The sequence below is a fragment of the Carex rostrata genome, chromosome 1, assembly GCF_964058835.1.
Source record: "Carex rostrata chromosome 1, lpCarRost1.2, whole genome shotgun sequence".
In the NCBI taxonomy this organism is placed as follows: Eukaryota; Viridiplantae; Streptophyta; class Magnoliopsida; order Poales; family Cyperaceae; genus Carex; species Carex rostrata.
Window position 1 is genome coordinate 11,442,187 of NC_135918.1, and position 72,089 is coordinate 11,514,275.

The window sequence follows — 72,089 nt, forward strand, 5'->3', positions numbered from 1 at the left end:
TAATAAAACTGCTATGAAATGAAAGATTTTTTTTAATCTTCCTTTGTCAGAAATCATATTACTCAATTCATCCATTAAAACTTTTTTTTTTTTTAATTTTTCCTCCATTACAAATTTTTCTTATTATATCCTTTCCGAAAAAATGCTTGGTATTAAACAGAAAAAGAACACAAGTACATGTACTTTTTCCTGTTCTCCAATTGTTCAATATATGGCTTATAAATATTTACAAAGGGTAATTGCAAACATAAAAAATTTAGTTCATTTTTAATGAGGATCAGAATTAAAACTTTATAATACGAGAACCTGAGAAAGTATTGATTGAAGCCATAATTCACATATATAACTCACATTGATTGAAGCCATAATTCACAATACGAGAACCTGAGAAAGTATTGGAGAGCTTTGCAACGTGAAACAGATAGAGGTTCCCCCGTGCTACCGTTAAGAAATAATCTAGTTTCAGTCTATGACAATAATGATATATTATTTTTCAGAGGAGATAACGTAACGTTTTGGAATTAAGAGTGGATTATGAAGTTGTTGTGTATATCTGAACGTTCTGGGGCCAATTTATAGTATGTTTGAATGTTATGAAAAATTACAGACAGAGCACTGGCTGGGGCGTTCTGGGGTCTGCCCTTCACAAAGCATCACGTCTAGAATCTTAACTATTTTGCCGACAGGCTGTTACTATCTATCACGGCCAGTTTTTTATTTTGCGCACCCCTGTCCGTAAAGGCCCATCACGGCCCGCTTTTTTTTTTTTTCCTCTGGCCGGTACTAGGCATCACGGGCAGATTTTGTTTTTTTTTCCGCTGTTTTTATTTTTATGCTCCTGGTCGTAGCTTGCTATCACGGACAGCTCTAGCCGTTTCAACCTATAATGGACGTGGTTTTTTTCGATTTTTTCCCCGGTTCAGTTAGAAGCTCAAACTCAGTTGAAAAGGGTTAATTAAGGGCTAATTAATACTGGCCGTGATAAACCATAACGGCCAGTGACCGTGATTTCCCATCACGTTTTCTCTATTTCTGAATAAAATCCGAAAGCTTTCTCTAATCTCGATATTTAATTATTATATTTCCTATTAATAAAAATTTCGGCACGTATCGTACTAATTGTAGCAACTCAGGGTCGTCCCATGGTAACCTGGTACCAAAGAGAATGAATGAGACAGGTTTTGGGCAATGTTTCTTTTTCTTTTTGTTTATTTCAGAATGAGTGGTACACAACATGTTTCATTGAACAAAATACCCAGTTTTTACAATCAACCACTGATCGTATTTCTGTTATACACTTTTATCCTCTACTCGTTACAATACAGGTGTTGCATGAATGTTCTAATACATGCATTCCTTTTTGCTTCCCAAAATTATATGTATGATTAATCAGACATTCCACAAATTCCAACTAGAGGCACTTATGCATTAAATTGTAAAAGAACACAACAAGTAGAAAAAAGTAGGTTTCACTCATTATTTATAGTAAGACTAAGGTCTACCACATTTAGTAAAGGAGCAACAACAAACATCTCATCACATGGAATCTTTTCTTCATTTATCAATTTATATATGAGGCTTCAAATGCCTTCATTTTTTGTGTCTCTATCCTGCCTTCATTTCTAAAAAACTTTAATAATTCAAAATTTAAATCTTAAAATTCAAAATAAAACCGTTGGATATGAACTCCATCATTTTACCTATATATGTGTAAAAAATTATGACATTTCAACTTTATTTTGGTTGTCATATTGAGCTTGTAAAAATGTATACTAATGTGAATAATTTCTAGACGTTAATTTTTTAACTTATTGATTCACATAAAAGCAAAATCAAAATATGATAATTTTTTATGGACACAGAGAGAAAATAACATAGATCACATCTAATGGTATAATTTTGATGTTTAAATTTTAAATTTTGAGTTATTTAAGTTTTTAAAAATGGAGGCATGATGGGACACAAAAAATGGAGGCATTTGAACCCTCCTCTTTATATATAGTCCTCATTTTAATTTAATAATTCCTACTTTTGGCTGTATTAAATAAACAGTGCCCAGGAACAATTTTCCAAAATTAAATTTGGAACTACATCTACTATCCAGAGCATGATGTTACATAAGTGAACAATTAAAAAGGGAAACATTAAGGGCCTGTTCGGCAGTAACGCAGGAATGGGAATGGGTATGAATTGGGCTGAATTTTGCACTGTTCGTTACTGTTCATGTGGGAAAAAAAATTCAGTAATTTTTTTTTCCCACGTAAACAGTAACTCTCAGAGTTACTGCCGAACAGGCCCTAAGTTTCGAAAAACAGCTACTATTCAGAGCGAAATGTTACATAGGTAACAGTTGAAACAGGACCCAACTGTCATGCTTGTTGTCACTAAACTAACTACTCTTTTTTATTAAATTCTCCACGGAAACAGTTTATATCCTTATAAAATAATTTACAAAAGAGGAAAGGTAAGATTGTTCAACACTTTGTATGTACTCTAATAAATGCTTAACATATGTAGATCGACCATCTCAAAAGTATGTAATGAAAGATAGGAACCAATATCTCATGTGATTATGTCAGCATACCTTTCTACAATTAGTTCCAACATACTAATCTCTCTCTATGGGAACCAAAAACAGAGGAGAGTGAAAGTTGACACCAAGCCTACTGTATGTAAATACTTTTAATAAACTAAAATAGACTAGAAATCAGTTATTCCCTTCTTCCCTCCTGCACAATGTTCCATTTCAAAGTTCTCAAAAAACCCGTCAACATGAGAAACACGCCATGTTCATATCATCCATTTTCATATTTATCTTGAGTGAGGCTATGGTACCAATGCATGGCGTAGATTGGTCTGTACTATGGATAAACATCTTCTTTTCAGAGATCAAACAGTCAATATATCAAAACCGTTCAACATGATATCCATATGAAAACGTACTTATAGATCAAATTTTACATTTTTTTTAGATAGGTAGAAGATTTATAGTACGGACCAATATGCACTATGCATAGTACCATAGCCTCATTCCAAGTTTTTTCTTATTTTACATAGTGGGAAACTCGCGGAAATTTTCATGGTGGCATCATAATTAAAAAATCTGCAAGCACTCTACTATGGAAGAAACATTGTCCCAATCTTTGTCTGATGGAGAGCATGCAGGGTGAGGTTATGCAGGGTGAGTCTGAGCGGAGGCGTGACCGAAATCGTCTGAGGCAGATGGTCTGACAGGAGATTTGACAGAGGCGGGAGGGCTGAGAAGGAAGAGCGTGCAGGGAGAGGCCGCTAAGGAGACGGTTCGAGCCGACCAATTGCCAGATCTATCTTCTGGATCAAGTTCGCCGGTGCTGTTGCAAGGTCCAAGTGGCCGAACTGGAGACGGTGAGCAAGGAGAAAGGAAAGAGAGAGAGAGGGAGAGAGAGGAGAAAATTGTCAGTAGCGCGAGTCTGATGGAAGTGTTGTTGGCACGAGTCTGATGGGAGAGCGAAAGACAGGCGAAGGAAGGGGAAGCTAAATTTGGGGGAATACATTTCACTACAACAAATCCCACTTTCTGCGACCGGTTTTTCGGTCGCAGAAAGTATAGGCGCCGGTCGCAGAAAATCAAACCGGTCGCAGAAAGTGAAAAACGGTCGCTAATACCCCGGTCGCTGAATGCATTGTCGCAGATACCCTCCTGATGACGTCACCGGTCGCTGAATGACGTCATCCGGTCGCTGATAATTTTTTCTGCGACCAAATTTTTTGGTCGCAGTTGTTTTTTACTAACGTCATGAAAAGGTATCTGAGACCGATGAAACCGGTCTCTGATACCTAAATACCAGTCGCTGATACTTATATCAACATTTTTTTTTATATTTTGTTATTTACATTTCTCCATGACATTTCAACATACAACATTACATCAAATAACATAAATAAGACAACAAATGACATATAATTCCACATTCACATCGATCAAACAATAATATCAAATAATAGCTCAATTCGAATATAATATCAAATAATTATAACATACATAATAGCTTGATTTGAATTTAATATCAAATATCGTACAACAATTCAATATTGACATACAACATGATATCATATAACATAAATAAAAAATCATGACATACATATACACACATTGAGTCCTGCGCATGCTTCACGAAAAAAGGGCGTAACTTTTGATCCGTCCGTCGGATCGGGCTGAAATTTTGACAGGAACTCCACAGCCCAAAACCGGATGCAAAACAAATCATTTCGCCATTTGCGGGCTCAGATTCGCGATCCGAGTCTTCCTTCATGGACTTTTGGACCTTTCTTTATAATTTGTGAGTTTTTAGGGTCTTTTATGTTTTTTTTTATGTATTTTCTGATTTTAGGGTTTGTATTTAAACATACGTCATGTCTTTTGGCATGTTGTTCTATGTGCTGGTAAAGTTTCATAAATTTTAGGGCTTCCTAGCTATACCAAACAGTAGCCTAACTGGGAACAGTGCTGTCATTTTTGCTGTTTTTTCTCATTTCAAAGACTGAACTTCAAAAATTCATTAAAAATAGCAAAAAAATCCAAATTGATATATTTGAGCATATACAAATATTTTATATTTGAGCATATACAAATATTTTGAACATATATGAACACAATCGATAAATACATGCAGACTAACCTCATCGATAAAAATGACACTAGGCGAAATCTTGCTAGCTAGAGAAAAGAGGGCTTTTACATACTTCTCTCCTTCGCCAAACCACTGTACCAATCAGCATTTTTCAAATCAGCAAAACGTAGGAATGGAGAACAATTATTATGATAAATAATAATTTAAAGAAATATTACCTTAGAGGTGATGCTAGACATGGATATGTTGATAAAACAATTATTACCAAATCAAATCAGGGTTTTCCCTTTGCTCCACTGAAATTAAAGAAACCCAAATCAAACTAAAATTAGTCCCAAAATTGAGAAATTTGAGAAGAATAACCTTGCACATAGAAGCAATCCATGTCGACATAAGCAATTACACGAGGCTCTTGATCGGGCAAAATTAAAGTACTGGTATGCAGTACTAGTATACTGTACCACTACAAAATTAGAGGGTACGTACCGAACTGGTGCAGTAACAGACCACCAACAACCTCATAATCAACATCAGGTAAAAGTAGACCCCTTGTGTTATGAGTTTCAACTATCAAATGCTACTGGTCAATTCGTTCCACATTTGATTTTATTATTTTGCTTAATAAAATAGAACCAAAATTCACAATTTCATATACAAGCCAAATTTGATGATTTTGAAACATCGTCAGATCGAACTAGCATACATCAGAACTGGATTGATTCAAATCAGAAAATCAGAAATTACTCAAATCAGAAAATCTGTACTTAAAGAAATTCGGTACTAAAATTAGGTTTAAGAATTACATGTAGGCGCTGGGAGGAGAGAGACGACGGCAGACAGTGGAGAGGATCCGCTTGAGAGGCACCGGAGGAGGGAGAGGCGCCGGAGGAGACAGAGGCATTCGGATTAGGGTTTTGGGCTTTTGGCGGAGAAGAAGGGTTTTGGCGGAGAGACGACGCGTTGGCGCCTTTTCTTCTCAGCGAAAATTTCAGCGATTTCAAAAAAAAAAAAAAATGACTATCAGCGACCGGCGATGACGCCGGTCGCTGATACGGTCGCTGAAAGTGCTGGTCGCCATAGATTTTTCTTTTTTCTATTTTTTGAGAAAAAATTGAGCATCAGCGACCGGCGTCATCCCCGGTCGCTGATAAACCATTCTGCTGTAGTGTTTCTGTCGTGATTTTATATTTTGTCAAATTGAATAACAGAAATGGATTTCCGTTAAAAACAGTTAGATGGAATTGGATAAAATTATGTGGACAAAATGTGAACAGAACGCTGTGGATCAGAACCTTTTCTCTAAATTATTAGCTTTTGGTTTCTAGTTTAAGATTATAATAGATTGCATTTTATGAGAACCGTATATATGGATATTAAATGTCCGTTAGGAAAATTACGTACTCACGAAATAAAATTTTATTGTGTAAAGTATTCTACAAGATTGTTTTGTCATAATATTCTTATCTTAATTAATAAGCCGAAATCATTATAAAGCAACACGTTACACGCAAACATGATTTACGAAGAGCTTGTTTTATTGCATGGGTAAAAGAGTTTAACAGCGCCAGAACTCTCATGGATAATTTGGTCGGTATAATAGCAATTTCTTCACAAATAATCATTTTTGTTGGCTTATCCTCAACAATAGTTATTTTCATCCACGAGAATAAAACAAATTTTTATAGTATATGACAAACAATACAAAGAACTTTTAAAATTGACAGTACCCTCTAAAAATAGAGCCTTTCAATTAAATTGCCTTAAGATAGTTTTTTTTTTATTATTATTGTACATAATTACATGTCATCTTGTTTTTTTTAAAAACTAGTCTATAAATATCTTTGTTTATCTTGATACCTAAATCTTTGTCCTTCCTGTATTAATTATCAAAGCCTAACAAATTTTCAGCACCAGCAAATCATGTTAAAACTAATGCTCAAACAAATACAATTCAAGCTTAAATTGTGGAAAGAGGGAATCCAATGCCCCAAGTATCTGGCCACCACAGGTCGTCGTCTAGGCCAAGTGAGTTCTTTTTTCATATTTTCTTTTATATCTTTTTGAGAAAATTTGGTGGTCAAGTCATTCAATTTTGTGAATAACCACCATATAACATTGTTTTTAGTTACTAGGCCAGAAAATGTCATTTTTTTTTTTAAAAATTGTTTCTATTATGTTCATTTCTCATCGTAATCATTTAGTTAATTTTCTTAATTTTTTTTTTTTGGCTTATGTTTAAATTAATTCAAAGAGTAAAAAATAAAACAATAACTGAAACTTAAATTTGGTGCTTAGCATTGTCCACGAGCAATTGGGCTTATCTTCCCGAAGACATTTTAGATGAGATTATGAAGAAGATGTGCTATGCTGATTTCTCAACATTAGGTGCAGTTTGCAAATCGTGGCGGTTGATGTGTATGAATCGTTTCTGTTGTTTTTCTAGAAGTATACCAATCGGAGCTCCAATATTATTGCTCAATGATTGCTACCAATATTCAAATTCGCGCAAGTTTGTTAAAATGAATGGAGAACTAGCAAGACACAAAATATTTATGCCAGAGGCAGCTAACAAGTGGGTATGTGGATCTTCATGGGGATGGCTTGTTCTAGGAGGTATTGATAGTATGGAAGTAAGTCTTTTGAATCCATTGACGAGGCGTGTAATACGACTTCCCCCAGTTGGCATGTTCACCAAACGATTAACTTATGATGGTGAACCAAATATTCCCCTTAAAGGCTCTAGTTATATACACAAAGCAATCTTATCCACGAACCCGACAATATCAGAACAAGATTGTATCATAATGGCAATAGTTGAGAAAAATCGGAGGCTCTCCTATTGTAGGATAGGAGATAAAAAATGGACGAATGTCGAAGGTTACATACATTCACTTTCTGATATAATTTATTATGAAGGAAAATTTTATTGCACTACTAGTGTGGGTATTTTAATGTCTTTCAACATCATAGATCCAAATTCCACCGAAATGGTTACTTTGGGACTTTCTATTGATCGCCATGACTTTAGCCGGAAGTACTTGGTCATGGCATCGGGAAGTCTATTACTAGTCTATAGAACACAAAATTATAAATTTAGAGTTCATTCACTGAATAAATGTAGTCAACGCGTTCCGCCTGCTCTTTGTCACCATTTGCAATATGAATGGACTGAGATAGACTCCATAGGTGATCAATTATTGTTCATTGGAAATAATGACTCGTTCTCTCTACCAACAAGAAGGCAAAGTGGCAAAGCAAACTGCATCTACTTCACGGAACATGCCTTTGGTATGGTGCAAAGTGACTTTCATAATAATTTTTTTGGTATGTATGATATTGCAAAAAAATCTACTTGGCTTTTCAACGGAAACGCTGAGAATGAACCCTTTCCATCATTTTGGATAACCCCAACTCCGTGGTAACAACTAGTTATAATGTTTTGAGAGACTATTTAAAATATAGCACGCGTAACTTCTTTATTTTTTATTTGTTTACTTTTTTTTTTAATTAAAATTCAATCATCTATATGATTTCGTATTGTAAGTTATCTAACTAATTCTTCTTGTTGCGAAATTTCTATTAGAAGTTATCAGTTTTGTTTTGTTTTATTTTGTGTGCTAGTAACAAACATGTCATCGCAAGTTCATAACGCCTTCCTCCAACCCTCTCTACTTTTAAAGGTTACGGCAGCTAAATATATTTCCAAGCACTGTTTATCTCATAAAACATCTCTATTAAGCGATGATAATAACTAAATACAATTTTTTAACCTAAAATAAAAACAAATTAACAACTCATCACAAGGTGAAACAATTATTAATTTATTTAAGGATGGATGAATTTCATTGAGAATACTATATCTCGAATCTTATATGGGCAGATTGGGCATCATACGGGTAAGCATATTAATTAATTAACCAGTGGTTGCAATGTGGTGATAAGAACACACGTTTCTTTCACCAATATGCATCGGCACGGTGGAGGCGTAACACGGTGGCTGTGCTTGAAAGAGAGGGGCAAAGGACGGTAAATGAGGAGGAAATAAAGCATGAGTTCTTTATACACATGCAGAATATACTCGGCCAAGATGGCCGGGCAATAAATTTTAACCCGGCAGCCTTGTATGGGGAAACAGAGGGCCTCCAAATATTGCAAGAGCCATTCAGCCATGATGAAGTACATGCAGCAGTCAAACAATTGGCAAGGAATAAAGCTTCTGGCCCGGACGGCCTGACCAACGAATTCCTGGGTACATATTGGGAGATATTAAAGGTACAAGTAATGCAATTGTTTCATGAATTTTATGAGCAGAGGCTAGATTTGACAAATCTAAACAAAGCTAATATAGTCATGGTGCCTAAAAAAGAGGTCTCGACAAGGGTCGAAGACTATAGGCCGATTAGTATAATCAATGTCTTTCCCAAATTGATCTCCAAGGTGCTAGCAAACCGGTTAAGGGAGTGGCTGCCGGTTTTGATATCTGCCAACCAGACGGCATTTGTGCGTGATAGGCATATAGCGGAAACATTCATCTCAACAAGAGAAATGCTGCAATTTATTGCAAGGAAGGGCAGCCCGGCTATATTTGCAAAAATAGATTTTTCGAAAGCATTCGACTCTATCAATTGGTCCTTCTTGTTAGAGGTGATGCGAGTTAGAGGGTTCCCAGAACAGTGGGTAAATTGGATTGAGCACTTGTTGAAATCCTCTTCTTCAAGAATTATAATAAATGGGGAGCAAACAGCCTACTTCCCCCACAAAAGGGGTCTCCGTCAGGGAGACCCCCTATCGCCCATGTTATTTTTGATTGCTGTTGATGTCTTGCAAAAAATGATACATGCGGCAAATGCGACACTAGACTTGCCGATCAACACAAGGATGATCCAACCGATTACGGTGCTCCAATATGCCGATGACACGGCAATAATAGCAAGTGGCCAAGTGGAAGTGGTGGTCACTTTAAAGGTGATATTAAGGATCTTTGCAAAGGTTTCCGGCCTAGACATAAATCATGGCAAGAGCTGCTTTGTGCCGTTTAACTTAGGCGCAGATCAAACGGAAGATGTGGCTGCAGTTATGGGTTGCCTACAAACAGAATTACCCGTGATGTACCTGGGAATGCCGCTTACGGTGACAAAACCAGGTAGACTACTCTTCACACCTTTGATAGAAAAGATAGACCGAAGGCTGCAAGGGTGGAAGCAAAAATTAATCTCCCGTGGAGGAAGATTGCAACTAGTTAAATCGGTATTGTCTTCCATACCGATATACTACATAACGTGTTTTTTGCTTCCAAATTGGGTAATTGAAAAAATCGATAGAATCCGCCGAAGTTTCTTGTGGGGCAAGAGCAATTCGGACAGAAACGGGATTTCGTTAATAAATTGGAAAACGGTATGTACACCGATTGAATGGGGAGGTATGGGAGTGACGGATTTGAAAGTCCAAAACAGGGCGTTACTGTTAAGGTGGTGGTGGCGGTTATATCACAATCCGGAATCACTGTGGACCATAACGGTTAATACATTAAGGCAAATGGTCATCAGGATAGGGGGGCCGCTCTATTGGACAATTGGAGGATCCTTTTTTTGGAAGCAGATAGGCAAATTGAGGGGGATTTTTGTCTGGTGCACGACTTGGCAAATAGGAAATGGGAGAGGCATCTCATTCTGGTTCGACTCTTGGGGAGAAGAGCCAATCCAGATAAGGAACACACCAAGGCAATTGAGGCCGCACGTCTCACTAAGAGATGCTAAATATGCTCCACAAACCCTCCACTTAACAACACGGCAGCAACAACAAATCCAATCGGTAATTCTGACTGACGGCCAAGATAGAATTCGATGGAAATGGACATCACACGGAGTGTACACAGCAAAGTCTGTGTATCGGACAATCATGAGTGAAGGAAGGCCGATAGATGGGTTTAAATCTGTCTGGAAGTATAAGACACCTGCAACGGTCAAAATATTCGCTTACCTGCTACTCAAAGGTAAGATACTAACCAGAGACGTTTTGCAACGAAGGAACATAGGAGGGAGAACAGAGTGTGCTATGTGTCAGAATTGCAATCTTGAGACAGCTCTCCACTTGCTTATTTTATGCCCTTTTGCAAAACAAGTGTGGAGTCAGGTGAGCATGAAACTAGGCTACAAGCTGATAGAGGAAGGTCGGTCACTGGAAGAAACATGGAGCAAATCAATTCTTCAGACAATAGCCAAGCCTACGGACTGGAGGATTACTGGGCCGGTAAGAATAATATGTGTATGCTGGTGGATCTGGCGACAAAGAAATGCGGTAGTTTTTGCAGGCAAAGAAATGAGACCTCAACAATTGGCAGATTTAATCTGCATGGAGATGATGCTGTGGATGCGCTACTGTTAAAAAAAATGGGGGACGTGCATGAGAAGTGGAATACCCATGCAAAAATCTGGGGAATTTTGTAGTGGCATAATAAATTCTAATAATTTTGTAATGTTCTGAATTGGAATAAGGGAGACAGGTAATTAATGGGTAGTTGCCTTGAGTTAGGAAGTGGGGTGCAGGATTGGTTGTACCTAAAAAAAAAAAAAGATGGCCTAAAATGAGGCGATGTATCTATCATTTTTCCTTTTCAATGCATTCTTAGCAGCAACTGCTAAGCTTTCAAAAAAAAAAATAATAAAAAAAAAAGTTAAAAGAATTATTCAAATTATGTTGACACAAAATATTTTATCATATCAGATGCATGTCAAACTGTAATAATTATTCAAATTATTAGTTCAAGGAATAATTATGTACTTTTATTTAGGACATAAGTGTAGTAGTATGAAAACCATCATTGGGACTTCATGTTTATCCCTCTTTGTTTTGAAATTACTTCTCAAACAGTTAACTGGAGTGCCATAATTAGGTGTCTTTTCCATTTGATGACTTATTTGAAACATTTTTTAATGTCCTTTGGTTAATTATTAGTTTACAGGTAGGTATACCTCAAAACTAGTATGTAGAACTCTTGTAGCATTAATTATATATATATATATATGAGTTAGGCTGGGGTGCTATGGATAGCATAGTGGCCTCTCGTGCTACGGCTCAATATTCGAGTTTTCAAAATCCAAACGGTCAATCCGAACCGTTCATCTTATTCTCCATATTAATATCTGCTTGGAAACCAAATTTTACATTTTTCTGAATTTTTTTACTATTTATTAAGTATTTTACAAAATTGTTGATCCAACGGTGGCTGCACAAAACAGTAAAACCGTTGGATTAGCGATTTTCAAAGTGGCTTAATAAATAGTAAAAAAATTCAGAAAATTATAAAATTTGGTCTCCAAGCAGATATTAATATGGGGAATAAGATGAACGGTTCGGATCGACCGTTTGGATTTTGAAAACTCGAATATTGAGCCGTAGCACGGGAGGCCACTATACTATCCATAGCACCCCAGCCTAACTCTATATATATATATATATATATATATATATATGAGTACGGCTAACGCGCTTCCTCTAGCATATGGGCCGAAATGCTTCCGGTGGAAATTTGAAATTTCAAAATCCAAAAAGTCGATCTGAACCGTTCATCTTCTTCTCCATATTAATATCTGCTTGGAGACAAAATTTTACATTTTTCTGAAATTTTTTACTATTTATTAAGCCACTTTGAAAATTGCTGATCCAACGGTGGCTTACCAAACAGTAAAAATCAGAAGCTACCGTTGGATCAGCGATTTTCAAAATGGCTTAATAAATAGTAAAAAATTTCAGAAAAATGTAAAATTTGGTCTCCAAGCAGATATTAATATGGAGAAGAAGATGAACGGTTCAGATCGACTTTTTGGATTTTGAAATTTCAACTTTCCACCGGAAGCATTTCGGCCCATATGCTAGAGGAAGCGCGTTAGCCGTACTCTATATATATATATATATAGGTAGGCTAATATACAATCGATTGTTCCTAGCCTCCCGTGCAACCAAGTCGTTTTCTGATTTTTAAAGCCCAAATGATCAATCCAAACCGTTAGATGTGATCTTCATATTAAAATGTGCTAGGAGACCAAATTTTATATTTTTTGGAATTTTTTTACTATTTATTAAGCTACTTTGAAAATCGCTGATCCAACGGTGGCTTAACCAAACAGTAAAATCAGAAGTTACCGTTGGATCAGCGATTTTCAAAGTGGCTTAATAAATAGTAAAAAAATTCCAAAAAATGTAAAATTTGGTCTCCTGGCACATTTTAATATGGAGATCACATCTAACGGTTTGGATCGATCATTTGGACTTTAAAAATTGAAAAACGACTTGATTGCACGGGAGGCTAGGAACAATCGATTGTATATTAGCCTACCTCTATATATATATATATATATATATATATATATATATATATATTTTTTTTTTTCAGTAATTAAAATGTGAATCCAAAATCAGGTGGTACAAAGAAACACCAGGTTACAATTTACGATGGAAGTGCTAATATCAGTTTAGACTTGTATTACTGTATTTCAGGATAGTAATGCGCATGGAAGCAATTGTAGAACTTAAAATCGGGTTAGACTTGAATGATTTTGACTTTTTGAGTATACTCATGTATATTTTTCTTGCTTGTCAGATGAAGGAAATTTGTCTAATGTTATTGGTTTCAGTTACTCCTTGCTGTGTTGACAGTTCACTTTTATGTGTTCTAGCAACTCTTTTTTATGTTTCAGATGGTACAGGATGGTAACTTTTATTCATTCCACCCACTTTTCACTATACTTCTTATCTGCCTAAAGCAATTGTCAGAATCAAAGAACTACTACACTACGGCTCCGAATGGGCAGCTTATTGATCTTTATTCCACACTAAGGAGATCATGTTCGGAAGGCTCAAGGAGGCTTAATCCGTACATAGAGGTTAAAGAGGCTTAATCCAAGGGCAGAGGTGCCTTAAGGCTCAGTCAAATGATTAATATTTCGGGCAAAAGGAAGCTAATGCACGTGATCTCATTCTTTGCTAAGAAATCGATGTTTGGCAAGATTAAGTGACTAAAGAAGTTAAATGAGACTAAAAGAGCCTTAAGGAGGATTAATCTCTCACCAAACAACACCAACAGTGGAAACGGGGGATTTAGGCATAAATAAAATGAAGTAAACATAAATGAATTTCAAGCAGAGTGAATTGACATGAACTGAATTGATACGAACTGAAATACGAGATAACTGAGACCAAGAATGGAGCTGAAATCAAACGGTACTGAATGTATTTGGGCATGCAGAATTGCAGATGAATCACACTAATACCCATTTAAACAGAAATGAAACAACGCAATAGTCGACAAAATTTGAAAATTTCCAAATTCAAATGAAACTGAATGGTAATTAAGGATGAAGAAATTACCAAAATCAAATCAAACAACTCGTCTTACAATCCATGAATAGTACATTTGTGAAAAAAATAAGTTTGCTAGACCATCCATTTCAGCTTAGCATAGCAGTAAAGACTAAAAAAAAAACTAGGGCCTCTAAAACGCAATGTACAGCACAAAGTGCAATGCATAACTTACAACTAAAACAATATTTTCAAGGTTGCTTAGAGATTCGTGCCAGACGGTTCAATTTTTTATATGTATCAACTCAAAAGTTGAGATATCTCGGATGCAGATACTGTCTATAGGCTGCTCCAATAACGTGTGTTCAGTGACGGATCTGGGGGTTGTAGGGGATCTAAACTCCTTTGACATTGAAATTTTATAATTTTATCCATTAATTTTTTGTTATTTTTGCATGTTTAGAAACCATGGTTCTAAATAACTTGCTATAGTTGTGCAATAACTTTTTTGAACCTTAAAACTTATAAGAGATGTTATTTAGAACCTTGATAGACACCTTAATGTGCTCTAGAAGCGCTGAATGCCACAATGTCCAAGACCAAGGGTTTAGATCTTGTTCAATTTGTTGTGGTAAAAATTATACATGAAGATGTCTGTGTGTTTTAACTCATTGGTCTTTTGTTATAACGCTCTGTAGTTTGTTGCCATCCTGTACCACCTGAAACATAAAAAAGAGATGCTAGAACACATAAAAGTGAACTGTCAACATAGCAAGGAGTAACTGAAACCAATAACATTAGACAAATTTCCTTCATCTGATAAGCAAGAAAAATATACAGGAATATACTCAAAATCATTCAAGTCTAACCCGATTTTAAGTTCTACAATTGCTTCCATGCACATTACTATCCTGAAATACAGTAATACAAATCTAAACTGATATTAGCACTTCCATCATAAATTGCAACCCGGTGTTTCTTTGTACCACCTGATTTTGGATTCACATTTTAATTACTTTGGATTCACATTTCTTTGCACTTCCTTTTGGATTCACATTCTACATATTGGTTTTGAGGTATACATACCTGGAAACTAATAATTAACCAAAGGACATTATAAACTGTTTCAAACAAGTCATCAAATGGAAATATAAACAATGACACCTAATTATGGCACTCCAGTTAATTGTTTGAGAAGTAATTTCAAAAGAAAGAGGGATAAACATGAAGTCCCAATGATGGCTTTCATACTACGACACTTATGTCCTAAATAAAAGTACATAATTATTCCATGAACTAATTTTGCAAATCTATTAATTTTGCAATTGATCAAAACCATAATTCGTAGACGTTCTCCATTTTAGTTTATGAAAAATCAAACTGATTTACCTAAATAATTGTGAATCTAGATAAACAATAAGTCCTAATTATATTAAGCAAGGGACAATATTACCTACAATGAGGCTGCTGATAGGAATGAACTCATTTTCTATGCAACACAGGTGAAGAAGAGCACATTAAATCTCGCTCTAGATAAAACAAAAGAACATGAGATTTAAATCCCTTTAAATGAAGGAAAAAGTCCAAAATAGGATCAATGAACTTTCACTTTTGAAGCACATCTGAAAAACCAAACTCCTGCCATTCTACCACATACAACAATCCAAATGCAGAGAATTTACTAATCTACAGTAAGTTCACTTACCCAACTGCCTAATCTGATAACACAGTTGTATCAGAGAATTTAGGATAATCTCTCAAAAATACCAAAAAATAATGAAATTTAAAAAAAAAAAAAAAAAAATTGGTATCCTGCAAGTAAACTAAATCAAAATCTAAAATTGAAAATTGTATGCCTCAGAAGTATCTGTTTTAATTGTCATGATAACACTGTTTCACACAGGAGGTTCTCCCTTAAACAGGGGCCTGGATTCACAGTGCATCCATTTTGCAGACTAGTCCTCACTGAATTCAAATTTCAATTTCTTAAAAACAAAACAACAACTTTCAGAATTTCCCTCAGAAATAGTCCAATATAGTCATATGTGAATAAAAGCTCACAGGAGGTTCACCCTTATTCAGGGACCTGGAGCTGTTTAAACCTCAATTAATGGGCTCAATCATCATCAGGTAATGGAAAACTATAATCAAAATGAATTAATTTTAAGAAAAAAAATAGACTTTGATAGAATATAGCTTTATCAATCATGCATTGTCTGAAGAAGAACTGACATATTTAAGCTACAGTTTAATTTTCACAGCCAAAGTATTCATAACTAAAAGAATAATTCTCGAATTGCAGATCAGATCAAGAAATTCAACCATAATTATCCATTCTTCACTGATGCACTCAGAAGCGCGGATAAAGTAGGATCATCATCTCTGAATTGAGAATACAAATTTAAACATGAAATCTGATAAAGATTGAACTGTTGCCATCTCTTGACACAAATCATACATAAAAAATTCGTGATCTGTAACACTGAATGGCCATTGGAATTTAACACAGGCATTGGGGCTTATTCTTCAATAGATTTCTCAGATAAGCCCGGGGTAAGCACCGTGCATCGATTAAGGATTATAAACAAACAGAAACTTAACTAAAAATCATAACAATGGCTACAAAACAAGAGTAAAAGAATCGTAGCAAAGACGAAGATATAATTACCCGGCAGGGGAGGTGTGCTACCATTTGTCTACAAGTAAGGATTGTACAATGAAATGCCAAGAATAGAGTTAATATAGGAAATATAGAAACCCTAATAGTCGGAGGGCAGAGAGAGAGTCGTAGCCGCCGCTGCTCAGTTTATAAAAATTGAGAGAGAGGAAGTAGGTTCTGTCGATAAGTACATTAAGATTCGTGCGAAATTGATCAACGCAAATCACGAAGTTAACAAACGAATTTGATGCCGATCGGACGGCTCCTATCAGCATCGGCCGACCCCCGCTTCTCAAGTGAGGTAAGTGGGGCCCAGTCCAGTGCTCTTTTTGATGGGCCTTACTTTCAGAGTTGGGCTTTCTATTTAAATAAAGCGGGCCCGCAGAGAACAATATAAAAGTTGTATGATTTTGGGCCACTGAAACCTCAAATCTTCAATTTATACTTCGAGGTCTTGATGATCCCATCGGAGCTACTCTCCTCTACTTGATGAGCCCACTTATAAGAGTTCTTAAGCTCACCAAGATATTTGGTAAGCTAAATTCCAAAATCTAGCTACTGCCAAGGCTTTCAAACAAAAAAAACAAAACTAAATCTATTAAATTAGCTTCAAACAATCAATCTAAACTGTTGAAATCATTTACTTCATAAGTGATGGATTTACATGTAACGTTTTTAGAATTTCAAATTAATTTTGTATAAAATCAAGTTCAAAAAATAGAGTACAACTTGGGTGTTTTTACGTTCACCAAGTCTCTTGGTGAACTCAAGTCTAAAACATATCAAATCAACTTCAAATGACGAATATGAACCGTTGAAACCCGCCTACCTTACAAGTGATACGTCTACATGAGAAAATTTTAAACATTCGAATTAATTTAGTATAAAGCCAAGTGGTCAAAAAACTTTCAAAAATTGAATGCATTAAAAAAAAAAAAATCAAGTTTATTCAATGCCAAACAAGTAAACCTTTCACCTTGTTTGGATGGAGAGTAGAGGAAGGGAGGGAATGGAAAGAAAAAAAAACTTTATGTTGAATCGTGTTTAGTTGACAAAATTATGACAAAGGTGAAGGATATAGGAGGTGAAAGGTTTAATCTTATATCATTGTAATTAATAGAACTAGTTTCTCTCTCAATTTGAGGTGTAACGAATAGAAAGAAATTTTGTTGTAAATATTTTTAGAAAAAATAACACAAACGTCAAACTCTATATCTTACTAATATAATTTTCATACAAGTTTTTTATCACAAACTTACAACTATCATCAAATTTCTAATTAATCTTCTAAATTTTAATCAACCAAATAATAAATAAAACAGAAAGGAAAATTGTATTTATTTTTTTTCATTAATCATCAAAATACAAAGAGATTAAATATGTTAATCTTCCTTTGCATTTCATTCCATTCTTTTCTATTCTTCACCTCTCCTTCCTTCCCCTGCTCTCCATCCAAACAGGGTGTACGGGACATTGTATTGATTTGACAGCCATTTAAAAAAAAGTAAATTACACAGAAGGAATGTCATATGGATGCCCAATAAGCCCATATAAGATCGAGATATATAGTATTCTCAATTGCGATTCCCTCTTTAATTTCTCACCTTTATTTGAGTTTCTTGTTTGATTTTATCTCAGGTTAGGATTTTTATTTAGGTGTGTTTCATGAGATACACGGTTCTTGAAAATATGTTTATGCCTTTATGATATTTACTAGCACACAAAACAAAGTAAAAAGACACTGATAATAGACATTGCACAACAAAAAGAATCAGTTGGATAATTTCTAAAAAGATATCATGTAGGTGGCTTTTTTTTTACTTTTACTTCAAAAATAAATAAGTTAACAGTAAACATTATAATAAACAAGTAGAATCCTCCAAAATGATGGAAAAAGTTCGTTATGAGCTTTTTCGTTGAAAAACCAAGTAGACTTCTTTGCAATCACTTTGCACAACAGTTGGGATCAAAATAACATGTTCCTGTTTTTTCTTTGAGGAGAAACCTATTAGGCATAATAGATTCCTGTTATTCTAAAAAAATAACAGCATATTTATTTCCTTTTATTGGGGAAGACATTGAGAAGAAAGAGATGGAGAATAGAATAGATTTAATTGGAATCGGGTTCAAAGCGGATTTAGTACCTTCCTTTCTTTTACTATGTTAATAAAAAAAGTTTGATCAATCGGATGGTTTTAACAGCCCATCGCATCAAGATTGGTCCGATGGGCGTCAGATCTCCCCCTCTTCCACTGACAAGATCTCACAAGAGATTGGACAAATGGTAGAATAATTTACAAAGAGAGTTCCGAATTGCTTTCATTAAACAATCATCAAGCAATACTGCATATTACTGTAAATTTGCATTAAAATCAAATTAAGTTATTTTATTAGAAATTTTGAGAGAAAAGAAAATTCAGCTACTTTTGAGTCATAGAAATCTATAGTAGCTAGAAAAACAATATGTTGCCTGCCTTCATAGTTGTTGGTTTTGATATATTGAGTTACTTGCGTATAGAAAATGATCTCCAAAAATAAAAAAATAAAAAAAACATTAGCAATTAAAAGTCCAAAGTAAGTTGTAGAATCAAAGTATATCTTGTCCTTCCTTATCAAATCCGGCCCTTGCAAAATAAAGAGAACCCGAGTTACATGCATTTGACTAATGGGCCTTACCGGGCCTTGTTCGGTCGTACCTAAATTTCCTAAGCTGGATTTATGTAAGTCCGTTTTAAAATTCACTATGAAGCGCCGACCTTAATAAAAAGGGCAATATCGTCCAGATGAATTAAAATTTCGAATTGTAACCGAACCTGTACCATCCTTTTATAACGGCCAAGCGCCCAATGGAACTGTTGAGTGGCACCAATGTAATTATTTAAGAATATCAGGGCTGATTTCCCCCGGCAGGTTCTGGTCATGCTCTCTGCTCTTCGCTGGTTCCCGCTGAGGCGCTGAGACTTGTCTCCATCCTGACGTCAGCCTTTTGTCACTCGCGAGTCGCGACCGTTTACGAAATGGCTACAGTGCTGACGTGGTATGATCCTATTGCATAAAATAGGATCCTTTTTGTCCCTTTTTGAATTCCCATGCTGTTGTCTTCAACGTTGTCAAATTTCGTGATCCGTTTCCGCGTGAAAAGTGAAAACGCATGTTTGGCAAAAACATTAGGTGGCGTGGCGTGGCGTCGTAGAAGTAGCATCAATACAGCAATTAAGCGTAGAAATCCTTGTTCAAAGGAAATATTTTTATATTAATTTCTGAAGACAAGCTGTTGTTTTCATGTTTTGCACTTTTGCTAGCAGGACATCATAATATTGAATCAAGTTTTGTTTAAATCTAATTTCATAAGAAATAATGAGAAATCTGGAATCCCATTGAATATAAATGTTTGTTACAAATTGCATAAGAAAATTTTAAACATAAACGGGTGCCCTTAGATAAAATTAAAGACATGTTCGAATGTCACGGAATTACACGGAATGAGATTTGACAGAAATGAGAACTCACTTTTGAAAAAGCAGAAACACATGGATGTGGGTTCGCATAGAATTAATTACGGAAATGTATTGAAATGAGCGTTCGATTGAACCGTGAGATTAGTTGTGAAAAATCATTTTTTTTCTAAAGTATTTTGATATTACACAATTTTCTTTATTAATAAAATTATCAATGCAATTAAATAAATTGATTAAATAATAACATAACATAACATCACATTACTTATTAATTATTATTTTATAATATAACATTACTAATTAAGTAGATTAAATAAATTGATTGAGAAGAACAGCAAGAGAGCGACACATTCTTCGCGATTTATTTTCTACGCTTTTGCACTATCGGACGAGAAGTTAGAAAGAAAGAACGGAAAAGAGATGGGAAAAAAAAAAATAGACATCCGAACGAAAAAGAGATGGGAAAAAAATAGACATCCGAATGGACCTATCAATTATAACCCCAATTATTTCCCAATCCATCAATTCCCACTGAAAATAAAAGCATCCGAAAGAATTTAAAATATAACAGGATCATATATCATATTTTGTAATTTGCACCGAGGATACACGTGACTTGGTAACACTTCTGGGTCAACAATTTCATGCCGGCCTGCTCTCGGTCCATGGTTCATTATATTTGTATGAAGCTGGTGACAAAATGAAACAGGGGTGTCTAAGTTAGATTTTTTTTTTCCTTTTTGTACAGAAATATTTTCATCCGATTCTTCCTCCTTGTTATTTATAAATCATAATCAGTTTCATTAATTGCATAAATCACATGTTACCTGATTCCTCCTCCTTTGGTTTATAATTCGACGGCGTGCAGTTCTCTCCATTATATAGAGATGTGTCTAAGTTTGTATACAAAAAATATTTAACATATACAAATTTGTCTCAGTTTAAAAATTTGAAAAAAGTATAAAACTCAGAAACAATTAAATTAATAAAAACCAAGAAAAAGTAAAAATAAATTCGTGCATTTAAAAAAATGCAAGAAACTAACAACAAAACAAAATTCAGAGCAATTAAAAATTTGTGAGCAACAACAAAGAGCTAACATAAAATTAATAATGTTATAAGTTATACCACAATCTTGTGAAATTTCACTACCAATTCAAACAACACAATAGGTTGATAAATAATCTTGACTGTTCTTTTTAGGAAAATTCCAGCAATTAATTCATTGTATCATCATTGTGATTTATCGCATTTCGATCGCTTAGTTCTTTAATATGAATTTTTCATTGTATATATATTTGACCAAACGGTATAACTAAATTCTTCCAATTTCTCATTTGATGAGAACATGGAAAGCCCATCATTGTCATAATTAGTCCATGCAAATATAATTCAAGGTTCTCATTTTTGTCTTTTCATATTGCTCTTGTATCTCATTTAAAGAAAATAAACACACAAAAAGATTCTTAATAAGAGGAATGTTACAATTGAGCAATAGTACTCTAATATAATAATATACACTAAATCTCAAATGGTACATAATACTATAACATAATTATATACTAAGAACAAATTCTATATTATTGATGTTTTTTCACAGTTTACTATAAAACCGATAAAAACACAACAAACATTTTCTATTCTCATCCATCCATAGAACGAACTTTAATATTCCACCAAAGAATGACTTTTTCTCTCTGCTTTTGTTTATGTCATATATTTTTTTTGAAAGGTGTAAATTTCCGACATATTTAAAATTCCGGCTTTTGTATCCATTCAGTCAACTTTGTATGTTACCTAGGACATAAATAAATAATCTCCCGTTGTTAGAATTCTTTCGAAGTCCTCGAGAAATTTAATGATTTGTGAATGCTTTATTAACTGACCACATCAAAATGACAAAATTCATAATTCTGCAAAAAAAAAATGGTGCAAGCATTAAATGGTGCACTAGAGATAAATTTACTTTTCCCGCTAAAATAATTACCGTGCTTTCTCCATTGCCATTTTTCGCGTAGTCACTCACAACCGCTTTCAGACTTGCAGTCTTTTCTCTGTCCACCCGTATAAATACCGCCGTACACTTTCATTTCCACTGAGAAATCACACAAAAAGTAGTAAAATAAATTTCAAATTTTTAAAAAAAGGTAAAGAAGGGAGAAAAGCGATGATGGCGACGCCGCCGGTATCTTCTCCGACGGAGCTACCTCCTCACATTTGGCGCGCGTGCGGAGGTCCATCGGCACGTGCGCCTCACGTGGACTCGCTGGTTTACTACTTCCCTGAAGGCCAGCTCGAACAGTGCGCCTCCGTACCGTCTGATTTCTCCCCGACGAATCTCCACCATCCGTTCTTCCTCTGTACTGTTACATCGGTGAACCTCCTCGCCGACCCCGATTCAGACGAGGTTTACTCCGTTATCTCCATCGACCCAACCGCATCTTCGCCGAGTCCGTTCAACGGCTACCATGCTGCCACGTCACCACCTCATATCTATCCCGCGTCATCTTTCTCCAAGGTATTGACCCAGAGCGACGCGAACAATGGCGGAGGGTTCTCTGTTCCTCGATTCTGCGCTGATTCGATCTTTCCACCGTTGGATTTGGGAAGCGACCCACCGGTTCAAAATCTGACCATGCGCGATATCCACGGGAAGGTCTTCGAGTTCAGGCACATATACCGTGGGACCCCCAGGAGGCACCTGTTGACCACCGGCTGGTCCCGGTTTGTCAATGACAAGAAGCTCGTTGCTGGAGATACTGTCGTGTTCATCAGGAATGGAAATGACCTTCTTGTTGGTAAAGTTTTCAACATTAACTGTATTAAGTTTCGACATTTCTGGATTTTTTTTTTTCAAATCTGTTGAAGTCGTAAACTTTGATTGCGTGCTGTATTTCTTAGGTGCTCAAAGATTTGAACTTTCGTACTGCGTTAAATTAAAAAATATATATATTATTTTATTTCATCCTGGTCTCGTGATTAGTCTGTTTTTAATTTTTGATGAACCATAATGAAGTATCATTTTATCTTGTGCTATGTTAGGAGTGCGACGTGGGCCCCACTATGTCAGATCAAAGGTCTCAGCTGAGGAGGTGTTTGATGCAGTGGAGGCCGCTGCTGCAGGGAGGAGCTTTAAGGTCAGTTATTTATCCTCGTCATTAATTTTCAATATTGGTATTAGTATTACGATTAATCAATTTTAATAATCATGATCATCATCCAATGTTTTTGGTAAGGTATTTGAGGAACCTATATTTTATTAACTTACTGGTTGTAATTTATTACACTTGTGCAACTACTTCCCCAAATAGTCCTTGCATTCAAACTTTCGCAAGGGTTGTATAAAATGAATTTTATTTGTATATTAAATAATGAAGGTTGGGTATTTTCCGAGGAGCGGAGATGTAACAGCGTTGTTTCTGGTGGAGAAAGAGACTGTTGAGCGGGCCCTGCTGACAGGCTATTGGTCCGCTGGTGTCAGAGTCAAGTTGGCTATTGAGATGACCGACTCAGTTCGTACCACCATGTACCAGGGTACTGTATCCACGGTTCTCTCAAAGCCATTTCCTTGGCTCGGCTCTCCTTGGCGTGCTCTTCAGGTACGCTTTATGTCTCTGTTTGAGTGTGTATTTTGAAAATGGAGGAGCATACTATGTAAAATAAGAAAAAACTTGGAGTGAGGCTATGGTACTATGCATAGACCATAGTACAGACCAATCTACACCATGCATTGGTACCATAGCCTCACTCAAGATAAATATGAAAATGGATGATATGGGTATTTATGGAAAATTGTTAGGGAGCATAATAATGTACTCGCATGTTTCTCATGTTGACGGGTTTTTTGAGAACTTTTACTTTTTGCAAGGCTATGCATTATACTTTGAAACGGAACATTGTGCAGGGAAGAAGGGAATAACTGATTTCTAGTCTATTTTAGTTTATTAAAAGTATTTACATACAGCAGGCTTGGTGTGAACTTTTACTCTCTGTTTTTGGTTCCAATAGAGAGAGATTAGTATGTTGGAACTAATTGTAGAAAGGTAGGCCGACATAATCACATGAGATATTGGTTCCTATCTTTCATTACATACTTTTGAGATGGTCGATCTACATGTGTTAAGCATTTATTAGAGTACATACAAAGTGTTGAACAATCTTACCTTTCCTCTTTTCTAATTTTTTTTTATAAGGATATAAACTGTTTCCGTGGAGAATTTAATAAAAGAAAGTAGTTAGTTTAGCGACAACAAGCATGTGACAGTTGGGTCCTGTTTCAACTGTTACCTATGTAACATTTCCCTCTGAATAGTAGCTGTTTTTCAAAACTTAATGTTTCCCTTTTTAATTGTTCACTTATATAACATCATGCTCTGGATAGTAGATGTAGTTCCAAATTTAATTTTGGAAAATTGTTCCTGGGCACTGTTTATTTAATACAGCCAAAAGTAGGAATTATTATATTAAATGAGGACTATATATAAATTGATAAATGAAGAAAAGATTCCATGTGATGAGATGTTTGTTGTTGCTCCTTTACTAAATGTGGTAGACCTTAGTCATACATATAATTTTTTCTACTTGTTGTGAAACCTACTTTTTTCTACTTGTTGTGTGTTCTTTTACAATTTAATGCATAAATGCCTCTAGTTTGGAATTTGTGGAATGTCAGATTAATCATACATATAATTTTGGGATGCAAAAAGGAATGCATGTATTAGAACATTCATGCAACACCTGTATTGTAAAGAGTAGAGGATAAAAGTGTATAACAGAAATATGATCAGTGGTTGATTGTAAAAACTGTGTATTTTGTTCAATGAAACATGTTGTGTACCACTCATTCCAAAATAAACAAAAAGAAAAGGACATTGCCCAAAACCTGTCTCATTCATTCTCTTTGGTACCAGGTTACATGGGACGACCCTGAGATGCTACAATCAGTACGATATGTGAGCCCATGGAATGTCAAAATGGCCTCACCTACAACTATCCACCATGTCATTGAAACCCCATACATCACCCCTTTGAAGCGGGCCCGTAGAGATTCATGTAACATATACGATCACTGTACCGAAACATGTGAAATGACATCACCTACCCCTCCACTCCATCTCACTCATGCCCCATGCCCCACCCCTTCTCTGAAGCAGTTTCCTACCACTTCATACAACATATACCAACACTCTTCCGAAAGATTCAAGTGTGAAACCATGGTACCGTTCACGCTAAACCACTGTACCACTTTTCCTGTGGGCATGCAGGGAGCCAGGCATCAGTACCACCACCAACCATCAGTCTATACACCGGGTTCATCCCCCCCTTTAACCCCAAATCAGGTTTTACCTGAGAACCCTCTAGAAGGTTCTTCCGAGACCGGTACCGAGCAGTCCAGAAGCTCGGTGAAGAACGTGGCAACTGGTACAATAATGCTCTTTGGGAAGTTGATTGAGTTTGAGCAAGATTCTGACGAGGGTGTCAATAAAGCAAGAGATGAGTTTTTTTTACCAGGTTTCATGGAACAAAAATTGGAAGCGGCTATCGACACCCATACCTGTGCCCGCTTTTTTCACTGATCATGTAAAGCAGAGTGGACGAGTCTGACAGGTATATATTTTTCTTAGATATAATTTTTTTTTTTTCTGTGTTGAGCAAAGTAAAAAAAGTATGAAATGACATGAGATTGGATACCTTTAGAGAATTATAAATTTTGTTTGTTTAAAAGTTCCTTGAAATATCAATTGTGTTAACATGTTTCTCTTTTCATTGTTGTCCAGGTTTTATAATCCTACTGCAAAATAACTAAATACTGGCAAATTTGAATCATAGGAGTCCTCGCTGGATCTTCAGAAACCGGTTTCTCTTTTTATAGGCTTTTAATCTGCTTTTATTTATGCACTACCCAACGGGGTATTTAAGCACGTTTTGTTAGGTAATTATGTGTAGAAATTTCTTTATCAGTATTGTTACTGATTTATTGGAGACACGTGTGTAGCATAATGGTTTGTTATGCTGTTAATTGGTCACATGATGATATAATATATGCACAAAATCTCTTAGGTTATATACTGTCTCCTTGTAATTATGTGTAGAAATTTCCTTATTTATTTCCTTAGAATTTGCAATATCAAACTGATATTCTGGTATCAGTCCTGGCCATGCATTTCTTTTCATCCTGCTCAATTACTCTTTGACATAAATAAGTTACAAGTTAGAGATTTGCTCGACTGCTACCTTTTAGGGAAAAAAAAAATTATGAAATTGATTTGACCATCCGATAAATCAATGGCAATGGCGATATTGAAAAAATAAATATCATCAGTTATATATATACTTTGGTAACCAACTTCATAATATGTATTGTAATAATTGAGAGCAAATTGAAAGTTTTGTTTTCACATAGCACCCTAGCCTTACCCTATTAGGGTAATTATTAATAATTTAATATGATTGGATTGTTATTATTAAACTGAAAATTTTCTGACAAGGATGGCATTACAGTATTACACACTAAGTAGCTTTTCCCTTTCTTTTTCTTAAATTTCGTATTCTACTTTTAAATGTCTGTTTCGATGAAGTCATGAAGAGCAATATTCTGATTTTGACGGGCAGAGCTCTGAGTTGCTAGTTCAGTTCGAATTCGGCTCCTTTAGTATAAATTCCCCTGGACCGCTCGTTTGAGTTTAATTTTTGATAGGGGTGAAGTTTTTAACAGAGTAGTTTTGGCTTCATGCAGCGCTGAATGAAATAAAAATTGTGCTGTTAAAATCTCGTTTTGTTAGGCTGTAAGTTTAGCCCGCAAATTGCAATCGCGCTTTATTCGCTTGATTATACTTTTGATAAGACTTATGGTGGCAGTATTTTGATATCGGCTGGAGATCGATTCGAAAATACTCCATATACAATTATTTTGTTTTAATTAAAAAAAAATCTAATTATTAAGAACACATAGGTACATACTTTCTAGAAACAAATATATTTTTGCTTCAAGCTTTATTAAAATCAATAAAAGATTTCTAAGTAATTTTTTTCCAAAAAGGAACGACTAAGGGACAGCATGGCAACCCACTCTTCACAAATCATAATGTTAAAAATAATGGATCAAGTTGATGCATATATACCAATTAATTAGTTCCTCTGTAGTTTCTAATTTTATCATTAGGGAAATTTAGATGTTCATTGTAAAAAAAATTATACGCCGTTTAATATAATTATCCATAAGTTTAATTATTAAATTATACATACCTTGCAATCTATTTTTCTATTCAAAATGGCAATTTTAAATAATATTTCCCTTTCACTCAAAAAGAATTTAGTGGCTCCTTGTATAAAGATATTGACAACTAACTTATTTGACAACAATTGCAAGTGACATAATGCTTATTAAAATTAATTACACTTATAGGTATATTTTCTATATTAATTTTTTTAATTAAATTGTGATTTGAGAAATTATTAACATAATCTCATGAACATTATAACCAGTGATAAAATGGTTCTTAAGATATAAATGTGAAATAACAAATATGTAACTATAATTTTTCGATTTAATGAATTTTATTGACAGTTGTAAAAAATACTCTGTAGTCAATATATTCTTTTTCATAGTTATAGTTAATTGTAATAATGACCTTACGTTGGCTATTTACAAAGTAAAAAATATATATATATATCATAAAGAAGTAGAAAAAAAATAAAAATCAATTATAAAACATTTGAAATTTCAAAAAGATATTTTTCACTAAAAAAATCATAATGTCACGAGGATACAACATTGAGCTACATGCTTATAAAATTTGAAATTGGGCCTCCATTGGTATAAAATTTGCATCCTACATAAACCTAGTTAAGCTTAATTTCATTTGAAGTTTCTTTTTATCATATTAATAATACTCATGTTTGTAATAAAAACGATAATTAACCGTTAAAGAGAATGGGAGGAGAGACCCATTTGTTGATTTTTTTTCAATAAGACCCTTATAATTATTAAAATGCGGAGGGGTTCTTGTTTAGCCCTCATAAACTTTACAAATATTGAGTTGGTGTGATATTGACATATATACATCATAAATTCTTTTTCTTTTTCTTTTTCCTTATTTTTGAAGGAAAAACCCCTATGAGAGCATTTTTCTTGTTAGTTGAAATGTTTCAATCTATGGCTGCAAGATTCTATCCCCTCGAGAAATTAATTTGAACTTGATAGCTGAAAATGAAAAAAGTGCATCTCTCCCATCTGCCAATTAAGTGGTCTCCCTTTCTCTTTTCTGAAAAGGGAAACTAATAACATGCATCCAAACTCTTCCCCAAAGTTTTTCTCTAAACTATCTTTTATGACACTATATATATCTCAAAGGGACCTTTCATGTTCACATGCAAATGTTAACAAAATACATTAAAAGTATTTTTTTTCTTTTTCGTTGCGGTTTATTGAAAATTTTGGATATATAAATGACTTTGAGAATCAAATTAGTTTGGACCTAGACTTTCTCCCACTGTTATCAAAACCGGACCGGACCGGCCGGTTCGACCGGAATAAACTGGAACCGGACAGGTTTACGGTTTGGTTCGTTATTTGGATCAGATATGCAATAGAACCGGATATATTTAATTAAACCGGGCGGTTTTATATAAAAAACCGGAGTAAAAGTAAAAACAAAACCGGTTTTATATTGGTTTTTTGTCCATTGTTGTTATGTGACTATTTTCAATTTTGAATGGAAAGAAACAACTTTTGAGAAGAAAATGGAACAACTTTTTAGAAGAAAAAGTGGAATCTAATGTGTATTATTCTGTGGCTAACTTTATGTAGTCATTTATATTTTGTAACATACTTTTGTAAACAATTATGTGTTTAAGAATAATCCAACATTTGTTGCAATATTATTTTTTTATAAACTAAATATTAATTCTAATATGGATCATTAGGAGTTCACTTGATCACAAAAACTAAAGAATTTCTATGTAGTTATTCAATTTATTTATGAAGTATAAAATATAAAATTTCTTCGATGAAAAAAATATTTCATAATATTTTATTTAATTATTTTACTAATTTTAACAATAAGTTCTACATTTGAGCTACAATAGATATATTATTTTCTAATAAAAAATAATTATTTCTAATATATAAATTTACTTTTATAGTACATTGTTAATATGTATATTGGAAATTTTATTACATAAAACATAATTATTTATAATAATAATTATATCTTATAAATAAATATGTAAGTATTTAAAAAATCAGCAGTCAAACCGGTTGAACCATCGGTCTGACCAGTGAACCGTTAAACCGGAGCTTTACCGGGTTGACGTCCGGTCCGGTTTTGATAACATTGCTTTCTCCTCTCCCTTCCAAATCATAATTCTATTATTTATTTTTGTTATTTTTCTTGCCTTTTGTTCTTACCTGTGTTAAAAATTCTTTTTTTTTTCTAGGGTATGATATAACAAAGTCCTTGCTAAGATGTAGTGCTATTAGATTATAAATAAAGCGAAGAAAAAGCGGCTTTTTTAGTAGAAGTGTATAATAATCTTCTCCGTAGTCTCTACATGGACCTTTTTATATCATGAAAGTTTAATTCAAAATAAGAAATCTATTTTTTTTTTTTAATAATGCTGAACTGAAGTTAATTATTTGTTAGAGTTTGTTCTAATACTGTTGTTATCAATATTTGCCTTAGTAGGAATATAATTCAAAAGCATCTCTATGATATTGCTTTTTATAATCATACTTAGTATTTTTGTTTCTCAGTTATTATTATTTTTCTAATAAAAAGCAGCATAGATGTCTGCTTTTATTAGTAAAAATTCATCTTATCTATCACAAAATGTAAAACAGATGGTACAAATACCAAGTACCAAGTACCAAGTGAGTCACTGTCCCCTCGGTACCTGAGGTGCAATTGAAATAAAGAGACGGTGCAGATTAATTTTATTCACGTCAAACTCAATTCGGTGGTTGTTGAGAGTTGAGACTGTAGAGGGTCTGCTTTATGATTTGTTCCAGATAAATGCACGGTATAGATTCACCACTTGTACCTCAGGTACCTGGGGGATACGGATTCGTACCATGTACCAACTGCCAAGGAAGAAAAGATTCACAGAAGACCAGAGTTGTCATGTACACAAAAGCCTATTTAAAGTCTGAGACATGGGTCTCAACTCTCAAGTTCTCAACGCCAAACTTTTTTTAGTATTTTTTATATTTAATTACGTAGGAAGTCTCCACGTCATACTTCTGCCATGGAGTATAATAAATTATCTTTTGGTTGACCACTTGACCTGTACACTAGTAGGCTTGTTTAAAAAGTAATAATTTATTATTACAAAAAGCGTAAATTGATTGATGCATGATATCTAAAAATCCCAAAACAGGTCCCAATCCCTACTGTCTACAAGAAAACATATAGACAGATATATCCGGACAAGAAGAATTTGTATAAATTAATAGATCTGAATTTTTGGTAACACGTGGTCACATGCAGCTATGTGTAATATTAAAAAAAATATATATAAAGATTAAAATATTAAGTAGAATATTTTTCAGAAATTCCAAGTGGAATATTAAATTCTTCATATTTTCTTAGAATTTCCAAGTGGAATATTACCACACCATTTTATAAAGTTCTTAATTACACCTCTATCAAAATTTCTCTACAAACACAAGCAACACACATATAAACAACATCAACAATAAGATAAAAAAAATTCCAAAAGACTTACCAAATTATCATGCATGCACCATCAATAACTTAATTAATTAACATTTTTGTAATTAGTCCACACTTGTAGCTCTTCTCTTAGTAGAGCTTCTCATCCATCCTCTTCTTGCTTTGACACTATCCACTTTGCCATTAGATCCAGAGTGGCACGATCCCGCCTTGCTGGACCGCTTCCATCGCGACAGATGGAGCAACCGGCCAATGTGCTTTCGCCACCTCAGCATGCCACTACGCTTACTGTGCTCCACCACACTCTTAATAGAATTCTTCTCTTTTTCCATTGTATCTGGTTTTGTATTTATTACTTTCTTGTTGTCCCATGATGCCTTTCCATTGTCTTCAAATTTGATTGATATGAACGAATCTAGTTATACAAAAAAAATTCTAAAATTAGTTTTTAATATCTCTGTTAATGGTTTTCTTTAAAATATATATATTTTTAAAAAATATATATATATCAAGAGAGAGAACTAGTAAAATTGAACTTGATCCAATTTTTTTATTTTCTAAAAAAAAACAGCAAAGTGAAGAGAGGGATCAAGTTATAAATAATCTTATCAACAAACTGTTCAATAAAAAATAATTAATAAGAACTCAAGGATCAATTTTTTTAATATCTGAAAAGCAGGGGCAATTACCATACAAAATATAACACCATTTAGTTACTAACATACATTGCTTTTTCTCAAAAAAAAAACTAACATGCATTGCTTTTTCTCAAAAAAAACTAACATATATTGCTTAGTAACTTGATTATTTCCCTGGTACCGTTTCATTTTTTACTCCTATGAGTACATTAATTGTTTATATCTAGGAAATTTTGGTAGATTTAGCTAAGATTGTACATTAAAGTGACATAATAATGGTAATTATTCCATATTTTAGCCATATATCCTTCCAATTTCTCCTATATAAATCTCAAAATGAAATAAGCAATAGTACTAAATTGTATCTACATACATTATATAAAACAAAAACAAAAATTGAAATACTTTTTGGAAAAAAAAATATTGGAATGATCAGGAAATACTTTCTAAGTAGCCAAAATAGAGAAGAAAAATAAAATAAAATAAAAGCAGATTGTTACCTTCAAAGCTTCCGATCGAGACTTCATCGGAGTAATCGTCGGGTTGATGGCGTCTCGAATCGAGCCGAGTCAAAAAAGAACCCAAAGCAAAAACCTTTGGCAAGGTGATGCTATTTTTCCTCCTTCCTGCTCTAAAAGAACTATGTTTATCCTTATTGGAAGGCAATTCACTTTGATTTGAGGCCAAAATCAGCAACCTTTCTCTCAAACACAAAGCACAAACTCCTATAACAATTTCTTGTGGATGGATATAACACCCAAAATTTTGATCTCTATGTGCATTCATGTTTGTTTGGTACTTTGTAATTTGCTTGGTATTGTGTGCTTGTATTTTGGGATGGTGAGAGGAAGGAGATGAAGAAAAAGGAGGTCAAGAAAAGGCTAAAAAAAAGAGAACTAAAGTTGGGTAAAAATGGGGTCTAAAGGCTTTAAATTTTGGTGCATTTGGGTGGAAAATTCAGATCTCGTTGACATAGTAGCAAAAGCATGCATGGTTTCTTTTGTGTTAGGATAGATTTTAAGATAAGAAGAGAGAAAGAGAGGTCAATTATAAGATAAAAGCTTCAACTTTTATGTGTAAAAAATGAGAATTAAAAGGAAATGAAGCTCCTTTTCAAAGGTGTGGGAAGAAAGAGAGAGAACGGAAAAGAGGGAGAGTTCTTTTCATTATAATAGAAAGAAAGAGAGGAGAGAGGAGAGAGGAGAGAGGAGAGAGGAGAGAGAGAGAGACTGAGAGAGGGGTGTGTGTCTCAGTGTCTGTGCAGTACTGTGTCAGGATGTATAATTGAAACTTTTTTTCTTTTTCTTTTTTTGCAACGGAGCTTTTTAATTTTGAAGGACATGACAAAATGACATGCACAAAAAGAAGGATTAATTTAGGAAATCTATTTTTTTATTTATAATTATATTTTTTTTTTTGGGGGGGGGGGGGGGGGGGGGGGGGGGGGGAGCAAAAGTGGAAATAATTAGATAGCTTTATAACCGTTACGACCTGTCCTCTTTATTTTAGTAATTATGAATTGTGACGTGAAATTATGGATATAAATCATCCATTTCGGAAAATTTTACATAATGCCTTTATTTGAAAATCCAACAAACAAAATACTCCTCTAAAATTATTAACAAAATACTCTTGTGACCCAATAGTTTCTTCCTTTCTTCCTCCCTCCCTCCTTCTAGTTACTCCCTCCATTTCGCTCTTCCAAAACAAGAAAAACGATGAAAAAAAATATATTTCACTTCCTTATTTTTCCAACCAATAAGGTACCTTTTTTTGTAATTCACATATAGGGGCACAAACTACAGAGTAATTATACTCGCTTGAGCAATTTCAAAATAGAGACTGATGATTTAGGTTTCCAGAGGCATATTTTTCTTAATATGTATTAAAAATTGCATATGAAATTTGAAAAACATTATTATCCATCCGAGAGTATGAAATCATCAACTTCTCTTGGACTCTAAATACTGTGCCTTTTCTTTATTAATTGCAAACCACACTATGAACAACGTTTCATTTTGGCTGGGTCTTGAGGTCACAATTGGGATGAAGTGGAGTTCCTCGAATCGAATGTGTAAAAGCCGCTTATTGGTTCTCCAAGGAGGAACTAAAATATTCCAAAGCTCACTAGAAATTCACTGCATAAATAAGTAAATAGCTTGGCAAGGCAAGGAGATCCGTAAGATCTTCATGTGCTGCGTCTTTGCCTCATTCGATGATTGGTTGCTCTCCTGTATAACTTGTTGTACCAAACAAAGTAGTAACAGTATACATGTGCATGTGTCAAAGATATATTTTTGAGAAGAAAAAAAAAACATGATTGTGGAATAGGCAAAAGAATGTATGTCACATCTAACTAAACAAATTATACACATACAAGCTATTTAGAATAAGTGTACAAATGATTTACCCTCCTTTTGAAGTTTTTCTTTCACCAATAAAAAAAGTATTTGCTATCTATAGAACTTGCTAACAACCTTGTGTTTCAATTCAGAACCCCTCTACAATAACATTCGGTAAATGCATGCAACCTCATTCTGGATTGATTGCATACCACCTTTGCAAAGTTTCTATTGACTAAAAATTAACGAGTAGCTAGATTGCATTGTCATGCTATAACATGAACTTGGATTTACACTGTGAAGCAACTTCGCTTGGCATCTATAAAAGATAAGAGTTTGTAGAGCACTATCGCTTGCTTCTCCATTGGAAGACGAGTTAACAAGTTTGGTTTCACTTAATTTGAATCATGGTCAACATGATGTTCCACAAATTTACAAAGCGAGAACTTTTTCGTAATATATAATTTAAAGAACACATGAATACTATTGGCGCATTGTGGGTAATCATACCGGCTGTCCGGCTCAAAATCTATGATTCAAATCTACACTTAACGGATACATGTTAATACTTCCACAGATAGGAAGGGAGGAGAAAGGAAAAAAGGGGAAGAAAGTAACAGGGAGGAAAGAGGAGGAAGGCGAAGGGAGAGAAATATTGAGGCCCAGAGCATTTTGTTAATAATTTTAGAGGGATATTTTGTTTGATAGATTTTCAAAAAATGGCATTATATAAAATTTCACTTATAAAAATCTTTTGATTTTGATTTTGATTTAATTTAATAGAGATTTTTTCTTGACATGATTTTTTTATTTATAATTTAGTAAGAAAAGCTTATCTTATCCAGAGCAAATCTTTCATAGCTCGCCTGCCTTCTAGCAATACCGCATGTATATTTTATGAAAAAATTCAAAAAGAATGTGAACCATGTTTAAATTTTTTTGAAATTCTTTACATGGAGTTTGCACATGTGGCAGGAGCTAGTTTGCCTCAATACATATCTACATGATCATCATAATGTCATAAAAATTATCGAGTAGGGTTAAAATATCTTATTATATTTTCATAATTATTATATATTATGTTTTAGTTCTGTCACAATAAAAAGTTGATTCGAATTATTTAATATAAATAGAGTGGAAAAAATGTGTTGTCCGTGATTAATATGCTGTGACTTTAATCTCGTGCCGTATCGTGGCCAAGTTAATTTTTCACATGCTGTATCGTACCATGACCAAAATGTTAAGGGATGGTCACTTCAAGTAAATGGTCAAGCCACGTGAGTCACGTTATGCCTAAACGTGACGTAACCAAACATGATTCACGTGACTATTTGATCATAATTCATGTTAATTTATTCAAGATTTATCATTTGGTCAAGATGTGACGGTCATAATTACAGGTGACTCATGTGACCATGTATTGTGCCATGAGTAGATCTTTCGTGTAACGTGACATGCCAAATTTTCTAAAGATGGTCACAACACACGAATGGTCATGGCACATAACCGACACACGTGTCATTCTTCCGTAATGGAGCCGGCTCCGCCGTGCCATTTTTCCCACTCTAAACATGATCTCCATATTGAAGTGTGCTTAGAGATCAAATTTAATATTATTTTTTGGATTTTTTTAAAATAGATACAATATCATTGTTTTTGTATGGTCAAGAATATATTAAAATTAGAGATTTTGTACCGATTTAAAAGTTTTTAGAAAATATAAATTTTAGTCTCAAGACATATATATTTTAATATGAAATTATATCGAGCGGTTTGAATTAACTGTTTAAACTTTGAAAATAAAAATAAAGATGTGAGACATAATTAGAGCATGAAAATAACAAAACATTTTGACACTAATAATTATTGTAGAGAATCATAAATGCTCACAAAATACAACGTAAGTTTATCTTTTGTATCTCATCTCACAATTACATTTAAATATACGTTATTTTTCTTTTCTTTTAAAAAAAAAAAAAAAAAACTATACCATCGAGATTGAACTCGAAATATTACAAAAAAAAAAAAAAAGCTGAGTATTTTGCCTATGCTATATATTAAATCGTTTATATCAGTCAGATGGAATGAGTTGTAATAGCAAGATTTTACTTTTATGATATAAGAAAACAGTAAATGCAAATCCAATTTTACAATATATGAAAAGTTCCAGTCGACTTGTCATCATAAAATTCATTATTACAAGAGATTGTTTTTATGGTCATATTGCACATTTTTGGGTATAAGAACTGAAGCGGAAATAAATCTGCTGTTATTCCATTGTTGTTATCTAAAGAAATAACAGAAATCTGTTATTCCGATTTTAACTGTTGATTTTCGTTAAGATTCATATATGAAAAAATTTAAACAGTTAGAATGAGATCAGAATAACAGATTCATTTCCAAACTGAAGCACTGCTCGATACGGAATTCGCATCCTTTTAGATATCTCATATGTTGCGTGACTTTTGAAAAATCTCAACTGTTCAAATGCGTTTTGCACAAATCTCAAAGCTTAAAAAACACTGCCCTTGCGCTACTCGGATAGGCAACGGACACATCGGTCACGCAAAATATGAGATATCTTAGAGTATAATCATTAGGGATCCGAATCTGTTGAAATTCGAGGTTGGTACTGTTCACTCTGAAATCCCTGCAATCCGAATTCAGCTGTCGGACTGTTCTGAGGGACGTGCAAGGAAAAACTAGCTGTTTCGAGATGCGTTCTCGAAAAAATTCGATGGCTGGATTTCGGATTGCAGGAATTTCAGGGTGAACAGTATCCGATCTCAGAATTTTAGCTGATTTATTTCCTTCCTTTATACTGGGGCTATTTTTAATACTAATTCATTAAAATACAATTTTCAGTAAAATATACAATATCAATTTTAGCATTTTAAAAGTTTGCCGTATTTAGCAAGAAATTCAGAATAAATCACTCATTTGTAATATTCACAAAAATCCAGACTTCAAATATGTTACACAAAAAAAACATTATTGTTAACCACTAGACAAAAATTAAATTCTCAGTTATATAGTTTACTTGATTGAGGCACAATTTCATATATAGTATGGCCACAAAAGATCTTGTGGGTCCCACAAGGTCAGAGCTAGTCTGGAACATGTTCCAAAGGAATAGGTGCATGTGTGTTGTGTTGGTCAATGTACTGTTGCCTGTTGGGACTAATTGGCTGATCTCTCTTGCAATTATGGCCGGTTTATGTATTCTCACTCTAACTACATATTTCAGTTTAAAATCTGGATCATTTAATCAAAATTTGTGCATTCTCAATCTAACTCAATAATGTTTAAGTTTAAAATTCGAAAATCAAAATCAAGAAATTTATAACGAACGTCGAATTCAAAATCAAGAAATTTGAATTCCGCTTTGAGAGGATTAGAATTTCAGATTATTAATTCATTCATATTGAAATATCTCTACTTTTTAGTTCTATTTTGCCACTATTTTTGTTAATTCTTTTTTTTTTTTTCATGGACTTGGTAGTGGCTACCAAGGCTATTTTGGTTAATTCTTATTAACAAAATTTGAAGACTCAAATTAAAATTAAGACCATTAAATATTTTAGATTTATTTTAATCGAAATAAAAACTTCAAAAATCAATGTCAGAAGTTATCTCTGTGTTAAATAATAATTCAAATAGAATCATTCTGAAACATTTGATCAGATGTCTTTTTTGTACAATAGAATTGCATTACTTAATATATATATATAGGACTTGGCTACGGTGCTATGGGTAGCTAAGAGGCCTCCCGTGCTACGGCTCAATATTCGACTTTTCAAAATTCTAACGGTCGATCCGAACCGTTCATCTTGTTCTCCATATTAATATGTGCTAAGAGACCAAATTTTACATTTTTTGGAAATTTTTTACTATTTTTTTAGATTTATTGAAAATCGCTGTTTTTCAGACAAATCTGGACCATAAAAAACAGCGATATTCAATAAATCTAAAAAAATAGTAAAAAATTTCCAAAAAATGTAAAATTTGGTCTCCAACACATATTAATATGGAGAACAAGATGAACGGTTCGGATCGACCGTTAGAATTTTAAAAAGTCGAATATTGAGCCGTAGCACGGGAGGCCTCTTAGCTACCCATAGCACCGTAGCCAAGTCATATATATATATATATATATATATATATATATATGATTGTGCAAATCTATGCAAAAAGAATTGCATTATTTTCTTAGAACAATAGACCCACTACCTTATTTGTTTGCTATCCCAAAAGAGCACATGTTTGTCGTTTATGCAATTATGCTTCTTAATTATAAACTATTCTAATTTATTCCTTTACAAACACACACCAAAACCCGTAGGCCGTAGAATCTTTCTTCCAAAAAATATAATACCCGTACACTACAATAGCCAATAGGGTACGCGTATGATTGTCAAATTCCTTATTAGAGCATTAAATCTTTGTCATTTAATTTCTAATAATAAAAGAAAAGATATTCTTAGTCATTTTCGCTGAAAATATTGATTAATTAAAATCAATGCCATTGTGATTTATGAAGTAAGAGTCTTTTTCTTTACAATATTCATATTATTTATTTTAAAACTCAAACAGTTGATTTGAACTGTTAAACATAATTTTTATACAAATATATCTTTAGAGATCAAATTATATACATACTTTTTAAACATTTTTTAGATAGAGAAAAGAAAAAAAAATCAGTGTTCTTAGCGGTGCATTTTCTTGTGAAAAAAAGGCTAGCACTGTGGCACATGTATTGTTCGTGCTAAGATCCGTAATTTACTGATTTCACAAATTTTTGACATTTTTTTAAACTAAAAATAAAAGAAAATCGGCACACACACAAAAAAGAAGAAGTCTGCATCTTATGCATTAACTTAAAAAAAAAAAAAATCTTTTGAGTTTAATGCATTTCGGCTGTCAGATCAGAATCGGAGCCAATCCAGCCCACACCTATAATGCATGGCGCTCTTTAATATTAGTGCATATTTCAATCGGATGGTCCAAATCTATTAACACACGTTCCGTTAATGTAGAGGATACAAATTCCACACAAAATAGCAATTTTGATAAATTCATGTGTCTAACTTTTATAAAATGAAAGAATCAGTATTTAATCTATTGACAAATAAGAACATCGTTTACATGAAAAGCCGTTGGTTTAAAACTCAGAAGCAGAAATTATTTATGAACATTAAAATAGAAATTGGAAAGCTAAACCACCCTATATATATCTATTAAAAGGACTTCTGTAGAATGGGTACGGTAACAAAAATGAAAAAGGAGATGGCACCTAGGTTGTGGAATTCGTATCCTATCCCATGCATTACCTCAACTTTTGAGTTAATACAGATTGAATTCGGACCATCTGATCTGTGTTGGTACGAATATTAAAGATATTTCGTGTATTTTATCTCAGACTGAATTAATTCGAATTCTGATCAGACGGCTAAGATGAGTCAACTCAAAAATTGAGTTAATGTAGAAGATGCGGACTCTAAGTTGTGAGGGGCAGGACAGGAACTAGCAAAGTAGCAAAGTAGGAAGGAGGCCACAAAGGGTTAGGTGAGAAGGCAACTAAAAAAGAGGACTTGTTTCAATCAACTCTTTAAAACGATTGAATTAATTATTGGCTTCAAAGATATCCAACACCACATGAGATTCATATATAATTGGACCAACATATCTCATTAAGAGATGTTGATTTGATATGACCTCTGCCACTCACTGTTCACTGTTCACTTCTCTCTCTTCTCTCTCTTTCTCAAACTTCATTCTTCCCTTTTCTTTCCAAAATCTTATTTTCTAATTTCAGTTTCAGATTCAACAGGAGCTCTTATATTAGCTCTTATTCATAAATTGAAAAACAATAAATTAAATCGATAACATTATTTTTTTTCTCTATTCAGTAACAACAAGATCGCACTACAAAGCACTGTTTGATCAGTATTCACTATTCAGAGCATTAAATTAATGTTGCAATATAAGAAATCTTGAAATGTAGTAGTATCATTAGTACGTCATATGTTGTTCTCTAATGAGATGCAAATGGTTGAGATGTATATCTGTTCAATTAATGTTCGTTCAAAACAGTTGGATTGAATATGAGATCTCTCCAGATACCGGATCTAGTAGCCCATGCAGAACCGAAAGAGAAAATAACAAAAAAATTGTATACTTCAAATTACCTTTTATCAATTAATTATTAATCTAGTTGTTTGAACATTTAATAGTTTAATTGATCGGTACTTAATGAGTGACCAACCAATTCCCAATAATTAAATTACCACACGAACTAAAAAGGGTTGTTATAATTAATTTGTCCGACCGTGTCGCAATTACAAAACAGTTGCCAATACAACTATTTAGAATAAATATGAGCATGTATTGAGTTGAGGATAACCCCGTTTTTTTTTTTTTTCCTACCACCCTCAAAAATCAGAATTAAATGAATACCATCTGAAAAATCGGAATTCAGATTCCGCCATGTTCGCACCGTGGATCTGCGGACGGGTGGATCTGCGAACGTGGCGGTGCGCAGATCCACAGTGTGAACGGGTCACTCGAGCGGGTCATGACGCAAACGGGTCAAAGCGAGCGGGTCAGTGCACATATCCACGGGTCGGTGCGCAGATTCACGGTGCGAACGGGTCACGCAAGCGGGTCAGGGTGCGAGTGGGTCAGTCTGCAGATCCATTCCGCGAACGGGTTGGCTATTCGTTCGCAGATTCACGGTGCGAACGTGGCGGAATCTGAAATCTAATTATTCGGATGATATTCATTTAATTCTGATTTTTGAGGGTGGCAGGAAAAAAAAAAAACGGAGGATAACCTCACATCTTCCTTTGTACACACGTGGTTCATTGACTGCTGTAGAAGGCCCATAATGACATTAATCTCTTTCATCTTTTATTATTGGTTTCTAGTCGGCAAGTACTAAAAATTGAACTCAAAACTTCCTTTTGGTTTTGGGTCGAGATCCATTGCAGCCGATTTTATTGTCCGTGGCATTTAAAATAATAATATCATCTGCAGTAACTCATTGGTGCAGAACAAATTTGGATTGCTTGTTTTAACTTGACAACACGACAATTAAAAAGGTTCTGTAAAATGTTAAATTATGCCGATTTGGTCCGGATTCTAGTTGGATAACGAAGTTCGGAATATATATATATATATATATATATATTTTGAGAGAAAGGTAAGGGTCTAGTCCTTAGATTTCATTTATAATGGACACAAATTGTGTCAAGGTTACAAAAGTGCAAAACAACATAAAACAAGGGACCCAAATGAAAACCAAAAATACAATCCATAAAAGCAAAATGAAAATCTATACTAATGTAATCATAAGGAACAAATAACTTAGACTCTGTAATCACTAAAATGGAATGTAAAAACGCCAGAAGAATGCAAATCCTCATTGTACCAGTAAGCGGCCAAACACTAGAGATAGATATTAAACACTTAGGCAGGACTAATAATGGTAATTTAGACTGTAAATTAGTCCTCTGCGCCAACCATTTAATCATACAAGTAAAATAAAAATAACAAATTAAGAAGGCTTCATAAAACAGATTTTTTTTTGTACAATGATCAATAATTTGTCCTTACAGCTTTTGTCTTGATGGGAGGGTCCTTGTGTTGGCTCTTGAGTTATCTCAACTTTTCACTTGATGTCAAAACCGGGCAAAAAATTATTTTTGGTGTCTATAATCTATATAGATGCACGGGCAGTATTAATATAAAATGGACTGCTTTAAGATTTGCGTTTAACCGTTCAGATTTTTACGGATCAACTCAAATTTTGAGATATCTTTAGGGGCTGGGATGTGAATTCTTGGTGGGAAACAGGGAAAGGCTCCTTGTGGGGAGATTGATGATTGGTACCGGATACCTTCAAGTTTTCGAATGCGTATCCTCTGCATTAACTCAAAAAGGAATCTTTTCAGTTAATAAATTTCAACCGTCTGATTTTAAACGGAGCCAATCCGATCCCTGCTTAAGATATAGGGAGCCTTATAATATTAGTGCAGACCTAGTCTTCACAAATCTTGAAACAGATTGGATGGTCAGTATTCATTAACTCAAAAGATTCCCTTTTGAGTTAATGCAGAGGATACGAATTCCAAGTTTTCTTGCTTTGGCTGTACTTTTTAATTTGGTACCTCCTTGGTTGTCTTGAAACTCCTCTATGGAGGGCTGGAGGCCCCCACCCCCTACTATTATACTACAATGAAACCCTGATTGTACATATAAAGGATTTATAAAATTAGATATTTACTAAAAGTACAAAAAGAATTAAGTTATTTGATCTAATTTTTTTTTTTTTCCAATTAATAAAAATCTGAACATGTCCGTTTCAAAATAGAAAATTTGAAAACCCTTATAGATGAAAAAACAAAGATTATATTGCTCTTGGATGCATGTTAACAACATCTATATCACAAGCACACTATGAAATGTATATATGAATAATAACTATAAATGTGAAAAAAAGTCGGAAAGTACAAAATATGGTTAAGAAATACCAAAAATGTTAAGGAATAATAACTACACAGATGTTATAGTGATTTAAAGAAAACAAGGGAAAAACAATAAAATGAAAAACTAATAAAAATAAAAGGAAGTATAGGTACCTTTTCGAAGACGAAACAAGAACCTCGAGCATACAAAACATTGGCAACAGAATCGTATCCATGAATTTTTTCAAAAGAAAGTTTATCAAACATATTTCCAAGTTCCAACGAACGTTTATAATTCTTTTTTGAGCAACTGGGCCAGTTAGAATTTGGCAGTCGGCATGTGAGTAATTTATTTAAGTAGCTAGCTTATAGCTAATTTTTTTTTTCCTGTACATATCAATTATAGAGTTTCAATATGCCTATGTCGATGTGCTTAATTTTGGTAGCCAAACCTCTGTTTTGAAAACAAACTTTGGAGGTTTTATATTTAAAATCCTGACATGATGACAAGTCAGCTTTGGGCTCAGGTTTAATTTTTCTTTTTATAGTCTATCTATCTGACTGTTTACAGATGTGATGTAAATTTAGCATGTTAGCAACTTGGGGGTAAATATTTTGAAAGTGCAGTTTTTTATTTATGCAGAGCGCATGAGTTATATGCACATGCACTGCTGGTTAAAATATTCACCCCAACTTGCCTGGTTCTGTTTCTGTTTCTGTTTCTGTTTGTAGGATTTTAGCCGGAATCTCTTACTGACATAGAATTACTTTTACTGTGTTCAATATGGGCCTTACTGAAATATAAATACTTTTAGTGTGTTCATTATGGGCCTGAAGTCTTCTACACTGCGAACCAATTTCAGCCCAATTGTCATTCTTCACTAATAAATGCAAAATTTAAGCGAAGCGCGGGAACGAGATCTCGCCATTCTGAGAAGCTGTTGAAGCTTGACTAACTGCGACTATGCCTTAATAGATTTTCTGTGGTGTCTGTGGCCTAAATATTAATGGTTAAGCCTCAGTGAAGCATATATATATTACTTTATTTTCCGTAGTGATTACCAAATAAAAAGCTAAAGTAAAACAAAAAGGATACGAAAGCTTACGTACCCTTCTGACACTGGAAATATCTCTAACTTTAACAATAGGCAACTGACAAATATTTATGTACTCTTTGCCTTTCTGTATTCTTGAAAATATTTAATCTAGCATGTCTGTGTTACTCTTAATATCTCCTTTAATTAGGGGAGGAGGTTACTTTTTCCATTTGTTAAAAAAAAAGGTATAGATCTGTTAGTATGTAAAATTCGCAAGATACTTTAATACACAATGCCATTCATTTAGCATATTTTTCCTAATCAAACTGTGAGTCCTTCCTCTATCGTTCCTCGATTAACCAATTAATCATTGGTTATAATTGATCTGTATTTAAAGGAAAAATGAGGTGAGGGTCTGTGGAATGCTATTGGTTCAACAGCCAAAGATATATTTGAGTATTTTCATGGGTGAAGTAAGCCTCAAAATATGTTATTTTGTATCTCTATTTGTAATTTTCTTTCAAGACAATATCTTCTTCAGAAAGAAGAGCCCCTTCTAATAGAGCGGGTATGGGAAGCCCTGGTAAAGGCTTTTGCAAACCTAATGAAATCCGCATATACTGCATCAACTTTTTTGAAGGTTTTTTTTTACCATAGACTACCCTTGGCTATTCACCATGCTAGAAAACCTGCTAGATAGAATCTCTCGCAACACCGATGTAAAGGGAGTTCTACCGGCACTTGGTCTGAGACATTTCATGTCTCTTTTCTGGCGCTTTGTGTGAACCTGCTTTCAGATTATGTGAATACCATACATTCAAAGGATCAGATCTCAAAGCTTGTCTTGCGAATTCAGGAGGAGATTGAGGTGGTTAGGATGAATGGACCTTTGCTATATCTGGTTTTGTCTTTTTTAACACCTCTGTATTAATGTCTTTATTTTTGGCTCCGGTGTCCCTTGTTGACGAACATGGTATGAAACAAGCTTTGGTCAGAGAAATCTTATTTAAATTACCCCTCCTAACTTAGAAATTAAAAAACATTCATATTTAATCTATTATTGGTTGATCATGTTATGCATGACAGTGGTTATTCTGACTTCTGAGTATTTATTTGTGCAGTAAAATATTGAGTCATTTCTGATATGATGAACTTCGTTTCTTAGACAATATCACTGTTTTCAAATATATTCATGGAAACTTGCAATAGGAGTTTTGTTAGGTTTGCTACTCGGATCTAAACCCAAACACCATGTTTAACATTGATTCGACTAATGTCTGTGGCTTGTTGTATTGACCGATTGCTTCTGCTTTGTTTTTTTTTTTTTTCTTATTTGCAGATATCTACCGAACCTGCAGCCCTTCAAGTAACAGGCCCTGCTACTGGGGCCCAATTACAACAATTTTGTTCTTATGCCAAAATTTACAAGAGATTCACTCGCACATCTCCACCACCATGTCAACCCTCCCCGACTTGGCATCCATTCTGTCTCACTCCCTTGACAAGGTCTATGGTGAGGCATGCAACTCAGTGAATCCTCTGTTCGATTCCTTGGTATAGGAAAGTTGGATATGACAAGTAGTAGTTTAATTCTCAGAACATTGAAAAGTATCTTAAAATCAGATATGCCACTGCAAACATCGTTTGTAGTCTAATGAGGGATATAGAGGATTTTTTTTTTCAGATTTTTATGGGTACATCATCTGATCATCATATTTGCATACACGGTTCCTTTAGAAGATTTTTGACATCTATGTTTAAATATTTGGTGAAAATCAAGTGACGAGAAAATTTAATGCTCAAGTTTGTAATTTCCCATTCCTATATAGTAATATAGTATAATACATCCACTAGCTGTCCTTCTGTATTGAGAGCTCATGATTCTTTTTTATGTTTTCTTTTTCCTATTTCATTTTATGTTTGCATTTCTGATACCAGGCTTGTGAGAGATGGCATGAGAGACCCTCATCTATTTCATCAGAAATGCTTCTTTAGTGAGACCCCTGTCAGAAGTCAGCAAGCTAAGAATGGTCCGTGACATGGCTAAGCTTGAGCTAGCAGTTCAGAACCTCTTCCCAGTCGAGCAGCTTGGCCCACCTTACCCGGCCTTGTAGGCTGTCCAGTCCGTAATCTTTCTAGAAACATCCCAACTCGTACAATCACCCCTCCTCCAAGATGTCCCACCAAGCATGATACTTCACTACTTGTACTCGCGCAGGCCTGACGAGTTGGAATCTCAATGTAACTGGTTCATCAGCTCATACAGTCGCCCCTTTATATCGGTGTCACTGGTTCATTCAACCTAAGGACCGTGTTGTGTGGTATGCCACGATGCATCCATCATGTTTGTATATTGTCTGTGTAGGTTGGTTTGGTTTGTGGAATCACATTCAGCTTAATTCCAAAAGTAAAAATTTGTGAGAGCACCCTTATGATTTATGAAACTGATGAATTCATGCTTGCAATTACGTTAACCTTTATTCAAACAGTACGATTTAAATGCTCAGATGTCTCAATCCTGTTCCATCTAAGCAAATGTTGATATGCCGATGTTAGACCAAGGCTCATAGTAATAAATTCAAAATTTGAGGTTATCATATTAGAAGTAAATAAGTCAACAAAAACTAATTATTTGGATCCGTATGATTATAGTAAATAAATACCCCATCTATTATGTGGATCAATGGAAACTTGAATCCAAGATTTTTGGAGGTCAATTTTAGTTAGTTATACTGAGGGCGCCACTAGACTATTGACAATATTTAGTTAAAATGATAGTTTCTTTTCTTTGTTTAAATACTCATAATGTGAAAAATTGCATAAATATAAGATACAATATACGGCATGGGCAATTAATTAATTAAGGTGGTTGATGCAAGGAGGAAATTAGAAGATTAAGAACCAAGAGTGTTTTATCAACAGGATCCAAAGAAGGTGAATTTAGTTGAAAGGAATTGGGATTTAAGGGAAAAATGCATTACTGGAAGTTGTTGATGGTTAGGCTAAATGATGATTTTGAAAGAGAAGAAGTTGAGTGCTTCATGATCGTTGGTTTATCGTGCGCACACGTCGAGAGGTCTTCACGTCCATCTCTTGATTAGACAATGCCTTGTTTTGCTACAATAACATGTGGCATAGCAGCAACCTCCTCAAGGACGGCTCCTGCTGTATTTTTTTGTTCTTATTGTACTGCTAAAAGTATACTGATAGAATAATTTATATTTGTTGTATTCTTCTTTTTCTATGATGGTATGCAAATGTGTGTCGTATCTAATATGTATTAGGCTGTATACTTCAAGTCATTTCAAAAGGCTGTATCAATATAAATCAACAATGCGTTTGTACTTTTGTTGGTTCCTTAGTTTCTTTTTGTTTTTGGAATGAAATGTCATTTATCACGTGCCAACAGGAGTTCTGACAGCTATATGCTGGTATTATAACGAATTTGTTTTGTTATATTGTCAAAGCACTATGCGAATACTTAATCATATCTTACATCTTTGTAAAATGCAGATAATACATTTTTGTCGTGAGAAATGTTGTTCACGATTTTTTTTTACATTCCAAGAAGCTCTGGTACTATCTGTTTGTACTGGGACTGGTACTATTTGTTTTGATTGTACCAGAAATGTGTAGAGATGGTAACATCTTGGTACTGGGACTGGTACCGGACTCATTGGTACAGAACCTGGATCTAATCCAGGAGTGCGGCATTAGCAATTGGCTAAAGAGGATACAGGGAATGGTGTTGTTGGTTCATGGTGGGTTGTTGGAACATCTGGAAACAATAAAACATTTGCATCTTTAGAGATACAGGTTTGAAAAAAGAGATCTATCAGGATCATTCAGCCACGCATCTTTCATGAGTAATTTGAGGCAAAACAAACTTATTGGGCTGTACTGATCCCAGTTAACTGTAATTGAAAACATAACAAATTAGGAGTACAAGAAAATGCTTATAGCAGGCTGACAATTAACACTATGCAAAAAATAAGAAATATGCCAGTTGCTGTCCAACAATTAAGAGTATGTTTGTTCATATTTTTATTTCACATCCAAGCCCTCAATTTAACAAAAATAATTATTATGACTTAATTTTATGAAGCTATGACTGGTTCTAAAATAACTAGTCAAGAAGAAATGCAAGTAGCAATTTAGTCGTATATTGCAATTTCATCTTAGGCAGGGTTCGATTAACCTGTGAATTTTGGATTCAATTGCAAGTAAAGAGAAAATAACAATGAACAAAGAGGTTGGTACCCAGCGTGGATTTTTGGTAGGAACTTGATTTGCGGAGGTATTGATGCCTTGGACTACCACTCTTAGGAACCAAAATAAATATGAAATCAGTAGAATAGAAAAGAGAAGAATAGAATAGACATGATTTTAAATTGATATTTCGTGATCAGCTAAACATTTTCTGTAGAATGAATTCTCTCTCAGAGATTTTATTATTATACTCAAATTTCTATAATTTTACAGAGTTTGTCATCAAAATCTCATTTATAGGGTTTCAGTTTGCAAGGGATTGAAAACCAGAAGAGCACCTTCTACTGCACAAAGGAAGAAGAACAAAGAAGAAGTAAATTCTTACCTAGTCGGCCGCGTCAGATCTTGATCAGAACAAACAGGGGAAGGAGGAGTCCGTTGTCTTTTTCCTTCCGTTCCGTACAATTCTCGCCAGATTCCTTATTTTGGTCGGGAATTCGCCACACGCCAAAAAAAAAAGAAAAAAAAAGAGGGTCGCGCAAAGCGAATTCGCGAGAAATATCGAGGGAGTAATTAACGGGTTTAATTCGTTTTGATAAAACGATCCGTTAATTAAACAAAGGATCCAAAGCTGGAATCGAACGGTTGAAAGAAAGTAAGAAACGCCGCTCAGGGATTAGTTACCTTACCGTAACATTGAAATAAACGCGAAACGAATTTGACGCGCTGTTGCCTGTTACGCGTCCCATTTGAGGAATTTCCGCGTAACACCTCTTCTCGGTGACCCACTGAATTGGACTCTTCTTCCCACCTTTTAAAATCATATCCTCCGTTCCTTCCTTTCCAGCTATAAACTCCTCTCTTCTCTTCTCTTCACCACAATTTCCAATTCCATTTCTCTGAGAAAAATCTCATAATTTTCAAATTCTTCGGTAATCAGTCTATTAAATTGATCAAATTAAAAGATGGCACAGAGCGACAACAAGGAAGAGACAGGGTTGCAGGTCCCCGAATCGCTTCCCATATGCATCAACAACTGCGCCTCTCCTACAGCAGCTCCGTTGTCACCTCCATCCAACCCAATCCAATCTAAACCCCGATCCGAATCAGATCCTGTTTCTTCTGTTGTTGAAATTTCAGCACCTGAAGCCACCCCTGTTAAATTGGTGACATCACCGGCTACAACCGGTTCAGTCGGGCCTGGTAGGCCAGTTAGCCGGTGCTTCAGGTGCCGTAAACGGGTCGGTCTGACCGGTTTCAGGTGCCGATGCGGTGATCTCTTTTGTGGGGATCACCGGTACTCTGACAAGCACGGATGTTCCTTTGATTATAAGGCAGCAGGGCGGGAAGCGATCTCGAGGGAGAATCCGGTCGTACGTGCGGCTAAGATCGTAAGATTCTGAACTGTCGATCGGCAGTTAGTTGAATCATGTAAAAGGGAAAGTTAGCTTCTTTTTTTTTTCCTTTTTCCTTTTTTTCTTTTCTATATTGTAATATTATTGGAGGAAAAAAAATTTAGTGTGATACTTGAATCTTGATGCTTCGCTATGATTTTCTCTTATTATATTTTATACATATTTTGTTAATATCATATTGCGATCACGTGTTGAATGGGATGATAATGCAATTAAGTTTTGTGTTAGGGATGATAATGCAATTAGTCCATGGAAAAATTATTTAAAAGTATAAATGAAGGTTCTTATCGGTAGGTGATAATAATGATGATGGTGATAATTATCTTTTCAGAAGGAAAAGAAAAGGGAAAAAAAGCAGCACGCGTCTTGGCCTCTTTGAAATGTGGACGGACGTGAGAAGCTTATCTCAATTTGATGATCGGGATTGGGAGGGACCCAGCTTGAATAAGTCGGCATGGTGGGCCCTGTTTTCTGAGCATGATTGGCATTGTAATCTAAACACAAAAAAGGTTAAGTGAATGTCCACATTCTAATCCTTCTAATAAGTAATTACAAGTCCAGCAATTGAACACCCCTCATTTCCTTATTCTGCTTACCTCCTACAAATTTTACATTAGCATATATTTTTTTTAAATGGACACAATATAAAATACTTAAAAAATAAAGGTTTCGTCCAATAAAATGAGAATTATTTTGAAAATTGTACACGTTGTTCTATTTAATTTCCAGAATATGTAACTTTTTAAGAATAAAATTTTGTTCCTGGTTATCTGACATTAAGTGCAAAATTCGAAAACAATGACTCTTATAAAATTTAACTTTTCTTTCTAAATCAAGTTTTGGGATAAATAAATGTATAATTTCCCCCAAAATGTAATAAATGCGATGTGGAAAATTGGGTTGTTCATAGTTTGTATAGTAACTAATAAGAATTAATATTTTAATTTTTTAATATCATAGGTATTGTTACCTTGCTAAACCCACATTACGCAAAAGATGAAATGTACAAACCTCCTTATCATGTGATTAAAAATTGGTTTTTATTTAAAAATAATTGACCCTTAAAAAGTAGTTTGTTATTTTATTTATATAAAATATTGGATAAAATAAAAGGCATTTATAACTTTTTATTTGAAAACACTATGATAGAATGATAATATTTTAAGATTTTCATACCGATCGAATGGCATGTCAACGCAGTTATATATGCGTTTTCATATTTACATACATCTTGAAGCTCAAACTGACTTAACCAGTTAAATATTTTTTTAATGCATCAATATATATTAATTATATTAATTTCAAATAAAATCCTATTCACAATAAATCTATAAAAAAAGTTGTCTCGTAATTTATTACAATTATAGCCATAAAAATGAAATAGATATGTTTTACATCGAGCAGTGACAAGAAAACAAGTTGAAAATAATTAATTTCGAAAGTTCAGATTTTAATACTCTTTTCTAGAAGATTAATTTCATAATGTTTTCGAGTCAAAACTTCAAGTTAATAATAAAGACGCGATGCAAGGGGATCTTTTTGACTATTTTATTTTATACGATAAGAGAAGACTTTTATTATATATTGAAAATAATTTTAAAAAGCTGGATGGCACTTCGGACGCTCTAGAGTCTAGACTGAATAAATATAGAAATTCAAAATTAAATTCAACCTATCAGCCTATCACTCCATGTTTTTGTAGCGTACGTATTACCTTTATAGTTTATTATATTCCAAAAGCTTTTAGCGAGCCAGCTTATACACAGTCACTAATTTAATAATATGTCGACATAGCTACGACACCGTTCTAATATCCGTAATAGTGTTAGTAGGCCATTCGGAGATTTTCGGATATATAACCTCTCCTTTAGAAAAACAAGATAAGATCCTCGTCTAATTTTTTTGTGTGGATTGTCTACCAAATAATGAACATAATTAAAGAGCATATTGACAATACGACTTACTGACTTCTCGTAGACAGGAGAGACATTTTTAATATCGGATAATGGGAGCTGCACCTACTTGATGGCATCATCTCACCAGAGAGATTCTTGCTAAGAATGGGTTATCTTTTGTGTCCACTTGTAAAAGAAATCGTTTACGAAGATTGAGCTGATGTCTAGTTCTTGCTTTTTGCAAGGCTCTTAGTCTATTTTTTTTTGTTTTGAAGGAGACCTAATTGAAAATTTTGAGTTTAGATTCTAACTATTTGATCTGTTTTAATTAGCCCGAATATTAAAGGAATCTCATGCATTTTATCTCGACTGGATTGGCCCGGAACCTTATCGAATGGTCCGAATCCAAACTCAAATATTATGTTACCTCGTAGGATATGGATTCAGTGCTACACAGCCAAGAGCGTAACTTGCTACTAGAGATACTCATCAGCAGCGGTTTAAATCATACATCAACCGCCGTTGATGGCATTGACTTGATTAGTTTTTAACATCACAAAAATTGGCATGACAAACTGATATAACATCACAAACATACAACAATAGATAAACTAAATTAGTTTTAAAATTGTCGCAAAAGAAAATGACACCACTCGATACATATCTGATCGTGAAGTTTTTTCTCCGTAGATGTCTTGGTTGGTAATGCACACTGCATTATTTAGATAAGAAATGTCAGAATTGCATTTGCATAATGTTTGTTAAAATTGTTTGAGAATAAATATTAAATTTTTGTTGTACTGTTCGGTAATGCACATGTACACTCTTTGAGAATAACAACAACAATGAAGTATACAAACTTTTAGCTAATTGTGCTAAACAAAAACAGAGTTTTCATTTACAAAATATAGGAACTTGGACAGAAGTTGACAGATAAAATGAACCTCTACATCATATCTAATTATGGCCACTGTTTTAAAAGGAGCTCTATTGAATGCAAAACAGTAGAAAGTATACCACTGTTTTAAACCAAAAATATTCTAGTGTACCACTGTTTTAAACCCTAAACCATTAACATAAAGACTTACATATGGGAAATCAAGAATGAACATTGCGATGAAGTACATGTTCTTCATGACGTAATATCAAGTGAGTTTCCCCTACATCATAGTGCAACTTCGATCAGTATGTAAAAGTGGATCTACAGCAACTACTATCAAGATGTGCTAACCAACCAATACAATGCAGATCACTAATTTTTTTAACATAAAACCTATTCTGAGTATGCACAAACAATATAATGTAGAGCACTAAAATTTTCAACAAACTCTGCAATGGCACTTCCTACAATAACCAAAATATTATTAGAAAAAGTTCTTGTTAGATAACGCTAAATTAAATTCACCAATTGGATAATTTCAATTTGAGACCAGAATGTGTAAATACATGGGGAAGCCGAAGTCAACTTACTAAAGATAGAAGAAGGGGTATTCTCATCTCTGTTTAACATCCAAAATCAAGATTGCACAAAACTATGGCTCCTTCTCCACCGAACTCTTGCATTCGTACTCCAGATTCAAATCCACCTCCTACTCATATTCCTCAAATCATTAATCCAATTCAATTTCACTACTCGATTAACCTCAAGTTTGACGAATCAAACTTTATGTTATGGAAATTCCAAGTGTTATCTATAATTTGTGGACATGGGCTCTTCTCCTATCAGAGAAGAAAAGCTAATATAGCTCTCATGACCAAACAGCTTTATTCAAGAATAAATCGACTAATTACATTCCCAAATAAAATAAAAAAATGGCAAATGAAACAAAGGGAACATTATTTTCAATATAATCAAATTGTTGAAATAAAATAAGCTTGTTCTTGTCCTTACGAATTGTGTGCTTTCATCAAGATGGCAATTAATTTATATATCAGAATCAAGATCATGGTTTGACAGAAATTACAACAGATCAACAGATTTTACAAGAGAAACATGCCTTAACTTATTCATCACAAAATGTTAACAAGGAAAATATCTATTATTTCTCCTTTTATCTACATAACTTCGTTAGTTCATATTAGTTGAGCAGATCAGTATTTCAAAAAGGATAAAATGCAGTACAAAAATTAATCAATTCCTTTTCCTTTTATTTACAGAACTTTTGTCAGTACATATGAGTTGATCAGATCAGTATTTCAAAAAGGATAAAATGCATTACAAAAATCCATCAATTTAGAACAACTCAGCGCACGAGAACCTCAGCTCCTACGCCATTACAAAGCATTTCACAAATAAGAAACAGAGAACAAGTTGTTACCCTAATTTGCTCCAGATGGCATTGGCGACTGGCGAGAGTCGATCAGCCCTCGGAAAGAGAAGAACAAGAGCGACGACGTCACGCGCATCCTCTTCTTCACCTTCCGACACTCGAGCAGATCCAAATTTTCCTCCTTGTCATTTTCATTCGAAGGAGAGAGCGGCGTGTCGCATCAGGTGAACCGCTAAATCGGAGAACCAGCGGCGAGTTTGCCGGGCGAGAGGGAGAAGTGCGTGCTTGATCGGATAAATGCGCACGTGATCGGAGAGGCAAAAGGCCGGTTTATTTTTAGCAAGAGAGCTGATCGGGGTTTTTAGCGAGAGAGGAGAATCGTGGTTTTTACTTTTTAGCGAGAGAGAAATCAGAACTATCGGAAGCGAGAACAATTAGCAACGGACGGCCCGATTAATTCCGGCCGGTCAAACTCAATTCGGTTTTATGATAACTATAGAGGTCCGTTTTGAGATTCGTTCCAGGTTAAAGAAATGACACGTTTAATAATTTACACCTCAGGCACCTGGGAGGATTCGAATTCGAAGGGACCTCAGCTACATGTTTAATAATCTATATCCATTTTCTTTTATTTCGATCTTATTTATGTTTTTTGTAATGCTCAAAACATTTTTGTTTTTAAATTCAAATCGGTGATACTGATTTATTTTATAAGTGATGCGTTTATATATTAAATTTATATTTTTTTAGTTAAATTAATATAAAGTCAAATAGTTCAAAAAAGTAACATGTCTATTTTTTTTTATCACTTGATTTTATTTTAAATTAATTTAAATTTTTATAAATTTGACATGTAAACACATTGTTCGTGAATTATATTAGTTTTAACGGTTTGAATTTGTAATTTTAAATCAATCTGATAACATTTGAAGTTAAACTCACAAACAACTTGTTGATCAATGTTGAATGTAGAACTATAGTGCTCGTAAACTCACCAATCTTTCGATATGCTTAATTCTAGAACCTATATGATTGACTTTAAACGACGAATCTTAACTGTTAAAGTCAATCTACTTCACGAGCGAAACATTTACATGTCAAATTTATAATTTTTTAAAACTTAGTATAAAATCAAACTATAAAAAATGTATATTTTTTATTTATTATAATTACTTGATTTTATAGTTTATATAATTTAATTTGAAATTTTATAAACTTGACAATTAAAACGTATCTTGTGAAATATATCGGCTAATGTCAGTGACTCGAACGGATATTAACCGCCCCGTTTATATCTTAGAAAGAACCCACCAAGAGCATCAACCAGCATGCTTAATTTGTTTTATCTTTATACATTCTGCTAAAAACACTGCCACGTAATGAGCCAAAAAAAAAAAAAAGGTTAATTCAGACTGTACATCGTGATTTCCGAATTGGGTTGACGGTGGCTCGGTAGGCAATTTCGACCTGGACTCTGGCGTAGAGTGCCTTGCAAGGATGTCAAAATGTCAATTGTACGGAACGGATCGAAAATTTTCCATTTTAATTTAATTTAATAAGTTATATTCGATACGATACCTGTCCTCATATTCATACTCATATTCATGCAACATCACTATTTAAGTATTTATACTTCAAATTATGTGCTGCATGAACCGTATATACCATATAATAATATGGTAAAAGCAATATCTACTAAATGCGTAAGTTGAAAATTAATTATCTTAAATATGAAGTGATGATAAAATCAGTTCATATTAAAGTGATTGAACTTTTTTGAAGTATTACTGTGGAAATATTTTTGTCACACCCCAAATTGGATATAACAGTCTGCCCGGCCATTTTTTTTAATACCCCAAAAAAAAAAGAAAAATATAAAAATAACCTCTGTTTTGGGTTTTTTTCATATATGCCCTGACCGCTTGGAAACGAGGCGGGCCAAAACTTTAGCAAACCGCCCATGCAATGGGCGCTTCATGCCATTACCAAACCGCCCATATACTGGGCGGTCCACTTTTTCTTTTTTCTTTTTTTTTTCTTTTTTTTTTAAGTTTTGTTTTTTTTTAAACAGAATTTTTTTTATTTTTTTTATTGAAATATTAGAAATATTGAATATATTTCTTTAAAAATAGATGAAATACAATATAATTTGATTTATTAGAAAGACTACAACAAATAACCCGGATCAATATTTTTCAGGCCGGATTTTTCGCGGCTGTAAGAAAAATTAATATATTTCTTTATGTGTTATTGGACAAAAATAAAAATGCTTAGATTCCGAGTTATTGATCACGGTTCAAAAGTCACTTCTATGTAATCTAGAAAATATTATGATCATTCTAGGACATTTAATTTATAAAAAGTTGTATCTATTTTGAGAATTCTTTTTGAATAACAATTATTAAATAACTTAAAGTTTTTATTTTTTTTTTCAAAAATAGATACAACTTTTTATAAATTAAATGTCCTAGAAGGATCATAATATTTTCTAAATTACATAGAAGTGACTTTTGAACCGGGATCAATAACTCGGAATCTAAGCATTTTTATTTTTGTCCAATAACACATAAAGAAATATATTAATTTTTCTTACAGCTGCGAAAAATCCGGCCTGAAAAATATTGATACGGGTTATTTGTTGTAGTCATTCTAATAAATCAAATTATATTGTATTCCATCTATTTTTAAAGAAATATATTCAACATTTCTAATATTTCAATATAAAAAATAAAAAAAAATAAAAAAAATTTTGTTTAAAAAAAAAAACTTTCAAAAAAAAAATAATAAAAAATGAAGCGCCCCTGGCTTGGGCGGTCTGGGGTTCCACTTTTTTTTTTTTTTTTTTTTTTTAAAGTTTTGATTTTTTTTAAACAGAAATTTTTTTATTTTTTGTATTGAAATATTAGAAATGTTGAATATATTTCTTTAAAAATAGATGGAATACAATATAATTTGATTTATTAGAAAGACTACAACAAATAATCCGGATCAATATTTTTCAGGCCGGATTTTTCGCGGCTGTAAGAAAAATTAATATATTTCTTTATGTGTTATTGGACAAAAATAAAAATGCTTAGATTCCGAGTTATTGATCCCGGTTCAAAAGTCACTTCTATGTAATCTAGAAAATATTATGATCCTTCTAGGACATTTAATTTATAAAAAGTTGTATCTATTTTTGAAAAAAAAATAAAAACTTTAAGTTATTTAATAATTGTTATTCAAAAAAAATTCTCAAAATAGATACAACTTTTTATAAATTAAATGTCCTAGAAGGATCATAATATTTTCTAGATTACATAGAAGTGACATTTGAACCGGGATCAATAACTCGGAATCTAAGCATTTTTATTTTTATCCAATAACACATAAAGAAATATATTAATTTTTCTTACAGCTGCGAAAAATCCGGCCTGAAAAATATTGATCCGGGTTATTTGTTGTAGTCTTTCTAATAAATCAAATTATATTGTATTCCATCTATTTTTAAAGAAATATATTCAATATTTCTAATATTTCAATACAAAAAATAAAAAAAATAAAAAAATTTCTGTTTAAAAAAAAACAAAACTTAAAAAAAAAAAAAAAAAAAAAAGTGGACCGCCCAGTATATGGGCGGTTTGCTAAAGTTTTGGCCCGCCCCATTTCCAAGCGGTCAGGGCATATATGAAAATAACCCAAAACAGAGGTTATTTTTATATTTTTTTTTTTTTTTGGGGTATTAAAAAAAATGGCCGCAATCTGCCACGTATATTTATTAAAACATATACATAAGACAGTGGATCTTTTATATGCATTTCCAATAACACCATTATATATTAACCACATCCTAATATTTCTTACAAAATTTATCTGATAGAATACGGCAAACTATATTTTATAAATATCTCTCGCATCCTGTTAGTTTCAACATCCCAAATCCCCAATTTCATGTGGTTATGCTGTCAAATGCAATCCAGAACCGTCTCATTGTGTCCGTATAATAAACCTGAAAATAACTCAAAGGGTGAGAGTGAGAAATAATATAAATATTATCTCCTAGTGCAAATTTGGCACAATCAGGCCACCGGACTTGCAATCAATCCATATCCAGAATTAAATCCTTGAAACTTGATATTAACAGTTCAGTTTATATATATTAAATGAATGCAAATGCTCAATCACAATATTCAATTGAATCCCAACTCTCGAATGAAGCTCAACAGAGATATATTTGGCTTAAACTCGATCATTAAGTCTAGTAACACAAACAGATGATCCACCAACTTGTCACGCAGGTGGCCACGCTAAACCCACACCTGCCAGTACTCAGTACCCTCCACTAACCCTCATCTAATGTGCTTAGGCTTATACAGTTAATTAAAGTATGGTTCATAGTCAGATAATATTTCGTACGCAATAAACTCAAAATCGGTAATTCTCAACACATTAAACAAACCTATCATTCCGGTCCCATACTGGATATGACATCAATCAGACGTCTCTTTATAGTCACCCATAGTCACTGTTAGAATCAGTTTCAGATTCCCCCTCCCAACCGGTACTGGGATTAGCGAGGACCATTCACCATATGCGCATAAGGATTCCGTAACCAAAGTCTAGTCATGACTCTAGACTTTGCAAAGTTCACAGATTTCTATAAACATAAACTTGTGGTGACTCAACTGTAATTTAGAATAGAAGAATCATACAAACGGTAAACCGTACAAAATGATAGGTCAATAATATCACATAAAATTCAGTTATAATTTGATTGGGCTATATATGCACATGATTCACACATATCAAATAATGCAATAATCAGTTATTCAACATGATAAACAAATAATAATTTACTTTTAAAAATGTAATATCAAACAAGTCTAGTAATCCCGCACCAGATATCGTAGAGAAAACAATAAACTCGTAAGCCGTGCTACTCCAAAAAATTCCATCACGTCTGTCTCGCCCATCTCTCTATAATTACGACGATGGATAGCTTCTATTTACTTTCAATTAAACATATTACCAATCTCCCTTTTAATATTTTTCTCTCTGTTTCCGTATTCTTTTTTTCTTTTTTTTTTCATTTTATTTGTTTTTTTTTTTCTTCTTCAGAGAATCGAAGATAGGCAGATAGCATAGGGTAGTGAGGCGGTTAGAGGGTGATGATTAATGGAGGAGAGCCGCGTGGCACAAAAGCCACGGTGTTCCTTTTATTTATTTTTTTATTGTTTTGCTTACACATTTTATAAAATAAACCCTCAAATTTTCTTAATTGATAACTAATCCAAAATTGTTTGAAAACAAGTTTATTAAACACTTCTTCATACAAAAAAAATGTGTTATCTCTCTCCTTGTATCTTCATATGAAGGAGAAAAATTAAAATTGCGGATCCCATATGTCATTTTAAGAACTTAAACCTTAATTAGTTAACTTGATAATTATTATACAATATCTTTTTATCAAGTCTATAAAATTAATTCTTGACATCCAGAACTAATTAATTTGTAAATACTTCAAAAATCCAACCTTAGTATTATATTTATTTTGTTCCTGCTTAATGGATATTTTTTATATTATTATTTTATCTTTAATTAGCTTCTAAATAATTAAGCTATCACACTAATCTGTTCAAGAAACAATATTGGTTCTTTAAAACAATTCTTATTTTACCAAACAAATACAACAATACATACATTCATTTTGTATTTTGATTTTGTTATTAATATCACATATATATTTTGCGATAATGTTACAATTTTCTAATTACTAATAGAGTGTAATTGTTGACATATCCATCAAAACTTGAATTTTCAAATTCTCCATGAAAAATGATAAACAGTTTCTTATATTATATTTTCTACTTTGTATTAAAATTTACTTAAAGACTATTTTTTTTAACCGTTTGACTTTATATTAATTAATTCAAAAATTTATAAATTTTACATTTAAACGTATGTATCACTCGTGAAGTATATTAACTTTAATGATTAGATTTGTCATTTGAAATTGTTTTGATATATTTTGAGTACAATCCCTAAGGGTGTTCGTCGGGTCCAGTTCAATCTATTTTAATCTGAACTAAGAGAGTTCGGATTAAACGGTTCGGTTTTTCCAGTTAAATGAATTAGTTCGGTCATTTTTAAAAACCGGTTTAATGGTTGGGTTCGGTTTATAATTTTTAAAACCGGTTAGATTGAACCGATCAAAATTATTGTACCTGTCCCCCGACCGAACCAAACTTGTAAAAAAATTTAAAAATTATGACATAATGTATATTGCTTGGTTCAGTTTAAAACCAGTTAGACCGAATCAAACAAATTTTTTAAATCCATCTTAAAAAAATGAAAATTAAATTAAAAAAATATATATTTATTTTTACAATTAATCTTTCTATTTCGGTTCAACTGAAATTTAATTGGATTTCTTTAGTTCGATTTTAATTTAACTGACAAGTCTATTTTGATTAATTGAATTGTATTTTTTAAACAAAATAAAATTTTAATTTGTCTATTTTAATTCTGTTGTAACCTAATCAAACCGATTAACAAGCGTCAGTGCCTGGTTTCTTTTACTGAACACTAATATTTGCACCCACATTCCGATGCATTGGTCATTTATTATTAATTATTGCTCAGTTGGTGTTCCATTTTAATTTAGTTTTTGATTAAAGTTTAAATGGAATTGTGCTATAGTCAAGAGAGTTGAACTTTTCTGTAACTTGATTTTTCCAATTAGATTAATTAAATAATTCGTTCATGCATCCATACTTATTTTATTGTATTTGAGGATATACAAAATACAACCCTTGATCATGTTTCTTTTTCAGACGCGCATGTTATTAATTTACATTACTTATTTTATGTCAACGCTGGGTTTCACCTAACCAAATACTAATGGCCCTACGCAAATTATATTACGTACTTGAGGGATTCAAGTTGCCGACCATTTTGTCAGACTAAATAATTCACAGTACCACAGTCATTATCGATTTCAAAATATATTGTTTTTTTATTTCAAAATAATAGATGCAATTAGGGCTGCAAACGAATCGAATCGAATCGAACTTGCTCCAATTTGAGTTTGAGTTTGAATAAGATTTGAACCGAATTGGTTTTATTTATTTCAGAACGAACTAATTTTGAATCGAATTAATTGTGAACTACAAATTTTTCGAATCGAAGTCAATGGAATTACGAACTACAATTTTTTTGGTAATCCTAGTTATACTAGTAGTTTATGCATTAGTTTTCTTCATGCAGAACAAAATTCACATATTTTTTTTCTTTTCTTTTACCTTTCACGAATTAACACTAATGAATTATGAGCCAGCTTAAAATTCCCTTACCTTTTACACTGCTAGATTGATTAAAACCACAGCATGGATCTAGTCAAATAGAACCAAAATTTTTATTTGTATCATAATCAGAAACAAAAAAACAAACCAAAACACCGTAGATTTGGGGATTTTCATATTTACCCGGCTACACAGTCAATCTGCAACCCATTTATGGGGAGGGGGGGGGGGGCGTAGATTGGCTTAAAGTTCCCCCAAAAGCACAAAAAATACACTGTAATATGGATATATTTAAGTTTTGAGAACCTCTAAGCCAATCTGCGCCTCCCCCTCCTCATAAATGGGCCGCAGATGGGTTGTACGGCCCGGGTGAATATGGAAATCTCCAAAATCTAGAGTGTTTTGGTTTATTTTTTCTTTTGAGTATGGTATTTTAAAAAATCCGACAAATATAACTTATTTCATTGTTAGTTTGTTACACTGCTAAAATATTTCTCTATTATAAGTTACCATTATATTAATAATTTTGAACTCTCATATAAGTTCAGTTCCTGCATTATTAAAGATTGATTATTGAATCTATTAGTTGCATTATTTGAGATTCGAACCTAAATAGTTTGCGAATCAATTTCGAACAAATTATATCCAGTTTGAGTTTGATTTGAATAAGATTCAAACCAAACTGATTTGATTTATTTCAAAACGAACTAATTTCAAATTAAATTAATTGCGAACTTTTTTCGTATTAAACTCAAATCGAATCACGAACTACAAACATTTTGTGCAACCCTAGATGCAATGTCATTTTATTGTAATTATATCTTTTACTTTGTACAATTGTTGTCCGTTGATGTTATAGTCTACACTCTACATCCTCAAAGGCTGCACTAAATTGTAAAGATTCCTTGTGGAGTTTTATCTATAGAAATTATTAAATTCATACGGAAACATAAATAGTATTTGATTTTCTACAAATTTAGAAAGATCTGCCTCAATGATCTAAATATATAGATCAGACTCAATGATCTATCGATATATACATATATATTTTTGTTTTTAACTGTAAAAAAAATAAATTTGTATGCCACATTTCATTAATCCTAAGTTGATCTGATTCAATGAGTTAGATCCAAATAATATTTTTTTTAATTCGGTATAAAAGATGAATGGTAGCTGTTATAGTTAATCAATCTATAATTGAATCTTCAGGCCGATCTATTTCTAATCTTATTTTCTATGGCATCTATATTCTAGATTTTCCCATCAACATCTATTTTTTTTAATAAAATATATCGATGGATCTGGACCATTGAGTACGGTCTATATATTTGAATCGGACTCATTGAGCCAGATTTTTCTATATTTGTATGCCACATTTCATCAATCCTAAGTTGATCTGATTCAATGAGTCAGATCCAAATAATATTTTTTTTAATTCGGTATAAAAGATGAATGGTAGCTGTTATAGTTAATCAATCTATAATTGAATCTTCAGGCCGATCCATTTCTAATCTTATTTTCTATGGCATCTATATTCTAGATTTTCCCATCAACATCTATTTTTTTTTAATAAAATATATCGATGGATCTGGACCATTGAGTACGGTCTATATATTTGAATCGGACTCATTGAGCCAGATTTTTCTATATTTGTTGAAAATCAAGTACTCTTTACGTATGAATTTAATAATTTGTATAGATAAAAAATTTCCTCGTGGAGGAGCCCTCTCGATGGAAAGAGTATCCCCTCCGATATGTAAAGGATTCCCTTCTTACTCTTAGCTACTTTGAGATTCGGACTAATATAGGGGCAATATTATTTAGTCTTCAAGATTCGTGCAAAGTTAAAAGAACGGTCTAGATCTATTAATTCTAAAAGGTTTATTTTTACACTACCGATGAGTAGAGTGGAAAAAATGTACCGTGCTGTGGCTAACACGCCGTGACTTTGGTATCGTGCCATGATTAAGTGAACAGTGACCCGTGCAGTGTCATGCCGTGATCAAAATGTCAAGGGGTGGTCACGGCACGCGAGTCACGCTGTGACTCACGTGCTGTGTCCAAATATAACTGGTCACATTTCTCACGTTTAACTGTTTTTGCATAATTTAAGTTAGTTTATTCAAGATTCATCATTTGATTAGGATCTAACGGTTCTAATCACACGTAACTCGCGTGATTACGTGCCGTGCCGTGACCAAAATGTCAAGGAGTAATCAAGGTACGTGACACGCAAATCATGGCACGAAACAATAACACGTGCTGTGCCGTTCCGTGACGTGCCATTTTTACCACTCTGCCGGGGAGGATGTGAATTCCTCGATCGGTCTGGATCCTCAGAGTCAACTCAAATTTTGTTTAGGCTTCACACCATCCGATCAAAATTTGAATCAATCCTGTCCAGTCCTGCAATGCACGTGTGCTTTAATATTTGTGCTGATGTAAATCGGACAGTCCGGATCTAAAATTTTGAGCAAACTCAGAGGATTTGAATTCCAATGGTGTTCAGCTATTCGTATAAATTGCCATATGGCAAGAGAACGTGTAATTAGAAAGAAGCGGATAAAAATTATAGCCCTCCTGCCCCTCCGCGACATGCAGCATGGTCTCCTATGAGGAGTGTGCCACAGTGAATAAACCCACGGCTTGCGGAATTCATATCCTCTGAGATATCTCAAACTTTGCGTGACTTTATGGAAAATCCCAACCGTTTAACTACGTTCTGCACGAATCTCAAAGCAGAGATAATACTGACCCCCGACATCACCCCGAATAGGCACCGGACACGTCGGTCACGCAAAAGTTGAGATATCTCAGAGGATACGCACTCTCGCTTGCGTACCCACTCCGTTGCGCAACTTCATAGCAAGTCAACCTTGCTGTAAGAAAAGAAGAAGCGAAAGTCTAGTTAAGCGAGTAGCTACCAGTGAGTGCAGGATCCCTGCTATTCCAAATCAAGCCATTAAATTTTTGGAATTCACGAATCTCCAATCAGATTATTTAATACACGAATCCTCGAAATAATGAACGGTTCGATATAGAATAGCAGGGACCCTGCGATTCTTTAGGATCGCAGCAGATTTATTTCCGAGACTGAGAGACTGAAACTGAAGAGAGAGAGAGAGAGAGTTTCCCAGTTTCCCACTTTCCCTTCAATTCAATTGAAGTCATGGCGTCCGGATTGTTCTCTTCCATCCAATCTCTCTCCACCAAGCTCCTTCACGCCATTGGAGGCACCACTTCCACTTCGCACCACCAGAATCCACCATCCTCTGTTACCGATCGAAACAAAAGTGTCACAGAGGATTTGGAGAAGCTGAGTCGGATGCTTACAAGGATCAAGGCCGTTCAACAGGACGCGGAAGGGAGGGAGATTCACGACAGCTCTGTTCGGCTGTGGCTGGAGGAGCTGAGAGGTGTGGCCTACCAAGCAGAGGATGTACTGGACGACTTCTACTATGAGGTGCTCAGATCCATCGTCGAGAGCGGAGATGCTGCCATTGAGACCTACCATAGGGACGGAGGTATGATTTTAATTGTATCTTTTGGTACCTTGTGCAGTTGTGCCTCATTTCTAAACGTATCTTTTGGTACTTTAAATATTGCACACAAGATGTTCAATGAAATGTCTGCTGACTATTTCATCTGTGTATGGAGACTTAGCAAAATTTATCACACTTCTTTTGTCTTACTAAATCGGCTGGCTCTCATGTGTGTATTCTGACTCATATGAGTTGAGTTGTTTTCCATTTATCTTTACTGCCAAGTGCAGATAATAATTTATACCTGAGATGTTGCATTTTTAAATCCTCGTTGCCTAAAAAAGGGTTATAGATATGGGACTTTAACCCTTACGCAACTCCATCCAAAACAACACCAAGTATAAGAAATCCTTTGGGTAGCCCTTGTGTTAAGTGTATCTTTAGCACACTATTTTTTTTTTTTTGTCTTTTACTGGCATAGTGCCCAAGTGGGTTTGACATTTATATTTAGTGGCATAGTGTCACATTTTATATTTAGTGGCATAGTGCCCACGTGGTTAGATAACAAGATACAGCTGTAATGTCACATTTTATAATCCTCATTGCCTTCAAAAGCTTATCAATATGGGACTTTAGCCCTTATGCACTCCATCCAAAATATTACGAAGAAAAAAGTAGAAAACCTAAAAAAAATCCTTGTGTTAAAATTTCTTGAGTTGCCGAGGAATTTGTAAGGGACTAATAGATTTATTTAATTTTTGAGATAAAGATGGGGGTCACCAAGAAATTTTTTGATATACAATTCTATAGGGACTAAGAGGAAATTTACTGAGATGTATGCATCATCCTCCTATGCTTCTTATTCATTTACTATTACCAAGGTGTCCATACCAGATGGCATAGCTGAGAAGATCAAGAGTATAACAGAGAGGTTTGAAGAGATTTCAAATGCTCGTGTGGATCTTTATTTGAGGGAGGATGATGGGACTCGACTAGTTATCAGTCCACAAATCCGGCCGCCAACCAGCTCTCATGTGGATGAGAGAGCTATTTTTGGTAGGGAGGAGGAGAAAGAGAAGATCATTAGCCTCCTGAACCCATCAGATGGTCCAGATTTTATGGTTCTTCCCATTGTTGGAATGGGTGGGTTCGGCAAGACCACGCTTGCCCAGCTTGTTTACAATGACTCTAGGATTTGTCAGTTTTTTAACAAGAGATGTTGGGTATCTGTATCTGAAGATTTTAATCTAGTGCGGCTAACCAAAGCTATCATTGAGTTGGTGAGTAACAGCCCTTGTCAATTTTCTGAGCTAAGCATGCTCCAAGATGTTCTCAAGAAAACTATAAGAGGCCTTGGCTTGTTTCTCGTGCTAGATGATGTGTGGAATGAAAAAAGAAACCTTTGGGAGTGCTTTCAAATTGGTTTTTTTGGTGCTAAAGTTGTAAGAATTTTGACAACGACTCGCAATACCTCGGTTGCTAAGATCATGCAGACAACATCACCTTTTATTTTAGGTTCCTTGCGTGAGGAAAATTGTTGGTCTCTGTTTAAGCATTTTTCTTTTGGCACTAGGGAGACAAGTGAAATTGCAAATCTGCACAAGATTGGTCATGGTATTGTCGGAAAGTGCAAAGGCTCACCTTTGGCCATAAAGGCAATTGGAGGCATTCTCCGTTATGAAATATGTGAAGAGAAATGGAGAGAAATCTTAGAGAATGATATAACAGAAATAGATCAGACAGGAGAGATTATGCCAGTATTGCGGTTAAGTTACAATAAATTGCCGCGACATCTTAAGCCATGTTTCCTTTATTTATCCATGTTTCCAAAAGATACACCATTTGAAAAAGATATGGTGGTTAGGCTCTGGATGGCACAAGGCTATATTAATGACAATACAAGAAATTTGAAAACATTGGAAGAGATGGCAAGCGAGTACTTCGATGAGTTGCAAGGTAGATCACTTATTGAGATGGCACATGCTATTTTTTTTTCCACTAAGTATTGCTTGCATGATTTAATACATGATCTAGCAAGATCCATTTCTCAAGAATCATATCGACCTATTTTTGAAAATGACCAACAATGCAATGGTGCGCACAAAGTATATCATCTGTACTTAACCGAACAAGATATGTTATTGGGTTCTTTTTTAGGACCCAACAACTATTGGTCTATCAGAACAGTTGTAAAGGATTGCCCAACACAGAACTTTGACTTTGCAATCTTCTCTGAGATTGCTTGTGCAAGAGCTCTTCAGTTGAGGTATTCCTTGTTGCCTAATACACTTGGCATGCTGAGGCACTTGCGCTACCTTTCTATTGAACATAGTCAGATGGAAACGCTTCCTGAAACTTTGTGTCTTCTTTACAACCTCCAAACTTTTGATATGGATATCTTTTATCTTCGAGAGTTACCTGTAAACATCAAAAACCTTATTAACCTTCGGTACTTCCACTTAAGGAGTAACAAAATTCAACAATTACCTGAATCTATCTTCCTGCTTCGTAACCTACATACATTATCTTTAAGATACTGTTCAGAACTCAAAGAGTTACCAATGGGCATAGAGCAGTTAACTAGGCTGCGCATTCTAGATTTACCTGCATCTCTTATCTACATGCCATCTGGGATTGGAAAATTAACAACTCTTAAACCTTTAAGTGGGGATTTTAGTGTCATGGATCATGGCATGAGTGGGGGGCTGGGAGAGCTTAAGGATATGAATAAGCTTAGTGGGTTGTTGTGCATAACAGGGTTGAGAAACATCAGTGATGTGGTACACTCTAGGAATGCCAATCTTACATCAAAGCCAAATTTACACAAGTTAATTTTAAACTTTCAGGAAGATCGTAGTGTGTTGAATTGCAGAGATAAGCTCCATCTCCATTTAACTGTGAGTTCAAGTAAAAATGCAAAGAATGAGGGTGATGAAAAGATGCAGGATGTTGTACTCCAGAGCCTCCAACCTCATGGTAACCTGACAGAGCTTGCAATATTAAAATATGAAGAGCGGATTTTTCCTTCATGGTTGCTTAACCCATTTCTTCCCAAACTGACATCTCTTACTCTTAACTTTTGTACTGAGCCTAACTTCTTACCACCATTTGGTCAACTGCCATATCTCAGGTTTCTCGAAATATCAGGTAGTACTGGTGTTAGAAATGTGGGAGATGTGTTCAACAATTATTCACTGTTGGCAGAACATGGTTGTTCCAAGCAGTCCAAGGAACCTAGTTACACATCACTTGAAGTGCTCTCATTGAGGAACACACTCAATTTGGTGGAGTGGCAAGCAGAAGCTGGCGACTTCCCCTGTCTTAAGAAGCTCATTATAGATAATTGCCCAAAATTATGGAAAATTGCAACAATTCCGCAGCAAGTTAGAGAGGTTACTTTCAAATACTGCCCAAAATTGAAACTCCTACCATGTCCATTAGTAATGAAAAAACTGAAGATACATGGGTGTGGCTTTCGTGAAATTATGTTTGGGTCAATATCTGAGAACCTAACAATCTCAAACTGTGTAGACCTAACCTCGATTAATTGGAGTGATGGGGGCTTAAATTCTGTTAAGAAAGTTACTTTTGAATGCTGCCCAAAATTGGAACTCCTAAGCATTCCAGTTGGAACCTTGAAATTGAAGATACACGATTGCGGTTTTCGTGAAATCATGTTCCGGTCAGTATCTGAGAACTTAACGATCTCAAATTGTGTAGAGCTAATCTCGATTAATTGGAGTGTTGGGGGCTTAAATTCTGTTGAGGAAGTTAGTTTTGAATGCTGCCCAAAATTGGAACTCCCAACTATTACAACCGGAATCAAGAAACTGAAGATAGCATATTGTAGTATTCAGGAAATCGCTTTTCCTTTACAATCAAGTATCCAAATGGTTGATGTCTTTCACTGTCCAATGCTCACCTCAATTCACTGGGTGAAGAGAGAGACATTGTTTCACACAAACCTCCTATTTGAGGATTGTCCCGAAATACATAAAGGGCTGAAGAACGTGCGAATATCACACTGTCCCATTCTCCAGTTTCCTGTGAAGGATGTGTTACACTCCATGATCCAGAGGGCTGAACTTTATGACTGTCCCAGAATGAATTTGGGCGAAAGATATGTCTATCAGGTAAAGGATCACCATGTGATAATCATTTGAAAACCTTTTCATTACTCTACATTATTTAATTACACTAATCTGTTTTACTCGTTACTCTATGTTCTTTAATTACACTTTATCTTTTTTACTCATGCAACAGAGAGATACAACGACTAAAGTGTTGAATTTGTTTGGGAATATTGTGATCCATCTGTCACATGCATCAGTCAATTCCACAATTCCACTTCTTGAAAAACCCTTTACTCTATTCTTAACAAAAGGAGATTTTCGAGAAGTGGAATCATTTATTTGTTCACCATCAGTTGGGGTGAGCTGCCAGTGTATAATGCTAAATCTGCCTTCGTTGGTGATGCTGGAGATATTGAAGTGCAGAAAGTTAATATCAGTGGCAGGACTGGATAACCTTAGCAACCTCAAGCGCTTAAACATATCATATTGTCCAGAGTTATGCAATTGGAATGATAAAACATTGCCACTATCACTGGAGTTCCTGACACTGGATTCTTGTGACAAGCTGAGCTCCTTGCCGTTACTATCGGTTCAAAACCATTCAAGCATTCTAGAAGTTCTTGTAATAAAGAAGTGCCCAAGGCTGTCTGTGTTGGAAGGATTTCATGGCCTGGTGAAGCTGAAAACTGTGGAACTACTACACTGTAGGAACATAAACATCTCTCCTGCTACTGAAAGCCTCCAGTTCAGGCATCTTATTATCATTGGTGATTGTCCTTTGATGAGAGACTGGTGCCGGAGAAACAACATCACTTACAATGAGGTATGGGTACAACATTCAAACCAAATTGTATTAGATTATTTAGAACCTAAAGATCCTTGACAATATATATTTATAAATAGCAAGCCCAACCAGTACCAATATCTTGGATAAATTTTCTGGAATTCTGTGCTTAAGCTTTGATTGGTTCATAAAGCATAAATATACCTAAGTTTCAGTAGAAGACAAAATAAATAAAAAATAAATAAAAAATAGGAAAAGTGGTAATTTCCAGTGCTAGAATATATTTGGTCGTTACATGACCAAACAGCTTGTATTATACTCATGTCTAGCATAAAATGTTCATTGGCAGTTGAATCCTATTGCCCCCAAGATGATAGAGAGCTGACTAGGAGAGTGCTGGAGCAACAACTGAAAAATTAAATATGCGGGTAAGGCCATGCAGAAGACTTTTTGAACTTTGGTTAAATATTTTCTGTTTTTAATTTATGCAATAATTTGGAGTTTTAACAATTGCAAACTAATTAAATAAAAAACATAAGATGAATCAGCAGTTATAATTGTACTGGTTAGGCAGATTCAACTTAACCTACACTTTAACATAATTACTTACAATCAATGTGCATGGATCCAGAAGACATCAACTATTTAAGGTAATATAGTAGCAGAACTCAGTGATCACTTCAATTGAAATTAGACACAATAATTTGGCTAGCAAGTTACAACAACAGAACAACTAAAGCACAGCTGAGTATGGAGTCAGGTTATACTGATAATGATTTCGACAGCTTCCTTCATTTTGAGTTAATTGGACTAAACTAAAAGGGTGTCATTATTGCACACTTGATATTCACTTATCTAAGAGCACTTGTGTGGGATAACTGCTGCTGGGGGTATATATTGGTAACATTCTCAACTAGAGTACGTGACATGCTTTCTTTAATCCAGGGTCAATCATTCTTTTGAAGCAATTGATCTGGTGCTTCCATAATGCTTCCTTTACAGTTTAGTTTTATTTTAGAACCATAATTCATATGGCAATTTTTATTGGACAGTTAATCATACCAACTTTAGACGCATGGTGTTACGTGTGGAATATGACCATAAGCTTGATCGATACTTGTCCTTTGATTTTCATATACATATATATAGTGTGTTTTATTTTCAAGAAAGTATGAAGTGCATGTCTGGTAATAAAATTGTATACAGCTTATAGCAGTTCTAAAATATTTTTTTGTTAATTAGTGTTTCGGTTGTTTCAAAGTGAGAAGTGCTGAGTAATGCCTCCTAAACAGTACCCAATCTCTGCTATGGCAAATCCCAACCAATTCCAAACAGTTTGGTCTTGGATTAGAGCATCAAATATCTCAGACACTTTATACATTCGCTTTTGTGAGCATATGTACCAGATTTGTATTAGATTAATCAAGGCCTTACTCAATACAGCATTTGTACCAGATTTGTTCACTAAAATTGTACTATCTGATATTTGATGTTGAAACCTCAAATGCTCAATAGAGCTCAGAAATGACTAAATCCAGAAATTGAACAGCATTATTGCCAGTATTTTAAAAATGGGTGTCAACATTCAATTAATGATCCTTACATGGTTGTGTATGTATGTACTAGGTGAAGAAGACATGAAAGTGAAGTTTGTGGACAGGAGAGAGCCGAAGCTAACTAATATAGCCGATGAAAGAAGTATCAGAAAAAAATGAATGAATGAACAGTTTATTTAATTTTGTTTTACGGTTGTGGATGTGGAGGATAGAGGTGGGTGCTTTCTTTGTTAAACACCTCTCTCAAACCCTGCTAGATGTTATGGTCTCAATTAGAGATCTTGGTCAGTTTCCAAAATTTCAAGAATTTTCTTAAATTTCTCTAGTTTTGAATTGTTGTGGTAAAATGGTACTGGTAAATGCCTAGTAAACTGATGAAGTGGCTGAAACTGAAAATAAGAATAGAATGTGTTTCATTCCATATAACATTTTCTGCAATGACCTGTGTTTAATTGATGGTAAAGTATATATAATTATAGATTCTTAAACCGTTTGCTTCAATGAAAAAAAAATGTGCATCATTAATCTTATATTTTGTTTTGTCGGCTCTGTTTCTTTGATAAAATCCTGGATCTGTAATGGAAGCAGGGCTTAATGTTGAAATTCTGTCATTTGGTGGGCTTATTTGCAATTTTCCATGAAATATAATTTGCTTTGAATAAGTATTAACATGGCTGTTTTAATGTTATTGGCACTGGTGGTGCAGTACCATTGGCAAGGCAGAACTTGAAAATTTAGATAGGGGTTAGATAGGGCAGAACTAGAAAATTTATAATTTTTATTATGAAAAAAAATAATAAAAATCACATTTAACGATTTTATTTTGACAAATCAATTTTAGAATTTTTGTTATTAGAAATTAAAAAATAGAGACATAATTAATGGAGATATTTGAACCCTTTTCTAAATTTACTAATTTATGTTTTTTCTTATTAACCTTGAGTTACTTTGATTTGCAGTACGATGTCATTACAGGACGTCCACGCCCAATTAAAAACCAAAATAATTCGTACATAATATTATTGAGGTTTAGAAAAAAAAGATTTGCGCATTTTTAGATTGTCAACAAAAATTATTTGTACACATTAGTCTCTTGAATCTTGAAGCTAATGGCACCTTCCATCTCCAAAGGGAATTCGTATCCTCTGAGTACTACAGAGATACTGTTCCGTAGAGTTACTAGATCTGAACCGTTCTTTTTAACTTGGCGCGAATCTCAAAGCCCAAAAATACTGCCCCCTATTGCGACCTGAATCTCAAACCGTAAAGTGAGGGTGATCCTCTACAATACTAGAGAGGATACGGATTCCTCCAAAGGGGCACAGTCAGTACAAGAAGAGGAAATTCCAACATATTAGATCAGAATTTGATCAGCCACCAATATTCCGCTGGGAAGTTAAAAATATTGTTTGAAAGTTTTAAAAATATTGTTAAGATTTTCTTTTTTGACAACTTATTCCACTTCTAATTTTAAAAGCAATATCTAATTACAAAATTATATAATTTCTCAATGTATTTTTAATGTTTACCGGCTTAATTTTACAGATTTACAGTTAAAAATAAATAAATAACTTGGACGGGATAAACAGTAGCGGCCCCAAAAAAATAAAAAAAGAATCGGCTGGGATAACTATTGCGCGGCCGTGCTATTTTTCTACATTTTTTTGCTAAATATTGCCACCGATTTAATTTTTAATTGCTTAATGACATGAATAAGAAAAAAACCAGTAGGATTTCCCAGACAAAAAAATAGAATAATGATAATATTTAATAATCTAACGTTTCATAATTTAGTAATCTTAATTCTTAAAATGTTAAGTTTTTAAGGGGGTGAATGATTGGTGATTTAGTCATGTTTTGTTAAATCACTTTATAAATTTTGCTGGGTACAAACTGAAATGGGGAAATTTAAAAAACATTATGAACAGATTGTAGTCACTTAAATC

General features: G+C 34.1%; 5 protein-coding genes, 1 long non-coding RNA gene and 3 other non-coding genes across 9 annotated transcripts; 4 read left to right on the forward strand and 5 right to left on the reverse strand.

Annotated features, from left to right (window-relative positions):
• Window positions 1–6,509: 6,509 nt before the first annotated feature.
• Window positions 6,510–8,071, forward strand: LOC144566274 (putative F-box protein At5g55150). Its single transcript, XM_078316262.1, has 2 exons — window positions 6,510–6,635; window positions 6,906–8,071. The coding sequence occupies exons 1-2, from the start codon at window positions 6,593–6,595 to the stop codon at window positions 8,030–8,032; spliced, it is 1,170 nt and encodes a 389-aa protein (XP_078172388.1). The 5' UTR covers window positions 6,510–6,592; the 3' UTR covers window positions 8,033–8,071.
• Window positions 8,072–16,081: 8,010 nt separating this feature from the next.
• Window positions 16,082–16,174, reverse strand: LOC144566634 (small nucleolar RNA Z223). The gene has a single exon (XR_013515241.1). It is a non-coding gene; the product is annotated as a small nucleolar RNA Z223 (small nucleolar RNA).
• A 33-nt stretch (window positions 16,175–16,207) lies between these two features.
• On the reverse strand, window positions 16,208–16,289 carry LOC144566673 (small nucleolar RNA U36a). The gene has a single exon (XR_013515255.1). It is a non-coding gene; the product is annotated as a small nucleolar RNA U36a (small nucleolar RNA).
• Window positions 16,290–16,334: 45 nt separating this feature from the next.
• On the reverse strand, window positions 16,335–16,475 carry LOC144566681 (small nucleolar RNA snoR134). The gene has a single exon (XR_013515258.1). It is a non-coding gene; the product is annotated as a small nucleolar RNA snoR134 (small nucleolar RNA).
• A 5,622-nt stretch (window positions 16,476–22,097) lies between these two features.
• Window positions 22,098–26,088, forward strand: LOC144558583 (auxin response factor 17-like). Its single transcript, XM_078307432.1, has 5 exons — window positions 22,098–22,822; window positions 23,067–23,161; window positions 23,402–23,623; window positions 24,935–25,631; window positions 25,802–26,088. Exons 1-4 carry the CDS (start codon window positions 22,192–22,194, stop codon window positions 25,598–25,600), a joined length of 1,614 nt encoding a protein of 537 aa, XP_078163558.1. The 5' UTR covers window positions 22,098–22,191; the 3' UTR covers window positions 25,601–25,631; window positions 25,802–26,088.
• Window positions 26,089–30,604: 4,516 nt separating this feature from the next.
• On the reverse strand, window positions 30,605–32,539 carry LOC144566280 (uncharacterized). The gene is made up of 2 exons (XM_078316275.1): window positions 31,836–32,539; window positions 30,605–31,112 (listed from the first exon to the last, which is right to left on the reverse strand). The coding sequence occupies exons 1-2, from the start codon at window positions 32,119–32,121 to the stop codon at window positions 30,802–30,804; spliced, it is 597 nt and encodes a 198-aa protein (XP_078172401.1). The 5' UTR covers window positions 32,122–32,539; the 3' UTR covers window positions 30,605–30,801.
• A 15,688-nt stretch (window positions 32,540–48,227) lies between these two features.
• On the forward strand, window positions 48,228–48,914 carry LOC144558659 (zinc finger A20 and AN1 domain-containing stress-associated protein 1-like). The gene has a single exon (XM_078307510.1). The coding sequence runs from the start codon at window positions 48,354–48,356 to the stop codon at window positions 48,789–48,791; it is 438 nt and encodes a 145-aa protein (XP_078163636.1). The 5' UTR covers window positions 48,228–48,353; the 3' UTR covers window positions 48,792–48,914.
• A 2,346-nt stretch (window positions 48,915–51,260) lies between these two features.
• On the reverse strand, window positions 51,261–53,421 carry LOC144566290 (uncharacterized). Its single transcript, XR_013515168.1, has 4 exons — window positions 53,017–53,421; window positions 52,169–52,287; window positions 51,787–51,858; window positions 51,261–51,410 (listed from the first exon to the last, which is right to left on the reverse strand). It is a non-coding gene; the product is annotated as an uncharacterized LOC144566290 (long non-coding RNA).
• Window positions 53,422–63,323: 9,902 nt separating this feature from the next.
• On the forward strand, window positions 63,324–70,621 carry LOC144558668 (putative disease resistance protein RGA3). Its single transcript, XM_078307518.1, has 5 exons — window positions 63,324–63,772; window positions 64,541–67,863; window positions 67,994–68,626; window positions 68,937–69,015; window positions 70,214–70,621. The coding sequence occupies exons 1-4, from the start codon at window positions 63,418–63,420 to the stop codon at window positions 68,970–68,972; spliced, it is 4,347 nt and encodes a 1,448-aa protein (XP_078163644.1). The 5' UTR covers window positions 63,324–63,417; the 3' UTR covers window positions 68,973–69,015; window positions 70,214–70,621.
• The last annotated feature ends 1,468 nt before the right edge of the window (window positions 70,622–72,089 follow it).

Bases quoted from the DNA above. Each gene is read 5' to 3' on its own strand.
- LOC144566274 (XM_078316262.1), top strand. From the start codon at position 6,593: ATGCCCCAAGTATCTGGCCACCACAGGTCGTCGTCTAGGCCAA. The intron at 6,636-6,905 runs GTGAGTTCTTTT...TTTGGTGCTTAG, and splicing joins CAGGTCGTCGTCTAGGCCAA to CATTGTCCACGAGCAATTGG.
- LOC144558583 (XM_078307432.1), top strand. From the start codon at position 22,192: ATGATGGCGACGCCGCCGGTATCTTCTCCGACGGAGCTACCTCCTCAC. The intron at 22,823-23,066 runs GTAAAGTTTTCA...GTGCTATGTTAG, and splicing joins TGGAAATGACCTTCTTGTTG to GAGTGCGACGTGGGCCCCAC. The intron at 23,162-23,401 runs GTCAGTTATTTA...TAAATAATGAAG, and splicing joins CTGCAGGGAGGAGCTTTAAG to GTTGGGTATTTTCCGAGGAG.
- LOC144566280 (XM_078316275.1), bottom strand. From the start codon at position 32,121: ATGAATGCACATAGAGATCAAAATTTTGGGTGTTATATCCATCCACAA. The intron at 31,113-31,835 runs GTAACAATCTGC...TTGTATAACTAG, and splicing joins CTCGATCGGAAGCTTTGAAG to ATTCGTTCATATCAATCAAA.
- LOC144558659 (XM_078307510.1), top strand. From the start codon at position 48,354: ATGGCACAGAGCGACAACAAGGAAGAGACAGGGTTGCAGGTCCCCGAA.
- LOC144558668 (XM_078307518.1), top strand. From the start codon at position 63,418: ATGGCGTCCGGATTGTTCTCTTCCATCCAATCTCTCTCCACCAAGCTC. The intron at 67,864-67,993 runs GTAAAGGATCAC...CTCATGCAACAG, and splicing joins GCGAAAGATATGTCTATCAG to AGAGATACAACGACTAAAGT. The intron at 68,627-68,936 runs GTATGGGTACAA...GTTCATTGGCAG, and splicing joins ACAACATCACTTACAATGAG to TTGAATCCTATTGCCCCCAA.